At 36.9% G+C, this 72,089-nt stretch overlaps 2 protein-coding genes across 2 annotated transcripts in view; both read right to left on the bottom strand.

Annotated features, from left to right (window-relative positions):
* Positions 1–22,370: 22,370 nt before the first annotated feature.
* On the bottom strand, positions 22,371–49,645 carry LOC127431970 (divergent protein kinase domain 1C-like). Its single transcript, XM_051682668.1, has 4 exons — positions 48,902–49,645; positions 34,056–34,790; positions 27,443–27,607; positions 22,371–25,534 (listed from the first exon to the last, which is right to left on the bottom strand). The coding sequence occupies exons 1-4, from the start codon at positions 49,112–49,114 to the stop codon at positions 25,274–25,276; spliced, it is 1,374 nt and encodes a 457-aa protein (XP_051538628.1). The 5' UTR covers positions 49,115–49,645; the 3' UTR covers positions 22,371–25,273.
* A 20,361-nt stretch (positions 49,646–70,006) lies between these two features.
* LOC127431965 (uncharacterized) overlaps positions 70,007–72,089 on the bottom strand; it is an 11,235-nt gene continuing 9,152 nt past the window's right edge. Inside the window, exons 11-13 of the mRNA XM_051682660.1 lie at positions 71,160–71,256; positions 70,873–71,062; positions 70,007–70,736 (exon numbers count right to left, since the gene is read on the bottom strand). Coding sequence (XP_051538620.1) covers positions 70,591–70,736; positions 70,873–71,062; positions 71,160–71,256 — 433 coding nt within the window. The 3' untranslated portion in view covers positions 70,007–70,590. The remainder of the gene's footprint in view (positions 70,737–70,872; positions 71,063–71,159; positions 71,257–72,089) is intronic.

The raw sequence follows: 72,089 nt of genomic DNA on the forward strand, positions 1-72,089 counted from the left end.
TCAGCGTACAGGGACAAGAAAGAGGAGCTAGTGTCAAAGGTCATGAGTAGTCTAAGTGAAAATTAAGGCACAGGTGCCTTTATCTGAATGGATGCTCAAGTGTTGGGTTACTCACCTGAAAACCACACTATAGATGAGATTTTGCATACTGAGCTTTTAATCTTGCCAACTGAGTTTTAGTTTGTTCCATTGGTAAACTCTTGTCAGTTTGATATTAAAATTGCCATGTGTTGTTCCATGTTGTTTATTGCACGATACGTGGCTAAAGCTGTTATTTCAAGCAAGACCAAACAACCTTTTATGCTAAAACTTGTCTGTTTAATTGGATCCAGTGCTTTGAATGGAGTTCCATATATATATATATACATACATACATACATACATATATATATGTGTGTGTGTGTGTGTGTGTGTTTGTTTTTTTTTGTTTTTTCTTGCATGAGTGTTCTCTTTCTTTGCTTGATGGTCAGTTGTGAGCAATCAAAGATGCCCAGTTACATTTAATTTAGTAGTTCAGAATGCTCTGTAAGAGTACATAGCTATAAAGTTAATGTAGATGACACAGATTATTTGATCTGGAAGAATCTGATGAGGAATTTTTTAGTTCAAAAACATGGAGACAATGGTATCTTGGCAAATCCGAGCACAGTTTGTGACATTGTTGAGATCTCTCTCTGAAACTCTAGAGGAGACATGTGAGATTACTGGGGTCTTTTTCTGAGGAGAAATATCTGAGAGGCAGGAGACTTAAACAAAATGCTCATTTGCTCTCCATTTAATCTCATTGCTGTCCAGGAGAAACAACTGAGATCTTATCTGTAATTTTTTATTTTTTTTTTCCTGCAGTACGTGGAGCAACATGTTTTTTCTGCAATCCTGCTAAAACCCTAACACACAGAATCTTAGATGACAATGAATAGTGCTATTGCAGAAAACACTGATTCAAGTGAAATGGTGTCTTTCACCAAACCTAATGACATCGCAGACTCCAAAGACTGCTCTTGACTGAAATGGAAATCAGGCCCAGGCACTTTGATGGCTAATGATAGGGCAAAACTACGCTGCTTGCTGTATCTTTAAAGAGCAAGATCACTCTTTGCTTTTGCCCTTTATTCCGACAAAGCTTAATGACCCATTCAAATCTGACATGAAAAGCGTTGCAATATCTAGGAGGTCTTGCAAGATCAAGTATGCTCTTCTGAAGGGAAAATTGTGTCAGGCTTTAAAAAGTGCTGTGCATGTTTTGCACATCAAAGTTTTGAATGTGAAACAGACTTCCTACCGCCCCCACTGTGACTAACAGGGCGAATGTTATTCGTTACCGTAAGCTTCTAATATCAGGATGTTTAATTGATGGATGGCTTGTTTGTGACAGCAAAGCCGGAGTTCGTTGAGTTATTGGTTCATGGTGTAGTTTAAGTCCTCAACCTAAAGAATTTTTTTTTGCTTGAAAACTATTCCCACACTACAAAATAGGGACTTTTATTATTTTTTTTACATGCAGCCATTAAGGGGTGATATCTCAGATACATCCCAATACATTTTAAAGCGCAAGTTTGATAGCAACTCTAATTAAAATGACATTAGTCAAAATGTGAATACAGGTAAAGTCAGACAACTGATAAAGTGGGACATTAAGGTTAAAGGGATAGTTCACCAAAAACGTTTAATTCTCTCATCATTTACTCACCCTCATGCCATCCCAGATGTGTATGACTTTCTTTCTTCTGCAGAACACAAACAAAGATTTTCAGAAGAATATCTCAGCTCTGTAGGTCCATTCAATGCAAGTGAATGGTGACCATTGGTTTCATATGTCTTCTGAAGAGATGCAATAACTTTGGGTCAGTCTTAATATTTCAAATAATTTAAAACTTAAATATTGATCTGTTTCTAACCAACCCCTATTATATTGCTTCTGAAGACATAGATTTACATTTTTTTGCTTCCTTTAAGTGATTTTTGGAGCTTCAAAGGTCTGGTCACCATTCACTTGAACTGCATGTACATACAGAGTTGAGATTTTCTTCTAAAAATCTTCCTTTGTGTTCAGCAGAGGAAAGAAAGTCATACACATCATGGATGGCATGATGGTGAGTAAATGATGAGAGAATTTTAATTTTTGTGTGAACTCCCTTTAATCATACAACATTATCTATATGTTCTTCCATTACTAAAATCGTTAGTTTAGCATTACGTTCATGCTAAACTAATATGGCTTAAAAACAATGTTAATAACAAATTATCACCCTATATACTTTATGTACATATACATACATATGGTCTCTCTTCCGTTATTTTTAATTGATTAACTCTGTCATGAATGCACTTTTGTTCGAGTGCCAGTCGCCACAAGGCACGCTAAAAATTCCTGTCTCCTGCGTGCTGGTTCATGCCCTCATCTCAGAGAACAGGCCTCAGGCGTCTTCTACTGCTCTGATTTACATTGTTTACCTGAGTTCTGACCTGCCAGATTGAACCTCAAACTAATAAACAGTCAAAGAGTCTGCCACTATAATTAATAAGTGTTGTTGCAATTGAAGCATGCAAGTGTACCTTTATTTATGTTACTGCAATATAACTGTAGATAACCCATATAATTTAGGGGCTGACCAGAGCATTCTAGCTATATTTATTAGTGCTTCAAACTGTAAAGAGTAGATATAACATAGGTCTATTATGATTCAGAGCAATGGTTCCCATACACCAGGGGGTGTGTGAACAATCAGCAAGGGGTTTGTGAGAAGATACAGTATACTGTTTAATTTTCATCTGACATAATTGTGATACAAAAGAAGTATGAATTAATTTAATCTGTCAGATGGTCATATTCAGATATCCTATTTATAATCATCCCTTAGGTATTACTATGCAGTGCATTCAGAAAGTATTCAGATCCCTTCATTTTTTTTCACATTTTGTTATGTTGCAGCTTTATGCTAAAATGCTTTAAATAATTTTTTTATTTTTTTCACATCAATCTAAACTCCATACAAAGTAAAAACCAGATTTTTGATAACTTATTTATTAAATTTATTAAAAAGAAAGAAATGGAAATATCATATTGACATCTTTCAGACCGTTTGCTATTACACTTGAAATTTAGCTCAGGTGCATCCCATTTCTCTGGATCATCTTTGAGTTGTTTCTACATTTTGATTGGAGTCCACCTGTGGCAAATTCAATTGATTGGATATGATTTGGAAAGGCACACACCTGTCTATATAAGGTCTCACAGCTGATAATGCATATCAGAGCAAAAACCAAGCCATGAGGTCAAAGGAACTGCCTGCAGAGCTCAGAGACAGGATTGTGTTGAGGCACAGATCTGGGAAAGGCTACAAAACAATTTCGGCTGCATTGAAGGTTCCCAAGAGCACAGTGGCCTCCATAATTCTTAAATGGAAGAAGTTTGGAACAACCAGGACTCTTCCTAGAGCTGGCCACCTGGACAAACTGAGCAATCGGGGGAGAAGGGTCTTAAGAGAGGTGACCAAGAAACCGATGGTCACTCTGGTTGAACTCCAGAGATCATGTGTGGAGATGGGAGAAACTTGCAGAACGACAACCATCACAGGGACTTGGGGACTGGTCAGGGTTGAAAGAAAGCAAAATACAGAGATATCTTTAATGAAACCATGGTCCAGAGCACTCAGGACCTCAGACTGGTCCGAAGGTTCACCTTCCAACAGGACAATGACCCTAAGCATACAGCCAAGACAATGCAAGAGTGGCTTAGGGACAACTCTGTGAATGTCCTTGAGTGGCCCAGCCAGAGCCCGGACTTGAACCCAATCAAACATCTCTGGAGAGACCTGAAAATTGCTGTCCACCGATTTTCCCCATCCAACCTGACAGAGCTCGAGAGGATCTGCAGAGAAGAATGGCAGAAAGTCCCCAAATCCAGGTGTGCAAAGCTTGTTGCATCATACCCAAAAAGACTTGAGGCTATAATCGCTGCCAAAGGTGCTTCAACTAAGTACTGAGTTAAGGGTCTGAATACTTATGTCAATGTGATATTTCAGTTTTTTCTTTTAAATAAATTTGCAAAGTTATCAAATCTGTTTTTTGCTTTGTCATTATGGGGTATGGAGTGTAGATTGATGTGAAAAAAATAAAAGAATTTAAAGCATTTTAGCATAAACTGCAATATAACAAAATGTGAAAAAAATGAATGATCTGAATACTTTCTGAATTCACTGTACATGGTCTGTGTCATTGATGTTAAGAGGCGGGAAGACTAGTGAGCAAGACATTATGGCAAGATTCCCACGGTCATGAAAAACTTGGAAATATCAATACATTTTAGAATTGTGTTTTCAAAGCCTGTAAATCCAGGAAACCTTAAATGTCATGGAAATTTCTACACTGAAAATTATGCTTTATGTGGTAATGACTAAATTAACTGGGTTTATTGAAGTCAAAAATATAATTTACCAACTGAATCACTGAATCAACCTGAATACATTAGGTTACACCAACAAAACATATTTTAAGGGTTATATCAGGTATAACTCCTTACGGTAACAGTCGCAAGTTACCGTTTTTTTACAGTGTACAATATAATTAATTTCATTTAATATATAATGTATATTTTCTAAATATTGTTATGAGTAAAACGTGCTTGCAAGCAATAGTGATTTCTGATCTGCGAGTGATTTGTTCTTTTAAAAAAATTGGTACTTTTAAAAGAATCAGTCACTAAACAGTTGCGCCACTTTTGCTTGTGGTATTACACAAAAACCTGCGTCTTATTCACTAACGCAGGGTCGTGTAAGCAGGCGCTGAAAACTCATTGTGATTCCTTTTTGCACAAATGCGCCTCCTTTCTATGTAAATTAGATTCATTATAGATTGCGCTTTATTCACAAAACTCCAAGCTATTTCACACTATTTCGCCTATGTAAAATAGGCGGTAAACAGAATTGTATAAAAAAAGAGATGTTTGTTCACATTTTCTATTGAATATAGCAAGTGCTTGCTATGTTCCTCATTTGTAAGTTGCTTTGGATAAAAGCATCTGCTAAATGACTAATTATAAATGTTAATTTAAATCATGGCAGCAGTAATAATCAAATAATTATCAAATGATGTTGAAGAGCATTATAACACGGGTGCAAATAAACAGCGCTTATACTAGGTGCCATTCACTTCAAATGTATTAAATTTGCAACCCGTCCCACACAGTTTGTGCTACAGCATTAATGATACCTCAAATCATTGGCTTGATGCAGCTTTTCTATGTGATTTTCACCTGGTAGATGATTAAAAAAAAAAACATAGACTTATAGAAAAGCTGTATCTTGGGACAATAATTTTATAGAAACTTGTGGGTGGATTCTTTTGACTTGGCCCTAGAAACCACCCAGAACACCCTAGCAACCTTATGACATCATACATACTAAAAACCATTCAGAACACCTTAGAAACTATAGTAGTGCCCTGGCCACCACCCACAACACCCTAGCGCCATGGCATTAACCTTTGCACAGGCAGGCACCCCTCGTCTTCAGTTATTTGTAAAAACAGGTAGCACCTTCTAAAACTCATGTTACTGGTTGAGCCAGAAGTTGACATGTCAGACTGCTCAAACAAACAGCATTTTTTAAAGAAGTCAAGCTACTAATGGCTTACTTATAGTTGTCTCTACAAATTAAACTGAGATTGAAGAAAGTATTTTAACATCGAAAACTAAAAGTTCTTGGGTTCACTGCTGTATTTTTACTGCAGTATTTCAAGCAATTTTTCTTGTACATCCTGGAGTAAAATGTTAACACAAATGGCCATATATCTTAGTGGCTGTAAACTAATGGGCGTGAAATCCTGCTGAAAACATTTCTTTTTCTTGTGGAAGTCTGCTTCAACAGAACCCATTCTTACATTTATTGCACAGTTCAGTGAGTTCACAGACACAATGGACCGTTTTTACACGCTGACCTCTATAAACCAGTCCCTCTTTGAGAGCAAAACTGAAAGGGTGACATTGTGATATTTCATATGAAGAAGCAAAGTGATCTTAATGGAAAGCATGAGCATTTCTTCCACAGACCCCCCCCCCCCCAACCCAAACCACAAACTCTGTAATTAGCTTATGACTGAATTTCACATAAAATAATTCTTTAAATGATAAAAATGTAAAGCCATTAACCTCTGATTTACAGAGCTAACATGTTGCCATTACATTTGTGCCAGTCATTTTGTCTGAGTCAGATTTAAAAACTAAAACAAACATACTGTACATTAAAGACATTAAACTCTTTTTTGCATACTTACTTTGGCCAGGATGTAGATGTAAACACAAACCTATTCAGCTCAATATCTACCTACTACTATGTGGAAAAATGGAAGCCAAACTAAATCAACACGCCTAAGCTCTCCTGAGCCTTTCTGAGCTTCACATCTCTCTTGTAAACAAAGAAATAACCTTCGCAAGCACCATGAAGACCTTTTTCAATGTGCTCGACTCCTGTATGTAGGCCTATAGTTGCTTCTGTTCAACTACTCGTCATGCTCCAGTGATACTTGCATGCTAAGTGACTCCAGCCAGGTCTCCTAAGCAACCAAATTGGCCCGGTTGCTAGGGAGGGTAGAGTCACATGGGGTAACCTCCTCGTGGTTGTGATTAGTGGTTCTCGCTCTCAATGGGGCACGTGGTAAGTTGTGCATGGATCGCGGAGAGTAGCATGAGCCTCCACATGCTGTGAGTCTCTGCGGTGTCATGCACAGTGAGCCACGTGATAAGATGCATGGATTGACGGTCTCAGAAGTGGAGGCAACTGAGACTTGTCCTCCACCACTCGGATTGAGGTGAGTAAATGCACCACCACGAGGACCTACTAAGTAGTGGGAATTGGGCATTCCAAATAGGGAGAAAAGGGGATAAAAAAAAAGAAAAAAGGATCAGGATGAAAAGTAAATGTTTATGAATTGATAATCTGCTGATTTACTCGTTATTTGTGTAAAAGTGAAAAACATTGTTGCTGTAGCGCCTATACAGTTCATTTTACCAGGAAACTGCAGTGATTCGTATAACTAGTTACATAAAAATAATTTTGCTATAATTTAGGTATAGTCACATGATTCTATTAGACCAGGTTGTTCAATCAATTCCTGATGGATAAAATCAAGTCCCATACTACTTTTTTCTCATTGAATAAAGTTTCACTCAGAAATGTGTTGTGGTATGGAAGTAAAATGGATTGTGCAGGGCAATTCATATTGACTTTAAAAACAGAACGTAAATCTCTTTAGAAACTATGTTATAAAATTGTTCACCCCACAACACTGCAGTGCTTAAATTTACACTGGCCTTGTAAAGGTTTAACTTGATTTTATCGAGTTGGGTGAAGCTGACCAGCTGCCTCCTGCTCTGCTCTGAGGCTCAGTTCTGGGAACCTCCCTCTGGTATTTCATACATTAGGGCACATTAACCATGGAGATCCCTACATTTGGCAGAAAAATGTAGCCATGTGTTGAGGATGTGAGAGAAAACTACACCGTGACCAAGCTGGATATCATCACAACTCTGTTGGTGTCAGCTGCAAGAGATCAATTTGCTGTCAGGGGCAGCATTTCCCAAACATTTTTGTTAAATCTACCACCCCTGGTCACTATGGCTCCTAATTTTTTATCTAAAATGATAGTAAAGTGGATATTCTTAAGCAGTATTAAAATATTTAACAATAAACTGGATATTGTTTTAATAATTTGTTAAAATATATCTGTTCCATCAACTTCAATGCAAACTTACCTAGTGCTCATTATTATTTGATAATGGAAGTGTTTTGATTACACTGGGTCCACCAACGTAATGACTTCTGGGTGAATAAGTTCCTCATAAATGGAATAAGGCTTTTTTGACCTTTCCACAAACACTGAAACGGCCTAACACCAAGCACACCTAGTGATTTGGCTGGCATGCTTATGCCATTGCTTATTGCTTTGACTTTAATTCAGACCATTTTAATTGTAAAACATGTATCAACATACATGTGCCAACATACTGTAGGTAGAAAAAGCTGTGTTGAGTCCATGACCATGAACTGAAGCCATATATAATAGTGATTTTGAAATTGGAGAAGTCTGGGCTTTGTCACCTTACTATGTTTCGTTAGGGTCACCTAAATTTGAATTCATCAGTGCCAACTGGGATGGCAGCAGCTGGACATTTCAACCACTTACCCAAAGTATGAGCAATAGTAATAACGATGCTTGCCTTAGCAAGCGCCATTAATAAGAAATGTATTTCAGTTCTCTTCTGCCTGTCTCAAACTCTCATAGGGCTGTGCCAAATAATGAAAAGAGTGCTGCAGTTCCTCAATCCAGACTTCTCCTTGAGAGACATTTCCTGAATCTCAACACATCAGTACACACTGTAGAGCCCAAACTGTCTCACATCCAGAAATAAAACAGCACATTGGGGAGGGGAGTGAGAGTTTGTGTGAACTCCAGCCTGTATCACAGGGACAAGGGTGTGGATAGACTTATCTAGATGTTAACCAGACACAGATTTGGTCATTCCTAGAGATGGTTGCCTGTTAGTATAAACAGGTATGCTCACTTATTTAACTATGTCCACACAGATGCATAATCTATGGCTATAGCTGATATTATATTAGAATACAGCTCTGTTTCAAAACCTAGTGAGCTGCCTCACTGCCTAGTGCCTATAGGCAACTTCCTTCTAAGGAAACATTCTAAGAATTTTGAAACTTTATACCATAAGTGACTTGGTAAGTGATTTGGAATGCTCTAGAGCAGGGGTTCTTAAACTTTATCTGCCCAGGACCCAAATATGTAATTTTGTGTTTAAACATGTAACATGTTGTATTTGCTATCCATTAATTTACTTACTTTTTCATAAAACATTTTTTATTCAGACAGATGCTTACATAAATCATTATTTATTCTTTCACAGACTCAAATAAATAAATAAATAAATAAATAAATAAAACATTTTTCAAAACCACTGAAATTAAACATTTGAACAAGATCACAAACATGCACATTCTTTAACTTTAGAAAAAAGACAAGATTATCTATTTTGAAACTGATAAAATCAACTGAATCAAGTTTGAACTTGAAAGCATCATAACCCCTACAAACATGAACCATGGCAACCACAGTTCTGCCAAAATTACCACAGTGACTACAATTATTGTTAATAAAATAAAATATATACAGTACGTTAACAAACAAACAAAAAAAATAATACAACTGGTGGCAAATTATTTAGTCTGGAAGATTATTTTTACACTGAGTATACCATATGAGTCTCATGTTTTATAGTAGGCATAGTTTCTATAACTGCATTTTTAAATCTAGTGGAATTCCTGTTGAAAACCTACACAACCCATGATCCTGAAGGGAAACAATCCACCATTTAAAGAATTGCAGCCAACAAAGCCTGCCAAAAAAGTACTACAGCGACCGCCCACTTCCATGACACACTGTGAAAGATACAATCAAGTCGGTCTCCCTACACTCTCAAACTCCTGATATACTTGTATATATCTGAATATTTTGAAATAAACTTGAAATATATTGTTTTTATACTATGAATCAGCAACTTTAAATGAATAGATTTGTATTTTTCCATAATTATAATTCAATTACATCATTCGCAATGCTTTACAGTATTGTAGTTAAATACGTAATCTTGTACCTTTGTCTATTTATTTCATTTTCAAATCCTTTTTTACTTTAAAATAAATCAAAGTTTGTAATGTTGTGATTCACCTCTGAACTTTTTTTTTTTTTTTTTGGCTCATGGCTTAGAACTCGTTTATGAAGAACTTTATGAAAACCCTATGGAAAAAAGAAAGGGAAAAATACTTCTGGAACCAAGGTAGCTGAAAAATTGGGTGGCACTGTTGCACTCTAAAGAGCTGTTCAGGTTGTAGTCCTGGAAGAGAATTAGCATTTTCGAGCCATGGGTTCCCTCAGGATTTTCCTGTATTTTTTTTATAATGGCAGTTTTGGGTTTATGAGTAAAATAAGGTCTGTGGTAAACATTTCTTGGACGTATTGTTCTATGATATAAGTTACAGAAATGCTGGTAGATTACTTCTGAAATGTAACTGGGTAGTGATTACAATTTACACAATTTAAATTGTAATCTGCAATGTATTTACATTACACTTCTTAGATAATCTAATCTGATTACTTTTAGGTTACTTTTGGATTACCCATTGCATATTTTGATGAAAATCTGATCATTAAAATTATTAAGTAACAATTAACACTCCTTTCAATAAACATTAATAAACATAAAATCAAATGGAAACGTGCCATTTGTCAGTTGCAAAGTACAAAAAAGGTGCTTAAAGAGTCATACAATTTAATGTTACTCAAGATAGAAGACCAAGATAGAGAACAAGCTTGCAATTTTTAACTAATTGTTATTTAGGACATTAGAAATAGGGACTGGACTTTTTAAATGCTTCTTAAGTTTGGATGTGAAATCTTTTTATTTTTCTCCCCTTTTCTCCCCAATTTGGAATGCCTAATTCCCAATGCGCTCTAAGTCCTTGTGGTGGTGTAGTGACTCGCCTCAATCCAGGTGGTGGTGGACAAGCCCCACAGAGAGCGAAAACTACATTATAGCGACCACGAGGAGGTTACCCCATATGACTCTACCCTCCCTAGCAACTGGGCCAATTTGGTTGCTTAGGAGACCTGGCTGGAGTCACTCAGCATGCCCTGGATTCGAACTCGCTACTCCAGGGGTGGAAGTCAGCGTCTTTACTCGCTGTGCTACCCAGGCCCCTGTGAAGTCTTTTTTAACGTATATAAGATTGCATTGCACAGATTGTGTGTGGTCAAATGAGGAACAGGAGTGCACTGTCTTCAACATACATAGTTTTGCCTGGTTAGGCCTGTCGCACATATTTCAAGCTCTGGCTCAGACAGCTCTTTTAAAATTTAAGAGCATAATTAGTGCGTTACATGCTAATAATTGCCTTTAGCTGATTGGTCATGTAATCAAATAATGTATTAATGTAATTCATACAAATGTAACTGGAATCTGATTTTGCACATTATAACATTTTTATGTTATCCAATTACAAGTACTTGATTTTTGTAATCTGATTATGTAATTCAGATTACATGTAATCCTTTTCTACCCAGCACTGGTCATCCCCAAGCATTAATTTTAAAGCTGTCGTGTTTTTTTTTGTTTTTTTTTAAGTGTGTTGCTTACAAGTCACTAGATAATGAATACAACACTTTTATGTTTGGTCAGGCATGTGCACTCACAGTTTTGCAGTTAAAGTCCCTATTTACCAACTTGTAATCAACATTAAACTTTTTAAACTACATCTTCAAAATTAACGTTTGTGGTGATTTATTTTGTAGAACAAATTGTCTTCAAGTAATGTTTACCACAGACCTTATTTTACTCATGAATTGTAAAACCCCTTTATAAAAACCCATAGGAAATTCTAGAGGGAATTAGCCTACCTGGTTCGCCTACAAATTGACATCATCATGGCTGAACAGCTCTATAGAGTTTGATGTTAGCATGCTGCTAAGGTAATTCCGTGATACTTTAATAAGCTTGAACACAGTGCCGTTTCTAGCCTTCTAAGCAAACTGGAGGTAGGGGGCTGCCTTAAAATTTAGTCAAAACATGGTATCTTATGAGGCAGCATATTTACTGAGATGTCTACTTTTGGAACAGCCTTCACAGGAGTGTGCCTAAGATGCCTTAAAATGCTGCCTCCATAAGGCGCTCACTAGGTTTTGGAACATAGCAACGTTTGGCTTCTGTTATTTTTCTTCTGTGTAGTTTAGGGAAAGAAAACCTGGCTTTCATTATGCAGGGCTACAATCACTAGTCATTTTTGAAAGCATCTGGAAAAATTACATGATTTTTCCATTTCTCTCTTTATTCATACTCATTTGTTTTAATCAGACAAAGCTTAGAGTCTGTAACCATTTAAAATTTAATAATAGTCTACATTCTGGGAGAATAGACTACCTTTTGACAATAGATTGCTTTCCAGAAAAGAAGATTTTCACTGCTTTTTTTTTCCGACCAGGCAGAGAGCTTTATTTATAAGATGACAGCAATCCCTTTACAAGTAAACATTGCCATCCATCTTTTCTTGTGTGTGTGTGCTGTTTTTTTCCTGCCTTGATGGGTGTGCTTTGTCATATTTTAGCTTTCAGTGCCACATCTCTCCGTGTTGTAAATAAAAGATTAAATTTATGCGAGTAATCAAGGACAGCCTTTGTGTATAGCAAAATGAATCGACTTCCTCTGAGAAAATAAATTGTGCTACACCTACTTCATCTGACCTGAGGTGTCCCCAGTGTAGTGCTCTGAAGAACACTTCAGATAATTCAAAACCTCAGCCACAAACTCAGTCATCTTGAAATCATTTCTACGCTTGTCCTTTAGACCTTCTGTAGAGAGAATGAAAAAACTAATATCCAGTTCAACACCCAGACAAATCACAGCCTTTTCATATTACTTAAAAGGAATAGTCCACCCAAAAATGAAAATTCTGTCATCATTTACTCAGGCTCTTGTTGTTCGGAACTTGTGTGATTTTCTTAAAGACACTGTTAAGGACATCGTTACAGTAATCAAACATATTTGGTTCTTGTGTGACTTGTGAGCAATTGTGATGCACCAGGTTTGAAAATGGCTAAGCTATCATATGGCTTCAGAAGATTTGGAATATAGCACACGAGTTTGTGCTTTGCTTTTTTGTCCTTTTCGGAGCTTGACAGCCCAGGGTCACTATTCACTTTTATCGTATGGGCAAGAACAGTGTGAATATTCTGCTTAACATCTTCTCTTATGGAAAAAAGAAAGTCATACAGGTTTGAAATGACATGATGTTGAGTAAATAATGACAAAAGGTTCACTTTTGGTTGAACTATTCCTTGCATTCCTAATGACTGTGTTGTAACAGCCAACATCACACAATAAAAACATTCTTAAAACACTTACATTACAGTTGATGGAAAATACCTCAAATTAAATGATCTCAAGTGCAATCATTACTGAGAAAATTAAAACCACAAAGCATGCTTTGTCCTTGTTTAGCCTACAATTCAGAAGCATATTAATTATATAAACAAAATCTTGTAATCCACTGTTTGCCTCTACAAAGTGCAGTCTGTCCTTATTCCTAATCCAAAAGGATCCAAAGGATTAGGTGAAATCTTTTATAAGGGAAATCACTGGAGGTGAGAGAACAGGTGGAGGCAGGCATGACAGGTGATTTAATCCTTCCTCTGAGCATTTTCGGGCAAGGCTCAACCTGTACCTGATTTTACACAAGAGCTCAAGTTTAGATTTCCCAAATGAGAAAAGTCTCGTTCATTCAGAAATATAGTGACAGTCTGAAGCATTAAAATAAGTTTTATTCAGTCAGGAACATCAGAATGAACTTACAAAGAAGACTACAGAGATAAACAATATTTTTACATATTCTGAAGAAAACAGAAAGTCGTGTAACGATACTAGAATTTTGTGGCCTATTGTCAAGGCGTTGCTGTGTGGTTGCTAGGGTGTTCTGGATGGTTTCTAGCTGCTTTCTCACAGGCCTTAGTCAAAAGAGTTTATCTCATTCTCAAGTCTCTAAGTGTCTATGACATTGTGATTCTTATATATAACCTGAGTCCCTCTGTTTACTTTTACGCTTATTTATTTAGCAGACGCTTTTATCCAAAGCAACTTACAAAAGAGGACATTTTTTAATAAGACGTCACTAAACTTTTACTAAATGTTTGGTTAGTACTGCTCTAATTCAAGTAAATTACCATGGTGACTAAGAGACTGACATTATGGCAAATGGACCTGCCCTATTTAGGGTCATAAAAATGCCTGTGATTTACAGATTCACACTCACAATGAGTCAGAATATGAAAGAGCTCTACAAGATTTAAATGTCAAATATAAAATGGTAGACTACTATCTGTTAGCTCTTCGGGTATAAGAATAAAGTTAAAACTTACATGAAATGTAAGATTTTTACGTTTAATTCATGGACTGGATCTGTTTTGGTCACTTATTGGTTCATCCTTGGTAAATAAAAAAAAAGTGCATTAGAGCCGTAATGAAAGGATGGCCTAGAAAATCAATAGACAAAAGGAACTGGCAACAGCACAAAGGAACAGCCCCTTAAGCCAAACTCTTCTTTTTGTTGGATGACATTTCTTGTGTTTGGTTTCAGTAGGTTGTCCTGGACATTTTCTTTATACTTTGTGTTTGCGAGATGGAGCATCTTTTACAAATAAATGCATCCTCTTTGATTGAACTGCCCATAGGACAGAACAATCACATATGAAATCTATTTTAATATCTCGATTTTCTCTTGATTTTAAAATGAACTCAACAAGATTAATGGATTGCTGAGCTAGCAATCCATTAATTTTAGAGCTCTATACTTACTTTGTCAACGATTGTCTCATTTACACCCCCTAAGGAATTTCAGTAGAAACATCTGAGGCAAAGTTGATTTTGTTGTGAAACAAAGAAAGAGCAATCTCTCTGCAATAAAACTGTTCTCTGTGTGAGACGAACAAAGTCATGCCTCCAGCACCTGAGGTGATTATGTGCAACAATCAAAGACAGGCACTGTTTGAGGATGCCTGCTGCAGTTCTTTCCAAGAGCATTTTTATTGATTCAGCCCTCTCTGAAGTACTCGCCTGGATATTCAGTTTCCTTTGTAATTGCCTGAGCACTTCATTCGCTCTGCAGGGTGAGTAGCTACACCTCCTGGGAAGTGTTATATGTTGCTGTGATCATGTATTTTTGTTGCAAGTCAAGAACACTATCTGGCATTTTCAAAGTTTCTGCATGGGATTTATAGGTGACCGTGGGCTTAGAGATGGTTCCTAAACTGCAGATTTCCAGGAATAAAGACAGGCTAACAACTTTTCAATGGACCAAATCAGTCAGACTGCTGGAGAGGAGCAACTCGATCCCTTGTGGCTATATTTGTAATAGCATACTACCATGCTGCTCTCTCTCTTTTTCCTGCTCAGAGGTTGCGCTAGAAGAAAGACTTTATCCGTCACTCTGACGGACTGAGTTGTAAAATTTCCATCATGGTCTGTTTTTACCCGTCATCCTTGCTTTCATTAATAAGTACTAGTGCTACATTCAGGTGCATAGCATCCATTATAATGGCATAGACATACACAGTATGATAGATTTTTTGACTCCCCAAGCACGAGTCTGGTGAAACCAAGGAGTTCTAGGGGGAAAGTTCTACCTGTAAATCAACTGCTGCACTAAAACATGATTTTTTAAATTTGCCGGTATGTGTGGCTTTGAAAGGAATTAACCGTTTGATCTGAAAATTTGAAAAAGCGTATACATACATGCATAAGAGGTGAATAGAACATAAATTGACACAGATGAGAAGCACATCTGTAGCTAAAATAATGGAGAATTCTGCTCTAAATGTTTCATTTGTGCTTACTGTAGATTAAATGCAAAGTATAATTGGCAGAAATGGCACCGTTTTTTTCCCCCTACGCTTTCCTTTTGTTCTTATACTTTTTTTTTTTTTTTTACACTTTATTATCTTGCAGTAGTAATTGATGTATATTATCTTGAAATCAGAGACCCCCCTTTCGAAACCGAACACAAGTAGTGTATGGTTTTCTTATTTCTTTTTTTATGTGTCAAAATGATGGACAGCATTTGGAATTAACCATCAATGTTTCAAAAAATCGGTAAATGACAAGAATTTCAGTTAACGCAACCCCTGTTCCTGCCATATCTTTTAACATGATCACATGTGAAGTTGACATGTTGATTCCGAGAGTTCCAGTATCCTAGAACAGTGTTTTCCAAACTTTTTCTGCCATAAATACCCACAGCACCATCAGTAAGAACCCCTTCAGCAGAATAAAACCAAAGATGTGTACTAAAGGGTAAATATCTAATGTTATCATTCATATTGTAATATCCATGATGTACAAAATAAAAAGATGAAATTGCTGGTTATGATGTTCATTCATCAAAAAAAAAAAAAAAAAAACTGGGCCATGACGGAGCATGGCAGGCACTGAATCAGTTGATCAGTGGGAGAGTGAGATAAGGGGCAGATGGAGACGCCAGTTCAAGAGAGAGAGATGCACGTGGCCACGTTGCATGTGTATCTGTGTCCTTATGTTTTATGTTGTTTTAAGTTAATTTATACATTTAAAGTTTATGTTGATTGTTTAGCTGGTTCCCACCTCCTCCTTGCCCGACCTTTTACTGCTACACACAGTCTTCGTAAAAAGTACAATTTCTGATGCAGATGAGCACAAACCCATGTAATGTGTGTATTCCAAGTGAGAGGATCCAAGACAATCTCCTCTGTTTTCTTTTCATTTATTATTAAATAATTCTTATCACACCAGTCAACAAACAACCTTATTTCAATGACCATCAGTTGGAAACAGTCTTTGTTACCAGCATTGGATAATCAAAATGTTCTCCTTTACATGGCGCCCTTATGAGTTGCATACCTTGCATATATAGTTTTTGTGCCTCTGATTCCTTTCATTGTCAAAGCTAAAGGAAAGCAACTCCAAATAAGAGGTTTGATTCAGACTATGAAGTTTGTTAAAGTCTGTCCTTTGTTTGGACAAACAGATAAGCCCGCCCCAAACTTGCACTACTGGTTGAGCCAGATGGTTCTTCTGGTAACTAGTAAGCGTAACGAAAGTGCTGTTTCAGACAGTTTTGGTGCCCTAGGCGAGATCACTGTAGTTGACTGGGGGGAGGTGGCAGTGTATTAGTGACTTGCACGGCGATCTCATTATTGGCGTTCCTGTTTACCAGAGCAATCTCATCATTGGTGGTGGTGTGTGTCTGTTCACTCTAGTTTTACTCCCTTCTCTGTCACTTTGTCATTTAGCAAGTCTTCGAATTTTGGCTTTAACATCTGTTGGCGAAGCTAAATTTCTTTTCATCTGTACACGTCCGCCATGGTTCATATTCTTCTGGCTGAACAGCTAGTTTGAGTAGTCAAGCGCAGGAATGGGTGGAGCGGGTCACTCAAAAAAGTCTTATCAGAGCCTGGGAGGCTCAGTGTTTATAATGGCTTACTTATAGTTTACAATGAATAATAAACTGGGATAGTAGAACGTATTTTGACATTAAAATTTACACAATTCACCTTTAACATTGAAAAAATTACACTTCACTTTACTTAAGGAATAGATTGATCCCAATAGTTCCTTGTCATCATAATGACAGCAAGATATGCTTAGTGAGGCTTTTGTTTTCTTCGCCTTAGTCAATTGCATTGAACTTTGCGATAAATGCACTAACAATGATATTTGCATTGTACTTGAAGATCTCTGTAATTTGAGGGGCATTGCTCTAAAACGACTGCAGTGCATTTGTCTTCCCATTTTCCCAGGCAGCGGTTGCAGTGTGGTCATGCTTTATAATTTGACTAATTTATAACCAGCCCACTGAAGAAGATTGCTGCAAGCTGCATTCATTATATTCTCCAGAATTTTCCCGTTTCATCCGATTTCTCAGTCAGGGCCTAATGTTGCAGGGTTGTCGACTGATTAGTTGTCTGCATTGCTGTTATAAATACAGAACTTTAAATATGAATGATTAATGTATATTTAATAGGAATGCGGGGTCAGTTATTTATTATGTGAACTACACTTTTGTAGTGGATTTACCCAAAGAAAATAGAAAGAAGGGTTCTTTCTTTCTTTCAACGAGTGGTGATTTGTCAGTATTAAACAAGGTGTTGTGTTTCTGAGCATATCTCATACCTCAGTGGGACTTGAACACCTTCTGCCAGAAGTCTTTCATTTTTTATGTTTTGTTTGCACTTGGACATACTAGCAGTGAAAGAGACATGGAGTCAGGTCTGTTGAAATCCAAGTGCAATACATCCATTTAGTTCTTTTTACACTGTGGAATAAAATTATGCACTCTGGTATGCATTATCTTATATTGTATAAGAACCTTGAATAAGCTATTTTATATTATACATTAGGGCTGGGCGATATGTAAAAACGTTTTTGCGATACTTGCCTTAAAAAATACCGCGATATCCGATTACATTGTCAACCCCCCGCCGAGGGTCGGTGAATATTTTTACTTTATTGATTTTGCTTTAAAAATATAATTCATTTATTGAAACACGAAAAACATAAACAAAAGATATTTCTAAATTCAAATAGCATTTTAAACTAAACGAAAAAAGCAATAAAACAACGAAGTGATCAAAAAATCGTATTTAACCACCTCCCCAAATCCAAACATTTACCATCTCCAACGGCTCCATTTGCATCACGGAATCCACAATGCATGCCAACCGCGAGGAAATAAAGCGAATTAAACTCACAGCACCTCCCGAGATGAATGGAGATAATTTTCAGCATTCTCACATACGACAATATTCTTGCAAACAGTTTTCAGACGAATGAAACAGAGAAAAAAGAGTGAAAACTCTTTTACATGCACTTGTTCCACGAGACAGGCTTGCGCTGCACGCCGACATGTGCTTGTTCCATGAGGGATTTTCTTTTGTCTGTTCTTAAAAATTTAATAAAGTGTGTTTCTTCAAGCGCATGTCTTTGTGACTAACAGCACTTCTTTCCGCCTGTTGCGGGTAGATGAGCAAAATTACCTGTGCATGAAATACATTTGGACGAGGAACTTGCGAACTGGTTTCAGCCTTGTCGTATTTTGCGAGTGGCGGGTGCTAGTTTCACACCCTGGCCACTTTTATATATATATGGCGACTTTTCAGATCCATGGTTTTGCCATTTCCTGTCGATCATCATTTGTTTGCAATCGGCATCGGGATGTTTGGAAAACATCGTCAATATCCGATTACACTGCCTTGCCTATCGCCCAGCCCTGTTATACATGAGACAATCATCATTTATTCATTGATTTGAGCCATTAAAGCCCACTTAAGTCTATAGGATTCATGGAAGACCTTTCCAAGACAACACGTGTACACGGGAAGTCGACAAGTCGTAGCTTCTGCAAGTTTATGTACCCTGAAATCAACCCCATACTGCTGAATTACTGATAAATGGCATCCCCTATCAGAGATTTGCATCAATTGAAGCGTGAACACTTTAACACTACTGATAGCATGCTAGATTAGGATTCTGGTCCTATAGGAACCAGGAAGTAATCACAATCACATAAATAATGATGAGTGTGGTTGCATTATCAAAATATTGAACTTAAATTCAAAATCAGGTTTTTACATAGGCCACATACAAAAAACAAAAAACAAACAAAAAAAAAACATCAAAACAAAGAGTAGAAAGAAAATGTATTATAAAAAGAATTAACAGAGCAGTTGGTGGATACAAATGACAGGTTAATTGTTCAAGATTATATGTCTATAATTAGATGATTTAGTCTTGCGGATGCTTGCAGATCATTCCAGGTCTTTGGCACACTGATAGTGTTCTTCGAAACAGTTTCCCAAGCTTAGTTAGTATTGATATTTGATACACGGTGATGCAGGTATAGTCAAAGTCAATATAAATAACAAATCTAATAGCAGCTATGTGTCTTACTGGACACATATACTCTCATTGAGTCTGCACTTTTGAAAGATCAGATGAATTTGTCTTTTCATTTTTAGCATCCAGGGGATTTTAAGTTCTTCCTTAATTAGTGATAGCTCTACAACTTCTCAAGAAATGACATCTTTTTGATAGCTAATGACTACCACATGGTTGGACTAGTTTGGCACAGCTGTTTTTTTAAAAGTGAGTGAAGAAATTTTAAGTGGCAAACACATTTTGTTTATTTATATCATTAATTAAAATATAAATTCAATTTCCATTAACTAAGAAATAAGGACAGGTTTTCACGTATTGGGAAAAGGGGAGACCAGGGCTAGTTGTCAACAAGAAAGCCCCAGTTTCCCAGCTTAAACTATACCAATTCTCTTCACCAATCATATTTTCCTTTTGATTTACTTTTCTTTCATGTTCAAAACTAAGTAGTTTTCAAATGGAATAATTTATATCAAATTATTATCTAATTATATCTAGTTTTCATTAAAATGACACAGTATTATTGCATAATAATTGACATGGTGGTGACCTGTGATTTGCAACTTGGTCATTAATGTTTATTTAAGGCCTTAATCGTCATTAGCTATACAAACTTTTTTTATTTTTTTTATTTTTATTTTTTTTAAGATTTAACCATAGAAGTTAAAAGTAGGAGAGTGTTTTAACTTAAAAAAAAAATAAAAAATTTTATTTTAAAAATCCATCCCTTTATACCTAGGAAAGTAAATATAGATAAACTCCTAGCCAACCTCACGAATCATCTAGTCAGTTGTGGGATGATTATATAGCTCATCAATCACCAGGAAAATTATGCCTTCACAAATCTAACATCATCAAAACTAATGTCTTACCTCCTCAGATGATCCTTAGTAGACCAAACAGTCCTTACCATCTCAAGGGTGTTTATAATTTACAAAACGACAGATAGAAGCGCATTGCTGAAGCTTGAACACATTAGCAAAGTAGTATATTAAGGTAATTAATGCAGTATCAATTTTTCACGCTCAACTCAGCTGCACATCCTAGAACAGAAACTGATTGTGTGGAGCATTGCACGCTTGTTCATTACATGCAACGCTCTCCTGAGCTTAATAAACATGGGAGTGGATTTACTGTACGGAGAATAAAGACTTCACCTGCAAGCGGTGAGCCAGATGTGGGAGAGATATGGGCAAGCTGCCATATCTCTTCACATCGCCCAGAAATGCTCACTCACTGTTATCTGAACTAGTGTCACAAACTAAAACGTACGAGAGAGACCCAGTGTGTGCATGATAGAGACTGAACGGCAGCCAGAGAAAATAACAGTTTTGAGATTTTAAACTTCAGCAAATATAACTTCAGCATTCAATTTGTTCTGTATCTGTATGTATAGTCTAATATGTGAACATATACTTTTATCAAAGATTTTTACCTGTAAAGACGTGTCTAATTCAACTCTATGCTCAAAATACTGAACATTTTAACATGTACATATTTAAATAATTAAAATAAATGATGACTAACCAGTTTCTTGCAAGTTCTTTGAGACAACGTATAAAGTAAATATATTTATGATTATACTTTAATATGTGTTTAATGTAGAAAACTGTGCAAATAATTTGTTAAAATGTTCGATACACAGCCCTATATATATATATATATATATATATATATATATATATATATATATATATATATATATATATATATATATATATATATATACTGTATTCAATAAATAGATTTCCATGACTTTTCCATGATTTAAGATTTATTGACTTTTCCAAGCCTGGAAATACCATTTCAAAATATCCATCCCATTCAGTTAAGGCAGAAGCTATTTGCTTAGTGTTTATTGTGTTTATTTAGAGTCCCACAGATACCCTACACCAACCCCTATTTCTAAACCTAACCCTAAACTTACCTTACAAAAATTAACCATGGTTTTACTACTGTAACCACAGTATCACCATGGTATTTTATAGTAAAATCATAGTAACCACAAAATTAAACATTGTTACTATATTAACAGCATATTGCTGAGGTAACACAAAAACTATGGCTTCTGCCAAGAAACATGGCCAAAAAACGTTCTCTCAACTCCCTGACCATCACTGTGACTAAATCATTGCGAGGCAACCAACCTTTATATTAATTTTATTTATTATTATAAGTAGTATTAAAGGAAATATAAGGAGTGGAAACAGGAAACAGGATGGGAAAAGTGGGACAAAAGGGGGTATCGAACCCGTGTCATCTGCAGGAAAAAAGCTCATCCACACCGTTGTTACACTCCACATGACTGCAGCAACAATTGAGGGCGCTGTTTGTCTTTAATTTCTATTTCCAGCAAAATATTTGATTGTAAATAGGCAAGCTGTTTGGTAGACTGTGCTATATACACCTAGTGCTTTTTACACCAAGTGCACATAGTCACTCCATTACTTTAAATGCTAACAATAATTGCAACCAAGTTATAATAATACATGGTGAAATCGTACTAGTTGGCTCGTACAAAAACGTACAACTTTTACTCCCATAAAGAAAAATAAATGAACCAATGAACAATGTTATGATTTTTTATGATTATGATGAATAACAATGTTAATATGAGTTTAACCTCCAACACAAACCTAAACCTAACCTTGATTTTAATAGGAAAATCACTGTTGTGCACCATAGAAGAAAGAAAACATCAGAGTTTTGAACGTGCGTTCTTATGATTTTTCCAAAATGTAACCCGAACCCAAACCTAACCATGATTTTAATAGAATTATATATATATATATATATATATATATATATATATATATATATATATATATAAAATGTTGTACCATGGAAGAAAATATAGGGGTTTGGAACGAGGCAACAGAAACGTTTATGATTGGTCGGTCTAAAAGTCGTACCTTTTCGTAGGAGTCGTACAAAGCTGTATGATTTCACCATCTTATACGAATTTATTATGAGTTGTCAGATTGAATAATTGTATCATTACAAAGACAAGCAAGTTTTTTTTTTTTTCATCTTCTTAATATTCTTTCTTAAAATCCTTTGTACATTGACCTTAGGTATTCAGGTCCTTCTTTTGATAAACGATCTTTAAAGACTTTTGTGCTTATGATCCTTTATTCACAAATTCACTCTTGTATTTAGTCACAGGATAAAAACTTACGCTACATCCACATTAATTGCGATACATCTAAAAACAACATTTTCGTTTTTTGAAACGCTCTCCGTCCACACTGCCGTTTTCAAGCATTTTCCAAAAGTTTTTCATCCACACTGAAACGTACTGTATGAAAACACTTAAATACCCTTACTGTGCATGCAAAAACTTTTCATTCTATGTACGATCTGAAACGCAATTGTCCTCGCGTTCCACCGCCGAACAACAATTCCGAGTAAACTTCCCGTCGCCTTTAAAGGAATGCATTTTGAAGGTTGTACAAAGTAACATTTATCTTTAACAACACTATCAAAGTAAATAACAGGCACAACAACGGCGTTACAACATGGCCCGCCATCTTGATTGTTTTGGGATGAATGGATCACATGTCTGCGTCACATCACAACAAATACATCATTGTTTTCAGATATCTCTGTCTTCCCTGTCCACACAACAACATGAAGATGCCGTTTTCAAATTTATTCACTTGGGAGAGCATTTTCAAAAAGCTCTGTTTTTGCTGGACAAAAACACAGTCTCAGTGTGGACGGAAGGCCAAAACGTTGTAAAAAAGTTGCATTTTCAAAAGAAAACATATTAGTGTGGACATGGCCTAGGTACACTGAGATGCATTCCAAAGCTTTAGATAAGTCTCCAACATTTCTCAAAGCCTGAAGAAACAATTATTCTACACAAAGCAGTTGATTTAAACAACAGTGAAATGCAGGCTGTTGCAGAGCTTTGAATAATAAAAACTGCAGTGTGTTCCAGTTTTCTAATCATTGGAGACTACGGTGTAAACAGTAGATATCTATGGGCACTGTGGTTAATTATTTCACAGCTTGTCCACTCCACCCTCCAAAAATGGAGGCTGTAATTGATAACATGCTTCAGTTCCTCAAGTATGTCAAAATTCACGGTAAACAATCCTTAATGAAATCTCAAGAAAACAAACTATTGATCCTGAACAGTAATTATGTTTGAAGGATTTGTGCACTCTTATGCTTAAATTTTTTTATTTTTTTTTTTTCAATTGATGTAAATTAGTCTCAAAACAACGTTTTAAATCAATGGACAACAAAAGATTGATATCTGAAGCTTTAGCTCTTCGGGTCCTAATGGTCAACACCAAATATGTGTTCTCATTGCCGTCAGCATGTGCTGAGCAGATCAAAACCAGACCCCTGTCGTTGCCTTGGAGACACATAATTTGATGACCTCACAAGCCAAGCTTGGAAGCGTTTGAATTCCAACTGAGACAGAAGAACATAAATCAGTGAAGTTCACCATCAGGTAATATGTTCCTACCATGCAATGTCTCATCCTCTCCTTACCCAACATTTCTGTTTAGTCTTTCCTAAACTATATTTTCCTAAAAGACTTGCAACCTGATTGCAACCTGATCTCCTGTGCAGACGTAAATGTTGAAGATCGATCCAAACAAATCTACAGTTTTCCCCTTCCGTCAATAGGAACCAAATGTTGGTTTGATCTTTGAGCTTTCTGTTGCATTCTCAGTTGTGTTGATATGCGAACAAAATGTAATGCAGCATGACAGTTGCAGCTGTGGTTTCGTGTCAGTAAGTAATGAAATGGTAGGGTCATGACTGAGTCATGGTTTATTGAAATGCTTACACAAAATTACAGGTAGACAATTTCTGTCCAGCAAAAATAAAATTGAACATTAGCTAAGATGTTCCAGAGTTTCCTTGATAGCCTTATTCTTACATAACAGTAAGAGGCATATCTACACCCTTAACTTAAGTGTTCTGAACAATATAGCCAGTGTTAAAGGGTTAGTTCACCCAAAAAGAAAAATACTGAACAGAGTCATACAGGGTTGAAACAATACAACATGATCACACAGGAAATCACATGCTGCTTCCGAATGTTCATATCCTCTGAAATCGACCCCATTTAAGCGTCATCCACCTTCAAACATTTTTGAATCAGTTCAAATGTGTTTACCTTTCCCTTTGCCATTTTGATAGCACGTTATGAGAGTAATCTTCGAGACACAGTTCTGGTACCAAGGAAACCAGGAAGGGATCGTGTTCACTTCAACAATGCTGAGCACGATTTGGAGGTTGCATTTTCATTTTAAAATTAAATTTTTACTCCATTGACAGTTAGGTTTTGGGTTTGGGTTAGGTGGTAGAGTTCATATGACATGCATTCCTGTTGACTGTATTTCATCATTTACAACTAAAAATATAACTTGCCTTTGGCGCCACTCTGTGGAAATTTTATCTCAACAGCACTTCTGGTTTTAGCCACTGGGTGCAGTGGTTAGAATTTCATAAGCAGACCAATTTCAGCAGCAAAACTTACGACCTTCTGGTCTAAAATTCACATTGTGATCATTCTGAATGAGATGAAGGGGAGGAAATGATGACAAAATGTCCCTTTTTGGGTGAACTAACCCTTTTAAAAAGACCTCTTTTAAAGATTAATAGTAACTTGCTATAATTATGTTTCAAAGGGTGTTAGTCGCGACTAGAAATAGTCATCAGAAAAGTTCTCCAGCATTGCACATGACTAAATTTGTTCTATTATAGCTCTTTTGAAGGTCCCAAGTTGGTTTAGAAGTTAAGTGCCGTATGGACTCGTCTCATATTGTGTTCCTGGCCTTCACCCTGGTTTCCTGTGTCCTCCTGAATAAGCTCCGTGAGGAGAGCCTGTAGCTGCTGTCGTACCACCCGCCTGCGCTCATCTTCTTCCCTGCTGTCTGTCTCTGCACATTCCTGCACGGCTCGCTGCAGCTCCACCTGTAGGGGGAGCCCTGCTTTAGCGCCGAGCAGCGTGGGAGAAAACCAAGGCCTGAAGATCTTTTCACAGATCACCTGCAGAGAGACAGAAAGTTGATAAAGGAGCATGACAGGTATGGACCCTATAGGAAATGCTAAGGGTATGGATGTGGCCATTAGCTCGATCCTGGTCTTATTTCATTTCATCTCTGGAGCAATCATCAGACATATTCGTTTTGTGTGCTGTATGAAAGGGACTTGAGCACGAGATGTGATGGTCCCCTTGACCTAACAGCCTAAATGTTACAAAGGCCATATTGTTCTGAATGGCAGGCCAAACAATGGAAAGATATAGGTCACTAAGGGTTGCGTTAAGTGATCGAGGATGGAGAGATGGGTTCTGTCTCAGCCACCTGTGGCCCGGAGCTGGACTTGGTTTCATGCAGCTAGCTCGTCTGTTAGCTTGTTCTCCTAAAGGAGAGTTGGCACTGACAACAGGTGTTGACTATGAACAAACCATAATGAACAGATGAAAGAGGTTGCATGACTATGGAAAAGCATCTGATGGGAGAATGTTTAAATTGATGAAAAAATTGAGCACAGTGTTGTCTGTATCAGAGTGGCAGCATTCGAAATGAGTTACGTGTTACAATTCTACTCCATTTATTGTTGTTGTCCAATAGTTATTTATAGCGATATATTGTTATGTGAAGTAACATCTCTCAAAGACTTTAAATAAAAAATAAAAGCACACCAAAGAGCAAAGCATAGTATTTTAAATGCATTGCCAAATAAATAAATAAAATAAAATAAAAATAAGCATTATTATAACAATAATATTATATCAATGTTTAAAGGTAATGATTTTTTTTTTCATCATACCACAAATGTTAGGTAAGTATATCTGTAACTTTTGCTACGTTCATGTTATGTTCAGTTAAATGTCTGAAATGTTTTCTTGGATGACAGCGTGAACAAAAAAAAAAAAATCAAATTGAATCAATGAATTTCAATTCTGATCTGGGCCACTTTGATATCTACAAATAAATTGTATCTAGAAATTTTGCCACGTGACTTCAGTGTGAACACTCAGGTCAGAATTTGTGTGATTTTTATGTCAATCTAACTTGACATTTGTTATAATTGGGTGCTTGATTTCCTGCACTTTATTTTTATTTTTAATGTGAAATTGGAATTTTTAATTTGAATTTGTAACATTTTTAATTACCTGTTTCAATGGAACTGTGGAACTATAAAACTGTTTTTTTTTCTTTTTTTAAATACTTCTAATGACGTAAAAGTATTTTAAGAATGTTACGGTCAGTTTAGGTGCGTTGCCTGTTCAGACCAGTGTCTGATATTTTTAATCAGTAATCTGACCATTTTTAAAGGTCATGTGAATAACCTCACAACTAAAAAAATATTATTTGGGCACTTTAGCTTGCAGTGTAATCCTTATAAAGCGGATTGTATTTATGAAACGAATGGCAAATGTTGCTAGTCTTCCAATTTTTTTTTTACAATTTTAGCCGTGGATGATGGTTTAGCCAACATTTGACTTGATATTCTGTTACTCGCCCATAATTAAAGGTGGTTTCTGTGTTCGGTCAGCCCTGTTAACCCCCACTGTGTTCGGGACCAGTAATAATGGTGCTATCTGATTCCTTTCAGCATTATCATAAACTATTAAAATTCCCTGCATTTTTATTGGCAATGTTTACAGCTGAAGAATGATTGTCTCCTCCGGCTATTTTACCGGTATTCCTTTGTGAGAGTTACCCAAAACAAAGTAAGTTTCTTTGATTTATCAGAGCAAGCCAACACCCTGCCGCATGCTTAACCACTAACCACATACTCCATAGGTTTATTGAACACTTAAATATAGAATAATTGCTGCAAAGAATTAAATAATTGTAGTATAATTTCCTTATACTAAACTAAACAATAGAGGTGCAATAACATATCATAGTAATAACAAGTCAAAGTAATATGTGCCTCATCCACCTGAAGGTTGCTGTTTTTGCGTTTTGGTCCACATCTCTTTTTACTTCTGTCACACTTGGAAATGCAGTCGAAGAAGTTGCAGTCATTGTCAATGGTGCAGTTTTGCTCAAGTATGTCTCTCATTTTGGGCTCAAAAAAAGCCATGTCCACATCTATTGCCACCACCTGATCAAAAAATAAATAAATAAAATGAATAATTTAAAAAAAAAAATAAATAAATATATATATATATATATATATATATATATATATATATATATATATATATATATATATATATATATACAAATTAATACACACACACACACACACACACTTAGGTTGAAATCATTAAAACTCATTTTTAACCACTCCACAGATTTAATATGAGCAAACTATAGTTTTGGCAAGTTGTTTAGGACATCTACTTTGTGCATGACATGAATAATTTTCCAACAATTGTTTACAGACAGATTGTTTCACTTTTAATTGACTATATCACAATTCCAGTGGGTCAGAAGTTTACATACACTAAAGTTAACTGTGCCTTTAAGCAGCTTGGAAAATTCCAGAAAATGATGTCAAGCCTTTAGACAATTAGCTTCTGATAGGTGTTGTACTGAATTAAAGGTGTACCTGTGGATGTATTTTAAGGCCTACCTTCAAACTCAGTGCCTCTTTGCTTGACATGGGAAAATCTAAAGAAATCAGCAAAGACCTCAGAAAAAAAAATGGTGGACCTCCACAATTCTGGTTCATCCTTGGGAGCATTTTCCTGATGCCTGAAGGTACCACGTTCATTTGTACAAACAATAGTACGCAAGTCTAAACACCATGGGACAATGCAGCCATCATACCGCTCAGGAAGGAGACGCATTCTGTCTCCTAAAGATGAACGTTGTTTGGATCAAAAAGTGCAAATCAATCCCAGAAAGACCTTGTAAAGATGCTGGAGGGAACAGGTAGACAAGTATCTATATCCACAGTAAAACGAGTCCTATGTAGACATAACCTAAAAGGCTGCTCAGCAAGGAAGAAGCCACTGCTCCAAAACCACCATAAAAAAGAGAGACAAAGAAGAAGCCTTTATTCTGTCACACATTATACATTTGCATATATATAGTGAAATTCTTTTTTTCACATATCCTAGCTAAGCTGGGGTCAGATATGATACAGTGCCCCTGGAGCAAATAGGGTCAAGGGCCTTGCTTGAGGGCCCAACAGTGGCATCTTGGTGGTGCTGGGGCTTGAACCACCAACCTTCTGGGCAGTAACCCAGAGCCTTAACTGCTGAGCCACCACTGCCCCCAATATATATATTGTTAGCAACTGTTAGCAAGCAACAGTTAGCAAGTGCACATGGAGACAAAGATCTTACTATTTGGAGACATTTCCTCTGGTCTGATGAAACACAAATAGAACTTTTTGGCCATAATGACCATCGTTATGTTTGGAGGAAAAAGGGTGAGGCTTGCAAGCCGAAGAACACCATCCCAATCGTGAAGATGGGGGTGGCAGCATCATGTTGTGGGGGTGCTTTGCTGCAGGAGGGACTGGTGCACATCACAAAATAGATGGCATCATGAAGAAAAAAAATTATTTGGATATATTGAAGCAACATCTCAAGACATCAGCCATGAAGTTAAAACTCGGTCACAATGTGTCTTCCAAATGGACAATGACCCCAAGTATACCTCCAAAGTTTTGGCAAAATGGCTTAAGGACAACAAAGTCAAGGTATTGGAGTGGCCATCACAAAGCGCTGACCTCAATCTGATTTGAGGTCAGAACTGAAAAAGCATGTGCGAGCAAGCAGGCCTACAAACCTGACTCGGTTACACCAGTTCTGTCTGGAGGAATGGGACAAAATTCCAGCAACTTATTGTGAGAAGCTTGTGGAAGGCTACCCAAAATGTTTGACCCAAGTTAAACAATTTAAAGGCAATGCTACCAAATACTAACTAATTGTATGTAAACGTCTGGCCCACTGGGAATGTGATGAAAGAAATAAAAGCTAAAATAAATAATTCCCTCTACTATTATTCTGACATTTCACATTCTTAAAATAAAGTAGTGATCCTAACTGACATAAGACAGGGAATGTTTTCTACGATTAAATGTCAGGAATTGTGAAAAACTGAGTTTAAATGTATTTAGCTAAGGTATATGTAAACTTCTGACTATTTATATAGATATATATATATATATATATATATATGCACACACACACACACACACACACACATTTAAATGTACAAGTGACTTACAAAAGAGGAATAATACATATATATATATATATATATATATATATATATATATATATATATATATATATATATATATATATATATATATATATATATATATATATAAAACTCTTTGTTTTTACAGAATATTATACAAAATTGGTGCATAAAATTACCACAGCCCTCTACATAAACAGAAACGGACAGTTAGGGAATATTCAAAGTCGTTCTGCAGGCAATGTAAACAATAAAGAAAAACATGGAAAGAATCCCTAACACATATTAGCATACAGTTGTGACCAAAAATATTGGCACCCTTGGTAAATATGAGCATAGAAGGCTGTAAAAAAAAATCAACATTTTTTATGCTTTTGAACTTTTATTAAAACAAATCACAAAAAATAAATAAATAAATAAATAAATAAATAAAAAAAATAAAACTTTAATTGAAGTAAAACAATTGAAACGGGAAATATCTCATTATTAAATAAATATTTTTTCTCCAAAACTCATTGGCCATAATTATTGGCACCCTTTCATTCAATACTTTGTGCAACCTCCCTTTGCCAAGATAACAGCTTTGAATCTTCTCTAATAATGCCTAATGAGGTTGGAGAACATTTGGCAAAGGATCTGAGACCATTCCTCCATACAGAATCTCTACAGATCTTTCAAATTTAGAGATCAATGTTGGTGGACTCTCCTCTTCAGTTCACCCCACAAATTTTCTATGGGGTTCAGGTCAGGGGACTGGGATGGCCATGGCAGAACCTTGATTTTGTGGTCAGTGAACCATTTTTGTGTTGATTTTGATGTTTGTTTTGGATTATTGTCCTGCTGGAAGATCCAACCAGGCCCCATTGTAAGCTTTCTGGCAGAGGCAGTCAGGTTTATAAAGTCTGTGATGCCATTTATCCGAACAAGAAGTCCAGGACCTCTGGCAGAGAAACAGCCCCACAACATTAAAGATCCAGCACCACATTTAACCGTGGGCATCGGGTACTTCTTCATCTCTGTGTGTGCCAAACCCATCTCTGGTGTTTGCTGCCAAAAAGCTTAAATTTTTTTTTTAGACTTTCTGACCCCAAGACCCAACTAATTTCTGCAATTCTCTAGCTGTGATCATTGGAGATTCTTTGGCCACTTGAACCATCCTCTTCACTGTGCGTGGAGACAATATAGACACACGTCCTTTTCCAGGCCGATTCTTAAGATCTCCAGTTGATTGGAACTTGTTAATTATCGCACTGATGGTGAAAATGGGCATTTTCAATTCTTTGGTTATTTTCTTTTAGCCACTTCCCATTTTGTGAAGCTCAACAAGCTTTTGCTGCACATCAGAACTATATTCTTTAGTGTAACCCACTGTGACTGATGATTAAGGGAATTTGGCCTGTGTGTTACCTCATATTTATACCCCTGTGAAACAGGGAGTCATGGCTGAACAATTTTATGTTCCTAGTCACCCAGGTGCACAAAAAAATTTAAAATATGAATGGGAATATACTTCAGATATATTTTACTCATAATAATTTCTAGGGGTGCCAAGTGGCCAACGTGTTTTGGAGAAAAATATTTATTTAATAATTAGATATTTCCCCTCTTTCAATTGTTTTATTTCAATTAAAGGTTAGATTGTTGTGAATATTTTGAATGAAAGATTTTTTTTTTTTTCACAGCCTTCTTTTCTCATATTTACCAAGGGTGCCAATATTTTTGGCCACCACTGTACACTGTGTATAACGAAAATAGCTTTTTGATGAGTGTCATATTAACAAATAGTGCATTAATAGTAACTGTCTGATGTCAGTTGTTTGCAATTGTTGGAAAACATTGAAGTGTTAAACCCTGAGAATTAACAGCTTGATGAGAGAGCAATGCATGATAATCTTGTCTTGTCGGCTCTGCTGAAACATAACAAACATCACACTGTGTTTGTTTTGTATATAGTATCTAGACCTATACAGTATATATATTTTGCATCTCATTGTGAATCATTCTATGACAGTGTAATAGATGTGCTTAAAATGTGTTCAAAAATTTTTTTAGTGCTAAAGTAAAATAACCTTTACCTTTTTAAAACAGTAAATGCTAATAAAATGTTCTTGTTATAATAATGATAATTATTTATTTTAAATGCAATGACTATGTCTGGGCAGTGCCATCACAGAAGTATGCTTTCTCTTTGTGCTTACATCTGATATTGAAAAGCAACATTGTTAATCGCTATTCTCCATTCAAATCCTTTTACTATAGGATCAGTATAGATTTGTGTCCAGGAAACAGTCTTAGAGGCTTCAAAATCAACTTAAAAAGCAATAATGCAACTTATCACATTGTCACGAAGATTTTACCACTTGGGTTTATTTAAACGTTAATCTGGCTAACTGGTTCTTAAATTTTTCTGACGTCCAGTCTACAAGAAAAAAATAAAATATTACTATTTCACAACTAAGTCCATCAGTTCACTCCAAAATGACTGTTTCCAGGACTTTTCTATTCGAGTTACATGTTAAAGTTATTTAAGGAACGATGTTGCTAAGACAAAGCTCAAAAATAAGAATCAGGTCAGTAGTTCAGGTTTTTAATTTGCCAACTCGGGTGCATAGGCTCAAAAAGTCAAATGCAAAGAAGGAAAAAGCTTGCACATTGTGTCCATAAAAAAAAAAAAACAACAAAAAAAATGGATTATTTTAAAAAAATGCAAAAAGTGGCAAAGTGCTCAGTGCAAATGTACCCGAATTTATGGCAGACAACTTGGTTTAAGCTATATAAATGAAATTAGGTGCAATGCTTTGACTTGGACAATGATGGCAGTATGTATGTACAGTAACTCGAAAAATTTGCACTGAGCACTTTTGCCACTTAATAAAGAAAATAATTACGATTTCTTCTATGGCTCTTTCCTTCCTTGAAACATATATTTTGATACAAATATGAAAAAACAAATTATGGTAATATTATATATATAATATTGTATATATATATACTGTATACACTGTATTATTATTATTATTATTTTATTCAGAGGCCAAAAAGTGCAAATATTTTCGAGTTACATTGTCATCAGTGTCCATATCAAAGCAGCAAAATTTTATATAGCTATCATGTAGTTATATTATAGATTTTTTATTTAATATTTTTGGGGGAATTAAATCTTAGTTTTGAGATAATCTGAGCTTTTTCTTCCTTGCAAATAGATTTTGATACAATTCTGATAAAAAAAAACAAAAAACATTTTTTATTACATTTCGGCAGAAAAAACATATATTTATACTGTGTTTTTCAATAAATATTACGATTTTTTATTTTTTTTTTGCAAAAACTACCACACCGTGGTAAAACTTGAAGCAACCACACCGTCTTTTTCCAGAGCAGCCTGTATTTCTCCTGAGGTTACTTGTGGGTTTTTCTTTGTATCCTGAACAATTCTTCTGGCAGTTGTGGCTGAAATCTTTCTTGGTCTACCTGACCTTGGCTTGGTATCAAGAGATCCCCGAATTTTCCACTTCTTAATAAGTGATTGAACAGTACTGACTGGCATTTTCAAGGCTTTGGATATCTTTTTATATCCTTTTCCATCTTTATAAAGTTCCATTACCTTGTTACACAGGTCTTTTGACAGTTCTTTTCTGCTCCCCATGGCTCAGTATCTAGCCTGCTCAATGTATCAACGCTAACAAACTCATTGACTATTTATACACAGACACAAATTGCAATTTAAAAAGCCACAGGTGTGGGAAATTAACCTTTAATTGTCATTTAAACCTGTGTGTGTCACCTTGTGTGTCTGTAACAAGGTCAAACATTCAAGGGTATGTAAACTTTTGATCAGGGCCATTTGGGTGATTTCTGTTATCATTATGATTTAAAAAGGAGCCAAACAACTATGTGATGATAAATGGTTTCATATGATCACTATCCTTAAATAAAAGTCATGATCAGTCATATTTTCAAAATCATTGCCAAAATTTCACAATTTCTGCCAGGGTATGCAAATTTTGAGCACAACTGTATATATATATATATATATATATATATATATATATATATATATATATATATATATATACATGTTTCCCAAAACCATGTCATGTCATTCTCGCAATTTCATCAATTCCTCATCTATGGTATATTAGCCAGTTAACTTTACCTAAGTTACATTTAAATCAGCACAATTTTAATTGTTGCAGACAACTACATTTAATACATCACATATATCCAAATGTTTACGTTTGTATGGCAAAAAAACACATTTACATGATCATCGCACGGGAAAACAGCTACAGTAGTTTGAAACTCTCTCACACCAGCCCTGGGCCATCAGGCCATTTTTACTGTTGAAACAGTATTATAACATCTGTGAGATCTTGGGTGTGTTTACTCACCGTCAGGTCCTTCCTGATAGCAAAGTTCTCTGGCTTGATATCACAAAGGTGCAAGCGGTGCGAAAAGTCATTGTCAAAATGCTCCACCATCTCTAGAAAGCTCAGGGCCACTCTGGGTACCATATCTCTTGCGGTTAACGTCCTTTCCTCCCCACTCCAGGGCCTCGGTGACGGGCTGAGCGACAGCTCCTCCAATGAGAAGATGTTTTGGTCCCATGCATGTCCAGCCACCAAGTACTCCACGGCATAAAAGTGACCACAAGAGCCCAGGATCTTGGCCACATGGTGGGTTAAATCCTGTAGCACTTTGAGGAACGTGTACTCCTCTTGTTGAAGCAGAGCCCAGAGTGAGGCCAGTTCCGCTCGCGAGTAAGTCCTCTCTTTCTCCTTCAGCCTCTGGCCCCAAAGTCGTGGCAAAGTCAAATTAGTTCCTGTCTCCAAGCCAAGAGAGTTCTTGATCTCCAGGGTGGCATAGAATACGACATCCAGAGGTGAGAGCTCTTCCTCGCTCCCCATCCCACCAGCTGCATCCTGGTACTCTAGCAGAGCTAAAGCCTCATAGGAAGAGAAATTCTCCAGCTTAGACTTGAGAACAACAGGCACTCCACGCCAACTGGCGGCCATGACCTTCTTGCCATTCTCATAATAGAGGCAGCGTTTGTATTCCACTTGACCGGCCACACAGAGGTCTTCGCAGAGGTCACCGGTCAGTACTCCCTGCTGATACTCGTCACACTGAAACAGAGACACATCAATTCACTTACACTTACATTCCCGTTTTGTCATAGGAGGCAAAATGGAATCTGTGACTGTAATTGGATGGATCTCATGAAAACTTTCAAACATATGTCCAGCTCATACTTCACTCTAAAATCAAAAGAAATATGAAATTATATTTTAGTTAACCCTTCTTTATTGGAGAAAATTACAAACTGTTCAAAAAAAGACTTGGTAGAATGCACTAGAAATACAGCATACTGAGTTTGATTATAAACATGAATATTGCAATAGGCTTTTTTTTTCTCACACACCAATCAGAAAGCCTTTTAAAATAGCATGTCTTCCAATATAGCACCTCGGTACCAATGTTGATAATATTCTTTTACTGTAACCTTTCATTTTGAGTGAAAAAAGCTGATAATTAGAATACTTACACATTGTATCTGTTTGAAACAAATACAGAATCATGGATTATATTTTTAAATATTTTTTATTTCAGAATATAAAACATCTCCTCGGTGGATGAAAAATGAGTGAAAAATCCCATAGACTTCTACTGAAAGGGTTCCCACACATATTTTGGGATCAGGATGTCACAAGCCCCTTTCACACATACAGCCTTTTCCAAAAAATGTACTGCAATTTTCTGGTTAGAGGTCATGTGTGAACACGACCCTTGTGAAAATACTGGTAAATTTTGCTTTAGTAATTTCCCTTAATGAGAAGTTGTATCATTACCTATAAGTTTCCATATGGATGGTATGTGTGAACTGAGCCATAAGATTACCGGTTTTAGTTCTACAAGGTCAGGACTCGCTGACGTAAGAAAGTTCTGATGACACAATTACTCCGTGCCGTAACACCACTGAATCCGAAGTAAGAAAAATTTCAACAAATTGGTCAGGTAGTGAAACTAGAGTGCTTCTCTTCATCCGAGATCAAGAAATTTGCAGACAGCTTAAAGGAACAGTAAGCGATTCCGTTAAGTACGATTAATTCACCAGCCTCCTTTGGGAATGTGCAGACCTCTTTGTAGTGATAAACGTACACATTACTCAGCCGCAGATAGCATGTCTGCCTTTGGATTCTAGCGACAGCATTTTGCTCTCTGTAGTTCATTAGTCTTATTTGAAGTCGTTGTATACGATGTCGTTGAGTCTCGAGCAACTGCATAAATGTAAACATTTGCCAAACAATTTAAAACATCACTAAACTTACCAACGCTAATGTTCAGATACAAAATAATACCCCGCCATGTTTTCAAATAAGAACCCTACATTTCCAGTTCATCCATGTAGATGTCATTTCCAGAAAATGACATCACAGAGTTTAACTGCATTAGGTGCTGATGTGTGAATGGTACTAGCAAAACAGAAAAAAGATGGAAAGTCGTTGCATGTGTGAGTAGCACATGTGGCACATTTGCCAGTAAAGGCAACCCAACGATTTTCTTGTAATTTACCTGGTTGTATGTGTGAAAGGGGCCAAAAAGACTTGGGGAATGGGGTCTCTTTTACCTTGGGCTAGTAAGCAACCATCTAGCAACCATTTAGTAATGCTCTAACAACCACCTAATGGTTAGCAACTAGTAACACGCTAATAACCACCCAAAGCACCCTGGCATTGCATAAAAATGAACAAGAATCATGTAAATGTAAGACTTATTTTTACTTATTAATTTTTCAATCTCAAAAATGACATAAAATAAAAAACAACAAGTGTCCAAGTTTGTTTTTTCTTTATGCAATATATATATATATATATATATATATATATATATATATATATATATATATATATATATATATCACTTAGCACTTTATAAGGAACACTATGATCCTAATAAAGTGCCAGATTTGGTCTTCTGTTGCTGTAGCACATCCTCCTCAAGGTTCCTTTCTGTCAGCTCGCACCAGTCTGGCCATTCTCCGTTGACCTCTCTCATTGACAAGGCGTTTCCATCAACAGAACTGCTGCTCACTGGATGTTTTTTGTTTTTGGCACCATTCTGAGTAAATTCTAGAAACTGTTGTGTGTGAAAATCCCAGGAGATCAGCAGTTACAGAAATACTCAAACCAGCCCACATGGCACCAACAATTGTGCCACGGTCGAAATCACTGAGATCACAATTTTTTCCCATTCTGATGGTCGATGTGAACATTAACTGAAGCTCCTGACCCGTATCTGCATGATTTTATGCATTGCACTGCTGCCAAACGATTAGCTGATTAGATAATCGCATGAATAAGTAGTTGTACAGGTGTTCCTAATTAAGTTCTCAGTGAGTATATACTGTATATATAAATATACTGTATATGCACAGTATCATATTTTTGGGATTTTGGAGTACATGGGCCCAATTGTAAGTGTACAGGTCAAAATGTTCATTGTTAGTCAAGAAACGCCCTGCACATTGACATTAACTCATTTCCAGCATATACTGTATGTATTTGATGTGTCCCATCAAACTCATTTCCAGTGCTTTAAAGCTATGTTTTTAATTAATTGCAATCTTAATTCCATCTCATATCACACATATTGAGTACGTGCCTGTTTTGAGATATAGTTCCAATGCCAACTGTCAGCATATTTTACCTTCATTCATAAAATCCACATATTTAATGTTATGAAACAGCCAAATAATCATTTTAAAGTACTGTGTTAAGTGGATTTACGACAGTTGTACTTTCTTTATCTCATTTTCCCTCTTTGACCCTCTTATGAAAAATGAGCTAATTACTGGTTGTCTCTGCAGTCTGCACATATTTATATGTTTGCAGACTCAGGGGGCTCCGGGTGATCTGTGTTCCAGAGAGATTACACTGCAAATCCTCTTCTGTCACCTTCCAAAATAAACAGCTGTCACCCCCACTTGGGATATAAGGGGCCGGTTCGTGTTCTGGCAGGATCTGATGATTCTAGCGAGAATCTGAGCACTGAACCGTAGGGCGGGGCTTATGCCAAAGGAAACTATTCTATCACCATATTATGATTATACTCATTATTCCGAGCTTATCTGGTAGAAAAGGGTCAGTTTGCTTAGTTGCCCATTTTGTCATCCACCTGATGAAAAATTTAAGACTGGTCACTTAGAAAAGTACAGTCTGATCTCATGAAAGTATGTGACTATGGGGACATTTTTGATAAATGATATCCTGTGGTTCATAACACGTACCGCGGCAGTTCCAAGGTGAAATTGTCCACTGTGTGGTGCTACAAGCAAGTAAAATTTTGTCCTATCAGATGAGGTTTTTAAGGTAAATGCTCTACTGAGTTTTATGTCAACAAAACCTACCTTCCTACTCCAAACCCTAAACCTAACTGATAGTATCATAAAGAGCAAATGTGAGATAAAAATAAAACACAATCGCTGAAGCAAAAGATTAGGGGTTTATTCAGATCCTTAACCTCAAATATGAGAAATAATAACAGTGATTTTGGCCTTAGAACTAATTACCTGTCTTACTTCCAGTTGGGAGCTTAGATTAGAGGTTTGTTATCGGCAAGACTGGGAATAAATATAGAATGAGCTTAATCCCTACAGATCATCTCATGGGCCTCTCATTATGTTTGAGTGGGCCAAAGAGGCATCTTGTGCTCTGTGGTCACTCCGAGGCATCTGGTCTTGTCTTTTATTTGATGTTGCATATGTTCCTGCCAAATTCCACACATCCATTTTAATTCCCCACATTTTTCCAGCTTTACATAAGATGGGACAACAGTTGTTTTTAGCCCCCGTTTGCATGTAAACTTTCCCACCATGAGGTCTGGATATAGTTAGGATGAATGGCTGCCCTAAAACTAATGTATGTTTGTGTCTTCAGTATAAAAATAAGGTAAATGTGTTCAGGAACTGTTGAGTCACAGAAATCTCTTTTTGTTTGGTAGAACTCAGACAACGTGTGACTCATATGCCGTAAATCATTGCTATGTTTATAATCTAGTGGTCATACTGACCGAAACAGATATTTTTTCTTTCGGTGCAGCCAAGAAGGAAGACCACTAAGTACTGGATAGGATTGTATGTCGGTTTTTCAAAATATTTCTTATGCATTAAAAGAGAACATTTAAATTAACTGCAGTCATACAGTGGACCCCAAAAGTATTTGGACAATTAAAAATTTACAAAAGTAATTTAATGAAATAATTAAATATCAAACCAATTAGCATTTATTTTAAGCAATTTGCCATCAATCAGGCCACTTTGATACGGGAATTCATTTCGGCCCAACTCCGGGACGTCACATCTAATATGGGACATTTCAAAGTATGACCTGGAGGGGCTGTTTAAGATGACTGATACGGGACAGTTGGCATTCCTATTCATTCGTGAACCACATTACAGTGGTCACACTGTGTGTTTTGCGCTGTAGATTAAAAAGAATAGGTCATTAGTGTCATTCATTCGGGAATCAAACTACACTGTACAGCACTGTGGATTCAAAAGAACCAGCTCATAAGAGTTATTCATTCGTTAATCGGACTACACTGGTCGGACTGTGTGTTTTGCGCTGTTGATTCAAAAGATCGGCTCATAAGAGTCATTCGCTCAGGAATCGGACTACACTGGATGCATTGTATGTTTCGCACTGTAGATTCAAAAGAATGACTCATAAGAGTCATTCGTTGGGGAATCGGACTACACTGGTCGCGTTGTATGTTTTACGCTGTAGATTCAAAAGAATGGCTCATAAGGGTAAATCGTTCGGGAATCAAACAACACTTGTCACGCTGTAGACTTAAAATAACCTGCTCATTCGAGTAATTCGTTCAGGAATCAAACTACACTGGTCACGCTGTAGATTCAAAAGAACCAACTCTTTGTTTGTTAATCAGACTACACTTGCCGCACTGGGTATTTTGCATTGTTGATTTAAAAGAACAGCTCAGAAGAGTCATTTGTTCAGGAATCAAACTACACTGGCCAGGCTGTATGTTTCTCATTGTAGATTCAAAAGAATGGCTAATAAGAATCATTCGTACGGGAATCAAACTACATCTGGTCATGCTGTAGATTTAAAAGAACCTGCTTACGAGTCATTCGTTCAGGAATTGTGCTCCACTGGACATATTGTATGTTTCACGCTGTAGATTCAAAAGAATGGCTCATAAGAGTCATTGGTTCGGGAATCGGACTACACTGGTTGTGCTGTATGTTTCGCGCTGTAGATTCAAAATAATGGCTCAGAAGAGTCATTTGTCGGGGAATCGGACTACACTGGCCGTGCTGTATGTTTCGCGCAATAGATTCAAAGAATGGCTCAGAAGAGTCATTTGTCGGGGAATCGGACTACACTGGTCATGCTGTATGTTTCGCGCTGTAGATTCAAAAATATGGCTCATAAGAGTCATTGGCTCAGGAATCGGACTACACTGGTCGTGCTGTATGTTTCGCCCAATAGATTCAAAAGAATGGCTCAGAAGAGTCATTTGTCAGGGAATCGGACTACACTGGAGGCGTTGTATGTTTCGCGCTGTAGATTCAAAAGAATATTTCATGAGAGTCATTTGTTTGGGAACCAGACTACACTGGTCACATTGTAGATTGAAAAGAATGGCTCATAAGAGTAATTTGTTTGGGAATCGGACTACAGTGCATGCAGTAGATTTAAAAGAACCTGCTCATATGAGTCATTTGTTCAGGAAACAGACTATACTCGTCGGGCTGTATTGGTCGTGCTGTAGATTCAAAATAACGGTTCATAAGAGTTGTTCGATTAGGAATCAGACTACACTGGTTGCACAGTTGATTTAAAAGGATCAGTTCATAAGAGTCATTTGTTCAGGAATCAGACCACACTGGTCACATTGTGTGTTTTGCGCTGTAGATTCAAAAGAATGGGCTAATAAGAGTCATTTGTTCAGGAATCAGACCAAACTGGTCACTTTGTGTGTTTTGCGCTGTAGATTCAAAAGAATGGGCTAATAAGAGTCATTTGTTCAGGAATCGGACTACACTGGTTGCGCTGCGTGATTCAATAGAGGGGAATCACTACCACTTAATTGTGCATCAGGAAACATGTTCAGAGTATGTTAGCACAATGTACCGCCTGCGTTGGCAAAAAAATTAACATTTAAAAGTCATGAAAATCATATGCTTCCGCTATTTATTTTTAAAAATGGAACCTCTTCCGTATAATATCTGGTTCTCAGTTCCTGTGAACTTGAGGGGCTAAGAAAAGTTAAGTTAATTCTGAGAAAAGGTCTAGAATCATTTGTTTGCATATTTTGCTATTTAATGCAATGACGTTCATATATTTTTAAGGGTGACTTAAGTGTCCAAAAGTATCAAAAATAATTTTTGAGGCAACTTTATATACTTTGTATAGTTTATATTTTGTAAATATACAGTAAGTTTGAAAAAGTCTAGATTTTGCTCATTGACAATATGACTTGCTAAACATCATTTATAAAAGCTGCAAGTGTCTGAATAAGGATATATTAAAATAAGTCAGAGTTGCTGATGTCATGGAAAAATCTACAACTGGGGAATATTTTTGGCTTTAGCTTTATGACATCTGTACCTTGAGTAATGTTCTAAACATCAACTCAAACCTAGACAGAGCTCAACAGTCAACAGACTTTTGGTACCACAATACTTTTTACACTGATATATTGTGCCCATCTCAGTGAAAGTCACTGATAAAAATGGAGAGTTAAAATACTGAAGTCTGTGAAGATGTGAAACAAGAAGGACACAGTCTTTTCTTTATGCTTCTGTGCATGTAAGGTAATGATTAAACAATAAGCCTATTGTACTCCATAAGGTTCTTGTACACCATACAGCGGCAAACAAAAAGTAAAATTTGAACACTTAAGCCACACTTAATAATGCACTGATTACATTAGAAAACATAAAATATAGAATCAAGAGGATTCTGTTACAAATGATGCTAAAGATTTTCTCAAAATCTAACTTCATATTTCTTAGCTATTTTTGGAATTACTTTTAACCAACTGGTCCATAGGGGATTTTTAGTGGATGTATGAAGTCAGTTTCCCTCAAGTTCACACAGGTGGCCTAGCAGAGTAACCACAGGTGTAGTTAATAACATTAACTACAGTATGAACATGTTCCACCAATGTCTTACAACCAAATGTGTTCAAAACATTTTTGGGTAACACTCTACATTAAAGTTCCCTTTGTTAAGGGTTTATAAATGGGTAATAACAAAATTAATAAAAAAGGTGACTTTCTTGTGATACTTATAGTGTGCATTTTGACTTTTAATAATCAAAAACCTAATGCCCTAATTCATGATTTATGTCACAATGCAGCAAACAGAGTATTATTGTGAGGGGTTATGCCATTTTGCTACAGTGCACTTTGTTTATATTCATTACTTTAATGTGATGACTCACTTGTGTTGTCATGTTCCTTGTCACGCTGATGTCATAAGAATGATGCTACTCCTTAACTAGTTACCTAAAGTCCTCTGCAAAAACACTTTTCCTGTCTTCATGATCATTCACAGCATATATCATATAATAATGCCTGATGACCATTAAACCTCACTGAACTTTTATGTATATAGGTTTCTAATGATGACAACTCCTTCATATCTGTCCATTTTACATTAAGGTACATTTTCAAAGGTTACTAATGTTGAATAAGTATTATTAAGTATTTATAACATGTGAGGTAAAATGGCTCACTATTTGACAGGTATTACATGAAAGTAAAATTTATATGCATGTTGTTATAACCACATATAAATGATTTACAATGCATTTACAAAACCTTTATAAACCCTTAACAAAGGGAACATTAATGCAAATTTGTACCCTTTTTGATCTAATTTTGAATAGCACAACAGTTTAGCCATTGTTTTATCATTTAAAACCTACTGAACATCTTTTTATGATATTTTTTGCTTTCATAAGTGTCTTTGTGGTATGTTTCTTTTAAATAAATACTCCTTGGTTTGATATTTTGTTATCTAAAGGAGTGACATTAATGCATTCTTAAGTGTTGCTTAAGTGTCCAACTTTCTGGGGGCACTGTTTATAGCTGCATGTGACTATATATTTTCTGTAAATGAATATTTTGCCTCTTCCACAAATTTTCCACGCCTTGTGTCTTAAGAATACCACAATCACACATTCACAGCCCAGTCCAAAATCACAGGAACTTGAAAGAAGTTTCAGAGAAGTATACTAATTAAAATGTTAACAGTCATATTTAACAATCTAACAGAAAAACTATTTTGTTTTGTAAAAATGCTGGAAGCGTGAAAACAACTCCAAAACAATGATCTTTGTATGAAAGTCAATCATGTTTGTGGACTGCGTCCCCATTGCATGGAAGACCATCTGTGCTTAACCTTCACATTAGAGTATAAACAAAGAAGGAAACTTTGTCGAGACCCTGTGACAGACCACCATTAAAAAGAAAAGCTACAGGCTTAGGTGCGTTTTATGATCTCATGCCAAGAATCCTATTACATATACAGTAGGCCTTGTTGCACAGGTGACAGATGGTACCGCTGATTAAAAAAAGGTCTTGTGTAGTTCAGACAGTAATAGCCCAATGGTTCTGAGCCACATACTGTGAGAAACCATAAACAGCTTGTGTAAATGTGCACCACTCTTACTTGTTTATTACTGTAATATTCAACCTCTTACACAAGCTAACTGTTTGGCGGGCTGTCAAATTTTTTTTTTTTTCCAATTCATCAGCTTTAGTGATTTAGTGATGCAACAATAAGAGTTTGAATGATGGATAACTTACATTATCATAACTTAAACCTCGATGAATGGATTTGGTCTCAGTTAGAGTCCTGCAGATTTTAATTTACATGTTTACAATGAGAAACATTATTTCTACCTTTCATTTTTGTCAAATTCGCTTTTAATATAACTATATCTATTTAACTGTTGTCTCTAAAAGTGTGTGTGTGTGTGTGTGTGTGTGTGTGTGTGTGTGTGGCCATAGGAGGAAAAGAAAGCTATAACTACTCATAGAAAGATTTTATTCAGTTTATGCATTTCCAAACCAACAACGCATGTAACTAAAGAACAACTGCGATTATGAATTGCACTGGTGGGACAAGTCAAAGAAAAATTGATTAAACAAACGTTACTGTTATTACTATAAGTTTTATCAGGAATTGTACTTTGTACTTTAAAAATGGTATACTTTTTCTTGAGTACATTTTAAGTGCTGTAACTGTACATTTACTGTGCTATTTTCCCTTCATCTGTGTTTGCTACATCCGTCAACGTGATTGACTATTGAAATAATAATCAGTCGTGTGACTCCCGTCAAATTAAACCGTGCATAAAAAACATAAACTGCAGCAGTAGACCTGCCGCCAACTGCTATTAATCATGGATTAAGTGGGGGGTAAATGTGGAGGATGCCTCAAGCAGCAGTTCAACACCTGGATGGTTGCACCTGGCTGAAAGGGGTTTTCGCAATGAAAACGAAGAAGAGCAATTTTGTGATTGTGTTATGTCAGCTTTGCTTGTCTAAGCCAGTCGAGATATCTGCATTCAAGAATTTTACCTCTAATTTGAAGAAACATATCAAGGTACATTTCAGATTTCTGCTTCCTAGATTATCTGTATCTATAACGTAGCCTGTAAATTAGCTATCAGTGAAATTATTGGGGTGCTGTGTGAGAACGGCAATGTTAGCGATCTTTATTATGTAACTGCAATGTAATGAGCGTTAGTTCGCTATGAGCGCATTAGATTAGGTTAACCAATACATACGTAACGTCACATATTCATTTGTGACAGTTGATAAACTGTGCAGCAGTGGAGTGTCACATATTTGTGTCTTTGGAATTGACAGATTTTAAATCTGCTTTCTTGCCAAGCTGCCGACACGGAGAGAGACAGACTCGCTAGGCCTTTTAAAGAAACTGCTCAAGCATCCATTTCAACCTTATGATCTGTTTATTTAACATTACAGACATTCCAGAAATATGATAATAGTGTACAAACACTATACAAAATATTTACATTCTCATCAAGCGTTTGACTCACTTCAAACAAAGATATTATGCATGTATACAAGACAGTCCACTCTTGGATTTGGACTAATGACTACTTCTCCATTGCTATGTTCAAACCAATGTTCGTGCTGAGTGATCCAGAGTGGATGGGCTATATTTTGAATTCTAAACTACTCTCTATACCCCCTCTAGGTTGCAGGATGTGACATGCTATGTGACAGTATTTTTTGGCTCAACGTTTTTTGCATTCTTTGCATTGTTTTGAACATAGTGTTTTATGCTCAAAAATAACTGGCTCTGTGGGCATCGTTTTTCAAACGTGATTTATGAATCAGTGTACTGAAAACAACTTTTTCATCTTTTAATCTGTATAATCATATCTCCCTGTTATTTTTAGCAGGCAGATACATGTTGTGTTTATCATAAATAAGTGAAGTGACAGTTACTTAATTTTGAAATCTATTTTATTTTTTTTATTTATTTTGCAGAAAAAACATCCATACATAAATTAAAGCAGTTTAATAAATGCATATTGGAAAGAAAGAGCTTTGCAAGGACAGAGGTGCAAAATTGTATTTTTGTATAAGGCCCTTGTATTTTAAAAGTTGGCAATCAAAAATAAAACTGTTGGAGGATACCCGTATATATATATATATATATATATATATATATATATATATATTGCAGCTTACAGTGTTTATTGAAAGGGGGTGTACTGTAGAATTTTCACAACTCAATACTCACTACTCTTGAATACTTTTAAATGAGCTACCTGTAATTTTTACTCTTACTTAAGTACTTAGGTAGATGTTTCAGTACTCTTTCCACCCCTGCTCATTTGTAAGTCGCTTTAGATAACAGCGTCTGCTAAATGAATAAATGTAAATGTAAATAACATTTTGGCATCCTTCATCTGCCAGTTTTTATTCACTCTCTGCAAATTTATAGATAATTCAGGATTGATGTGAGGAGCTTTGCATGTCAACATGGGATAGGAATGCACTCAAGCAGAAACATAAACTCAAAAGGCTGTTATTTAACTAATCTTTTCGAACGTCATATTATTGAGCAATGAAAATAAGCAGCACCGATTATGATATTATTTTAATGTGAAGCATTTGTGAGACCCTTAAAAATTCTGACCACATCTTGTTTTGTGGTCAAGAGCGATGTATCCTGCCACCATGTCTAGCTGACTTTTTGCTCTGTGGATCCCAAAATCTTGAGTTGAGGTTTTTCTGCTCTTAAAAGAATAATGGTAACCATTTACAATAAGGTTCAGTTCATTAATATTAGTAAATGCAGGTATCAAGAACTAACAATGAACAATATATATTTTTACAGCATTTATTAATCTTTGTTAATGTTAATAAAAAAATAAAAAACACAATTGTACATTGTTAGTTCATGTTAGTTCATAGTGCATTAACTAATGTTAACATCCAACTTTTGATTTTAAAAATGTATTAGTATATGTTGAAATGAACATTAACCAAGATTAATAAATGCTGTAAAAGAATTGTTCATTGTTAGTTCATGTGAACTAATGTTAACAATTTGAACCTTATTGTAAAGTGTTACCAGAATATATATATATATATATATATAAAATGTTTATATAAGGAAGCATCTCACTGTTCATCCATTCATAACCGTTCTTTTCAATATTGCTTATACTGTTGGTGTTTAACTGCGGAATCTCAAACTGTGGATGTTGGTTTCCAAAATATATCCCGCTAAACATTCCTGGAAAATTCTAATTGACTAAAACCTAACAATGACAGCAGTCAGGGAGTTATTTAGATTGTATCCTTCAAGTCATTGCCAAAATGACAAATACCCCATAGTTTTCTCCACCCTGTCATTAATTTGCATGATTTTGGCAGACAGCAGCATTCCATTGATTTGCAACTGGTGGAGTTAGAATTTAGTCTTGATATTTTTGTTGATCTTGTAACAAATTAGTGCTGTGCACAACTAACACAGCTTTTGAAACATCATGAAGCATAAACTGCATGCCTCTGCCCAAAAATCATGAATCAGATGGCTTTCAAATTGTGCACACTAGGATCTAAATGTAATTTCAATTCATTTACAATAGCTACATTGATTTGCCATAGTTACATGATTTTTTACTTTGTATTTTTTTGGTAACCTGAATAATAATATTATAGTTTGCTAGATTATGTAAAATAAAAAATAAAAAAAATAAAAAAAATCAAATAATTGCTTAAAATACCTTTTGCACACATTTTGCAGGACCAGTCAATAATAATAATAATAATAATAATAATAATAAAATATTCATATTCATATTCATATTATTTTTAGCAGCAGCAGTAGTAGCAGCAGCAGTAGTAGTAGTAGTAGTAGTAGTAGTAGTAGTAGTAGTAGTAGTAGAATAGTAGTAGTAGAAATAGTAGTAGTTGCTGCTATTCAATATGTTTTATGTGATCTGATTTGATCAAAACTTTACTATTTAGCTCTGATATAAAATGATTGATGCATTAGGGTAAAATGTCTTTGAATCTTCTCATGGTAACACGGTAACACAGTTTGTGTTGCGTGCAACAAGTTCCCCAGTAATTGACCAGTTTTTTAATGGGATGATGCCAGTAATTACCTTCCAATCACACCAGACCACCAGGAACGATTCTGCGGTTTACAATGTGACAACAAACAAACTGTTCCATCAGCGCACACTTGACATTGCGTAATCCAGAGGCTCTGAAAAAGCTTTAGGTTTCCCCAAAGAAACAATGCTTAATCCCTTAATGGAGGTGCATTACTGCTGTTCCCAATGATTCACTGGTTGACTGATTAATCCCATGCAATGCTTTGAGTATTATTTGGTGGAAGTTGGTCAAAATTCCCTGGGGAATCTCTGTAACTGCTACTTGATTTTCTGACGGACAAAAATGTTCTCTTTATTAATTTGGATTTTTAAAAACTAGCTAATCAACACTTTTCTGAAACGTGAGAACAGAGTTTCTAAAAGATTCTAAAACTTGAAAAGTTAAAGTTTACCTCTTACAATATGTTTAAAATCTAACCTACACTTTAAGTGTAGCCAACATTTTATAAATTCTAATCTAAGGCCACGTCCACACTAACATATTTTTGTTTGAAAATGCATCAAATTTCACTACGATTGCACCTCTCATTCCAATTAGAACAATGGTTTTCCTCCACCAAAAATGGGGCATTTCTTATACGTTCTTCATACAGCATACTTCGGAAAACAATGACGTTAGGAAACTGAAAACAAAAAGATACTGTACTTCCACACTAATCCTTTTGTGTATCATTTGGTGGAAGTTGGTCAAAATCCCCTGCGGTATTACGATAACTGCTACACAACAACCGATTTGCTGATATATAGAAACTTTTTCTTCTTTTTTTTTTATTTTCAAAAAAATTTGCTGTAAGAGTCTGTAAGCTGAAAGTTTTTCTCTTTTGTTCTAAATCTAGACCACATTTTAATTTGATCCTACATTTATACATTCTAATCTAAGTATGCTTGTGTTTTATTTGGTGGGAGGTTAGTAAAAATTCCCTAAGCGTCAACTAATTTGCTGGCAGATCAACTTTTTTTCTTACTGATGTATTTGTTTGCATTTTCAATGATGATGAAAGTTAAACGCACTGTTTTTCAATGTGTGTTCTTGCGTTCCTGTGGACTCATTTGATATCATTATCCACCACCACCACCACCAAAAAATAAATAAATAATTATTATTTTTTTTAAATTAGATATGAGGTTGTTGAATTTACATATCGCAGCACATCTCAAAACTCACATAGATGCATTCAACATTATGTCCACCTGTCCTTCAAAGGTCAATCTTTCAAGGTATCTAGGCAAGACCAGTCTTCACAAGACCGGTCTTCTTTGCATTCTTAGCACTGAGAAACAGCCAACGTTTTCCTCCTATATTATGTTATATATCTAGCCTACATTTTACACATTCTAATCTAAACAAATCCAGACAAGTACTTTATTTGTTCACTCTTTTCTTTTCTAAGTTAAGCAAAACTGACAAGTTAATATAGTACTTTGTTTATTAATAGGACTTTGTGTTATGATACAACATTGTGCAATAGTACTGTATATCAAATTCAATTCATCAGAAACAAATGGAGGATTACAAAATGACACTTACCACCCTCTGCAGAATCTGTTTGCTCTTGTCGTCGGTGCAGAAGTCAGAGAACATGTTCCTGTGAACGAACACCAGACCGTTGAGGAAGAGCCAAAAGGCCAGCCAGAGCAGAACTACAAGCAAAGCACTCCTACGGCACACCTTCATCCCCAGCCACCTGAGGACGGAGCCCCCGCGGGGAGACCCCAGGGCCCTGTGCAGGGACCGCCACATCTGTCGGGACCCACTGTTGCAGGAGCCCTCTGCCCCCTGTTCCACTCAAGGATCTGGTGGAGCTGTGGTTCTGCCTCAGGACTCCTTCTGCTGACATCTGTGGTGATTGTGGTGATGTTGTTGAGGATATCTACCTTGCTGCTCTTCCTGGGGGTCGGCGTATGCGATTAACCTCCTTCTCCTTTCTTCTCGGGGGACATGCATACCTGGTTGGACTGGTCTGTTGCTGCACTATGCAGAGCAGCATACAAATGTCTTTCTCAGCCAGCTTCCTCTCCGTCTTTCCTGCGTTTGTTTTATGAATACAAGCAGTGGTGTGTGAAGAATTCGTCAGTGTCTGGGACAAGAGACTCTCTCTGTATCTCATTCACCACTTTACTTCCCTTGAATCCCCCAAGTTGTCTTGTAGTTTCTTGCCTTATTTCCACAGTTACAGTCCTCCAGTGTTTCTCAATGTTCTCCACTGTCTTGCATTCTCTTTTCCACCTCCTCCTCTTCTCTTTCTCTCTGCCTCTGGCTCTCAATACCCTCTAAATCACTTTCTCTCTCTCTCTCTCTCTCTCTCTCTCTCTCTCTCTCTCTCTCTCTCTCTCTCTCTCTCTCTCCATACAACACTCCACCTTTTTTCCCTTTGCCTCCCGCCCCCTTTCTTGAGTGCTTGTCTCCTTTGGGTTGCCTTCTCTGTTTCCAAGGCAGCCGGGCCTTTCCTGCCGGCACACAGACCCCTTCTGGGCTGTGGCTGCAGTGTGCTCTGCCAAATCCATTTCTTGTGCCAGGCGTTTGAGACGCAGAGCACTCCAATCCTCAGATTACTCCAAAAATCCTGTTTGCATTTTAAAAGTGAAGTGTGCAATTTCTGCCTCATCAGCATCACCAAACGGAATTGATAATTACTGAAAAATAATGACTGTTTACAACCTGATCAAGCTTGAAATCGACTTGTTGCTTCCGAATGTTCCAGATCTGTACCCTAAATCAACCCCATTCTGTCGACCCCATTCTTCTTGTGGTGTTACTGACATGGGTTCTGGTCCTGTGGAGACCAGGAAGTAATCACATTCACATAAGAAATGATGAATGCGATGCAAAGGTTACATTTTTCCACTACAATTACATTTTTACTCCACTGACGGTTAGGTTTAGAGTTGGGGTTTGGGTTTGGGTTAGAGGCTAATCTCTTCGCACATGTGATCAAATCAGCGTCATCTGCATTCGCGCTGCTGTTAAACAGCAGAGAATGACTGCAGTGGTTGTCTGAAAGAAACATCACAATATCTTTATTTTTAAGTTACAAATATTCAAATAATTACAAGAGTTTCAAGCCATTACCGTTTGAGCTGGCTGTTTTGATGTGGCAGTTTTCTTACATCAAACAAATAATGTATAAACAAGTAAGTCCACTTGTGCCTTCTCCAAGTTCGTCCATCTCTCATTTTTCACCACTTCTGGGCAGAGGTGGAAAGTAACGAATTACAACTACTCTCGTTACAGAACTTGAGTAAATTTTTCACATTTTTCAACTTTTTTAAGTATAAATAAATAATTGCATTTTTTACTTTTACTTGAGTTAAAAATGTTAAATTAAGTATTCAACTTCGCTACAGTTATTTTTCGCCAAAATTACAAAGTACAAAAAATACATATTTTAGAATTTTGGGGAAGTTTTTTGGGAAATTTGAAAGTTATAAGCGCTAAATCTGTTTATAAACTAAAACACGCTGTGTGCTGCATGACGGAAGCCTGCAGGGCACAGCATCATGAGCACAGCAGCTTGCGTAAGCAGCTTCTCCAAGACTTTCTGCCCTGTCACTATACAAGAACTGTAATACTGTGATTTTCTGCATATTTCATTTAATTCTGGAAAGGAGCCGTTCATTCAGGTACAAGGGAACCATCTGAACACATTTAACCACTGATCAAACTTCACTTGTTTTTAAGGTAGGCAATGTTTCAACTGTCAAACATTAACACAATGTAGTTTGACAAATATGTGAGGATATCTTGTTTACTTGCTACTATGTCTCAAACAAACTTTTTAAATATCCTGTTAGAAAGATACAATCAAATCAAATCAAATCACTTTATTGTCACACAGCCATATACACAAGTGCAATGGTGTGTGAAATTCTTGGTGCAGTTCCGATCAACATAGCAGTCGTGACAGTGATGAGACGGTACCAATTTACAATAACATCAAATTAACACAGCACAAATTAAACATCTGATATACACATAATTACACTCAACAATATACAAATAATAACATACACTGTACAGTATACAATACACACTATTTAGATACACATTATTCAATAAAAATAAAAAATAAAAATATATAAAAAAGTATATATAGTATATATAGAATGTACAGTATTGCACTATATTGACATTCAGGCTGTCGGTTGATAGTCAGTTGTTAAGAGAGGATATCATATAATAATAATATAATTTATGACAGTCTATGACAGGTGAGAGATATAAGAGTAAGAGTAATAAAGTGCAGTGCTGATGTATTTGATCGTGGGAGATCAAGAGTTCAGAAGTCTGATTGCTTGGGGGAAGAAGCTATCCTGGAGTTGGCTAGTGCGGGTCCTGATGCTGCGATACCGCCTACCTGATGGTAGCAGTGAGAACAGCCCATGGCTCGGGTGGCGGGAGTCTCTGATGATCCTCCAAGCTTTTTTCACACACCGCCTTGTATATATTTCCTGGAGGGAGGGAAGCTCACCTCCGATGATGTGTCTGGCATTTCGCACCACCCTTTGCAGTGCTTTGTGGTTGTGGGCGGTGCTATTGCCGTACCAGGCGGAGATGCAGCCAGTCAGGATGCTCTCTACAGTGCAGGTGTAGAACCGTGTGAGGATGTGGCGGTACATTCCAAACTTCCTCAGCCGTCTCAGGAAGAAGAGGCACTGACGAGCCTTCTTCACAATGACTTCAGTGTGGATGGACCATGTGAGTTTCTCAGTGATGTGGACACCCAGGAACTTGAAGCTGCTGATTCTCTCCACTGGTGCTCCATTGATGGTGATGGGACTGTGTTCTCTGTCTTTTCTTCTGAAGTCCACCACAAGCTCCTTTGTCTTACTGATGTTGAGGGAGAGGTTGTGCTCCTGACACCAGTGTGTCAGAGTGTGCACCTCCTCTCTGTAGGCTGTTTCATCATTGTCAGTGATCAGACCTACCACCGTTGTGTCATCAGCAAACTTAATGATGGCATTGGAGCTATGTGTTGCCACACAGTCATGTGTGTACAGGGAATACAGGAGTGGGCTGAGAACACAGCCCTGCGGGGCTCCAGTGTTGAGGGTCAGTGAGGAGGAGATGTTGCTGCCTATTCTAACCACCTGGCGTCTGCTTGACAGGAAGTCCAGGATCCAGCTGCACAGCGAGCTATTTAAGCCCAGAGCCCGGAGTTTCTCATCTAGCTTGGAGGGCACTATGGTGTTGAATGCTGAGCTGTAGTCTACAAACAGCATTCTCACATAAGTGTTCTTTTTTTCCAGGTGGGAGAGAGCAGTGTGTATTGTAGATGCAATGGCATCATCAGTGGAGCAGTTGTTGCGGTAAGCAAACTGCAGCGGGTCAAGAGAGAGAGGCAGCACAGAGCAGATGTAATCTCTGATTAGTCTCTCAAAGCATTTGCTGATGATGGGGGTCAGAGCAACAGGATGCCAGTCATTTAAGCAAGTTATTTTTGATTGTTTTTAGAACAGGCACAATGGTGGATGTTTTAAAGCATGTGGGGACTACAGACAAAGAGAGGGAAAGGTTGAAAATGTCCGTAAAAACACCAGCCAGCTGGTTCGCGCACGCTCTGATGACGCGCCCGGAATGCCGTCTGGGCCTGCGGCTTTTCACCCGTCGGAAGGATCGGGTTACATCCGCTACAGAGACGGAGAGTGAACTAACCTCTGTAGCTTCAGCCGCGAGAGCTCTCTCCGCGAGGGCGGTGTTATTTCCCTCGAAACGAGCATAAAAAGTATTTAGCTCATCCGGGAGAGAGGCAGCGGTGTTCATGGCGGAGTTTTTATTCCCTTTAAAGTCCGTGATGATGTTAATTCCCTGCCAAATGCTTCTAGAGTTGGTGGTGTTAAACTGTCCTTCAATCTTGCTCCTGTACTGGCGTTTTACGGTTCTGATTTTTGTTTTTCTGTTTTTCGGAGGGCACAACTGGCTTGTTTATGCTCCTCCACGTTCCCGGAATTAAAAGCGGAGGTCCGCACATTAAGTGCCGCGCGAACATCGCTATTAATCCAAGGTTTCTGATTTGGATAGATCCATATTGTTCTGGTCGAAACCACGTCCTCTACGCATGTTCTGATGAAACACATTACGCTATCAGAGTAAAGCTCGATGTCGTCATCAGAGGCGGACCGGAACATCTCCCAGTCCGTGTGATCAAAACAGTCTTGTAGCATAGAATCTGATTGGTCCGACCAGCACTGGATCGTTCTGAGGGTGGGTGCTTCCTGTTTCAATTTCTGCCTGTAAGCGGGCAGAAGCAGAATGGAAGAGTGGTCCGATTTGCCAAATGGTAGGCGGGGGAGGGATTTGTAGCCATCCCGGAAGGGAGAGTAGCAATGGTCCAAAACCCAGTCCCCTCATGTGTTGAAACTAATGTGCTGGTGGTATTTTGGTGCGACTGATTTTAAACTGACTTTATTGAAGTCCCCGGTCACAATGAACGTGGCCTCAGGGTGTGCGGTTTCCTGCTCACTTATACTCCCATACAGTTCCTTGAGTGCCCGGTCTGTGTCGGCTTGTGGGGGAATGTACACAGCTGTGATAATGACCGCTGTGAATTCCCTCGGTAGCCAGAATGGTCAACACAGAAGCATAAGAAATTCCAGATCAGGAGAGCAGAAAGACTTGATAGAATGTACGTTCCTCTGATCACACCAGGATTTGTTGATCATAAAACATACACCACCTCCTCTGCTTTTACCTGAGAGGTCTTTCGCTCTGTCCGCTCGGTGCACGGAGAACCCCGCGGGTTCAATGGATGAATCTGGAATCTCCGCAGACATCCAAGTTTCCGTAAGGCAGATAATGCAGCAGTCCCTTGTATCTCGTTGGAAAGAGATCTGCGCTTTCAGCTCGCAGAGCTTGTTATCCAGAGACTGAACATTTGCCAGTAGAATACTGGGTAGCTGGGGTCGATTTGCGCAGCGTCTTACTCTGATGAGAACGCCGGCTCTGTTTCCCCTTTTCCTTTTGCATGTCCGCGGCCTTGCTGCCCAGACAAAGGGCTCCGCTTGCGTGTTTGTAAACAGCGGGTCGGCATTGAGGAATGTGAAGTCCGGTTTATGGTGTGAAATTGCTGAACCAATGTCCAAAAGTGTTTGTCTGTCGTAGACAATAAGGCAGACAACATCCAAGACAAAAAAACATAAGAATTGTGAACAAAACAAACAAAACACTACTATGTTGTGTCAGAGCTCGCGACGCAGCAGCCATACTCGGCGCCATCTTGAGTCCAAAAAAAAGTCCAATGCCAATAGTGTCGGAAATTAACGGGGACTAGGGGCAAAAATGCCACCAAAATTGACAAAAATATCCCCGAAATTCAAAATATAGGGGAGAAAAATGTCCATGCAATGAGTCACATGTTTTACTAATAATATCTGATATAGTTACAATTACATACACTGCTAACTTCTTTTGACTTTTCACTGAACATTTTTTTCCCACCGCCGTCTGGTTCCTCGCACCATCGTGAGTACAGAAGGGCTTCCGCTTCTATCAATCCGCATCAGTTCGGTATTGTACTCCCACATTAAATTCCATAACCATTCGCCCATCTTGTTCAAAATAAACTGTCCTATCAGGTAACTCTCTCACTCATGGTGCTGTACTTCCCTGCCTTGTGCTGCTGTTTATCTGTCTCAGGGATGGATAATATATAAAGAAGGTATGAGAAATCACAAAACAAAATGTAACCAAATGCTACAATTTACTTAATAATAATATCTCAATGTTACATAACCATAATGTTAATTAAGACTTTATTATTACAAATGTAATACAATAATACATATACAGAACAACCACTTTTAGTGTTTGAATCAGTCGTATCTCTCACTAAACACTGTGTGAAATGTTCATTTTTGCCATATTTTATTCAGTTTGCATGTACAAGTTGATAACAGTTTGCTTAATAATCTTATTTCATATCTGGATAATTGCTGCAATATCATAGAGGATAAATGTCCTCCTCTATGATACTGCATTATATTAGTTTTTACAGTATGTTAACTTAATAGTCAAAATACTTGGACATACGTGAATGAGAATAAACCTGAAAAAGGAATGTGTTTCAGTCACAATGCACATTTTGTAGTTTAGAAATGATTTAGAGACATTTAGAATGCTATTTATATTTATATGGCTATTTATAGTTAAATAAATGTTGTATTCTTAAAATTTTCTGTTTGTCCAAGAATCCTCTTGCAGCAATGCAGGTCTTTGGCATTTAGAAGCTGCTAGTTTAGGACCTGTGAGGAGTCTGTTTCTCAAACTAGAGACTGTGATCTACTTGTCTTTTTGTTGTGCATCTGGGCCATCCACTTCCCTCTCATTCCTGGTTAGAGATTAGTGCCTGACCGATTTATCTGTCGTCCAACATTATCGGCTGATATTAGCCATTCGCAGATATATCAGTATCGGCGTATATGTTTACCGATATGCGCAGATATGAAATTTTTTTCAGAAGATGTAATGCAGAAAACAATGGTTTAGAACTGGTGTCATAACGTAGATTGTCCAGCAGAGCATGCTCCGACTCCACTGTTTACAGAGCTGACTCTGAGCTGACGGTAGTTCCGGGTGAAGGTGACTCTGCAGACAGTGCGGAGTTAAGTGGTGCGGAGTTAAGCGGTGTAATTATTACACCAAACATGTATTCACCAAACCTTTTTGTTCAGGATTCACAGTTTGGTACCCCCTTCAGCCGAACAATTCCAGTCGTTGCATTTACAGAACATAATATTTAAAAGTCTGGTTTTCCACCGTTGAAAGTTTTCCCTGAACTTGTATAGCAGAATACGGTGTAACACCGCTGCCGCTGTTTATCTCTTGACTCGGCAGGTGTAAATGCTTCTTGTTTTACAACCTGTCCCTAATTGACTGCCAGTATTAATATAGTCAGCATTTGACTGATACTAAACAGTACTATTGATGTTTATTTAGCTATTTCTTTTATTTTTTATTTATTCTTTATTTAAATGGTCAGCAACGTACTGTTACTGAACATACAGTACTGATGTTTATTTAGCTATTTTATTATATTTTATTTATTCTTTATTTTCTCAGTGTTCATTTCTAGAATTTGTTGACAAAGTATAATAATAATAATAATGTCAAATATTTTTGATAAAAATATTTGCTTAAAAAAGCAGCCTTCTGAGTACCTTTGCATAGTCATATCGGTGCAAAATCCACATAGAAAAGGTCTGTTTTCATTCCAGCTCAAAAATTCACTATATCAGCCACCATATCGGTAATCTGTGAATTTTCCCCCTCTAAAATCGGTATTGTATCGGTCTAAAAAAATCCCAAATTGATGGGGCTGTATTAGAGATTCTTTTTTCAAAACAGTAATGCATGTCATCTCTCCTTCATCTATAGCCTTCATCTCTCTAAAACAATAGACTTCAGGAGAAAATAGAATTTAAGGAGAAATGTGTTTCTTTTTGCATATTTTTAAAACCAAATTTTGACTTGCAAGTGTAAAGCAACTTGTAAGAGCTCAATACCTCAGCAAATGGGGAAAAAACCCACTGTATTGTGATTTCTGCATGGCAGCACAACCATTTTCAATTGTTCTAATAATAAGAAAATTTTCTTGAGTACCAAATTAGCACTTTAGAATGCTTTTGTAAGGAATAGATGACACAGTATATGTTTGTCATCATGGGTAAAGATAAAAAATTAATTAATACCACTTAAAACAATTTTTTCAAACCATAATAATAATTACTAATTAATTATTTTGGCAGTATTTTTGATCAATCCTTGGTGAAAGGAAGCATCAGTTTCTTTCAAGAACAAAAATGACTGTGTTCTAAAAATGGAAGCGTATATACTATATGTATGTGTATATATATATATATATATATATATATATATATATATATATATATATATATATATATATAATTTTCATAATGTAACTTGTAACATAATTACTTGAGTAGTTTTTAGCTCTTACTTGAGTCATAATATTTCTCAGCACTTGTACTCATGTGAATTATTTCTTCAGTAGCAGTACTTTTACTTAAGTAAAAAAGATCAGTACTCTTTCTACCAGTGCTTCCGGGGCAACAAGTGAAAGGGCTTGTTTTTTAGAACCATCTTTGCTGTGACAAACTCAGAATCCCATGCAACATTGCAAAGTAAACAACATGGTGGCGCACATTCCTGTTGACTGCATTACATAATCTACAGCTAAAAATACAACTCGCTTTTGGTGCTACTCTGTGGGCATTTAACCCAGAAACTGGAGCTCACACATGCCCATTTGTTCAACAACACTTCAAGCTTCGGCCACTGGAAGCAGTTGTTTAAATTTCGGTAAGCACAGACCGATTTCAACTTTTGACCGACTGTTGGAGAATTGACAGTGAGATCCGTCTGTTCCCTAACACTCCCCCTGTCTTCTACTGGTCGCCCAAACAGAGTCAAGCCATTGATTGAGGCAAGTTATGGTTTTTGGGTTTCAAACAAACACAACACTGTTTACACTTTTCTGGGAAATTAAATCAAAGAATCACTTACTTATAGTTGACTCAAATTAAACTAGAATAGTGTTTTAACATACCAAAAGTGTTTTAACATAAAAAATAAAAAAAGATAAACTAATTCAATTTTTGTTTATGTTGTGCGGGCTGATACGGCAGTCATGTTGGCTTATACTGACACCTATTGGTGTGAATGCAGCATCATGCAAAAGCAACAGTTCACAGTTACTAATGCCATTGCAGAAATGTACTATTCACAGTCAGCCATGAGTAATTTATACTTTGAATGAAAGTGTGCAATAATAGGATAAAATAGAGTAGTGTTCTGCTGGTCACATGATCTCAACATGGCGCCTACCCATGTAGTAACACGCTGCATGTCAAATAAAAGCACTTTTATTAGGCTACTGATATGATTGGATTCTTCATCTCACTTGAGTGTACATTATTTTAACACATATTTTTCAATAATATTACTCACTTATTGAGGGGTAAAACTTTTTTAAATGAGGAAATAATTACAATGCACCTCTAAGCAGCACAAACAAAAAAAGAGGCTGTCCTTTGGACCATGCTTACTGGTTATTTGATTAGGGATGGGTTCTCCCATGGTGATAATGTCCACAAATTTGTTTTCCGAGACCAGGAGAGAATTTGCAGGGCTGAGTTTGCAGTTCTGCTGGTAACTGCAGTGGTGGGAATCTCAGTGGACATTTTTCCTTCGATTGTGAGAATCTGCAGGTGCACAGAATCCCTAATCACTCCCTCATAAAAGAAAGAGCTTTCCAGCCAAGAGCAAGAATAATTCATCGGTTTTATGTGCTTTTCTTTAAACCTCTCTACACATTAGAGACAAGTGTCTCTGGTTACTTTAATTGCCAATTAGATAGCCTTGTGCGCTCTGTGAGGTATTCTGTCTTCAAACTTATTAGTGCTATCAGCAAATCACAGATACTCTTGAGATCTCCTCTGCTTTCACATACCATACAAACTGCTGAATGAACACATTGTTTAAAATGGATAAAGATCTGTGTTTATTTTAACCTTGAGGGAGCTTTGCTTAAGGGCTAGTGTGAGGTCATTTAGAAATACAGTAAATGTAGTTATTAAAGTAAAAGTGATTAATTGGAAAAAAATAAGTGGAATTCGATTTGATCTTGAATGACTGTTGATTTAGTGAATAGCCTAATGTCACTTAAAAACTGAAAGGACTTGTTTATTCTAGTAATTTATTTACTATTTATAACGTGATTACCTTCAGCCAAGAAATAAATAAATAAATACAAATAAGAACACAATTTAAAAGAAGTTCATTAAAAAAAGGTAATTAAGGGTGAAAAGGTAAATAATTCTCACAGAGAAATCATGTTAAAGTGTGATTTCTCCAAAAGTGTAATACTGCCATCTTGTGACCCTATGACACTGTTAAATTTTTCAACATATAAAACACAATGGATGTTACTTATGGATTTGAACAAACTCCATCGTTATAAATAGATGCTCCTAATGCATCTTTTAGTGTGTGTTTGCCTGGTTTGAAGGCATTGTGTAATCTGATTTGGCATTATCAAGCACCTTGTGTAATGGTGGAAAAGCACTTAACATTTAAAATATTAACATATATTAAAAAGATGCATATATAACAACTACTTATACAAGTCCAGATAGTGCAAAACTGTTAATTGAAGACAACATTTTCAATCCTGTTGATGACAAATGAATGTCATTGCGTGTTGCAACGAGACAGAGCTCATATACTGTATGTGCACCAGCCATTTCCATTGACGAGACTTAATAGCGTATTTTATCATTCTAATTGATGCATATATGTATATATATATATATATATATATATATATATATATATATATATATATATATATATATATATATGTGTGTGTGTATGTATTCAGTAGGAAGCCTTTCCTAGCCATTGACTAAAAGCCAAACAGCACAATGTAAATCACTAGAGCTGATTGTCCACTTTGGCACTTTCATCCATCTGTGAACATTTAAGTTTGAGAGTAGACACACATACCTGTTTTTCAAACAGTGTGGATGTAAATGAGATAACTTTAGTTTCTGTGGAAGTCTTGGAGAAAGATATCAACTTTTACAGGCTTTCCTCAGTGCTGGCCGGTAGTCAAAAGTCTATGTGACTACAGTGAAGGTACAGAGTCTAAAATTGTTTTTGTTTTGATTGTTGACAATGGTAAAGGATTTGTATTTGGATAAAGTGTTTTTCATCCACAAGGGTTCAGCAGTTTATTTTATTTCTGAAGAGAGTTCCAAGCTGTTCACTGGCCTGACATGGGTGTTTATTGCATTACACCAGTGCAGACAATTTATTGTTGTAGTACATAGTCAGTGGCATCCCTTTGCTAATTCTTCATTATTAATTCCATTCTTTGTAGAGCCATGCCCACCTGGTTGAGTAGCAAATGAAGATAATTCAGAAGGCTGCATATGTGTAGAAACAGTTTACAGATTAAATAACAAATGTCATAGGATGGAGGTCAACAACAAGTCAACAAAACGTTTCTGGGACTACAGTGGGAAAAGCACATACACTATAAACTATCCATTTATAAACACAGTTTTATGTAAAGGGAAACCTCACTATTGAAGCATAATTCTGCTGAAGGTCGCTATAGAAAGTTAAGGAAACAAACACAGCAACAACTCTGGAATATCTGTAAATAAAACGAAGCAACAGAGAATAAAATAGTGAAGTCTTCCTCGGATATCATGTTTGTTATTTACACAAGCGTCACGGGAAAATGACATGCTGTGGAGAAAGCTGCTTTCTGACCGAGCCGCATGTATAAGGGAGTAAAGAGTACGGTGCTTATACAGTGCATGTAAACTGGGATGCTGCTTTCTCGCAATAACCCGCTTTCTGGTGTCCATGTAAACATAGTCATTGAGCCCGTTTACATGCACACCAAATACGCTGATTAGTTTCTAAAATCTGACAAGGCAAGTAATCTGCATTTACATGAAATTTGAAATAATCATGTTATTCTCTCATTTTGATGCCAAACCGTGAAGAGACATTCGCTCAACACGTGAGCACATTGGATGAGCTGGTAAGAACACTTGTAAGGTGTTTACATGGCAAGCGAAATCGTCGTAATGGGTAAAAATCTACCCGTGTCGATCGGGTTATTTATAAGCCGTGTATGGCCTTTACACAGATAAAGGAAAGCAGTTGATGGCTTATAAAGCATAATCGGTGTAAGAACATGCATGTAAACGCATTCAGTGTGCTGGTCTCTTATATAACTTTATAAGCTACTGGATGCAGTTAGATTGGACAATGTAGGCCTTAAGAATTGTCTCCCTTCAATTTATGGATTGGAATTTGAACTGAATTGGTCACACCCTAAAGGATGTTGAATAACAAAATAAATTATAATAACAGGACACAAAATGTAATTTGACTGCAATTCAAAGAAATTCAACAGTCACACAATTTTGCGACAAAACATTGTTATTAAACCCCAAAAATATATTTTTTCGAATTACTTAGTTACCAAAATATTATATTATGTCCCGCGATGCAGTAGTGTTGCTATATGTATATATTGTGCTTCCATAAATAATATTTGTATTATTATTTAATATCTATTCAAGTTTACTAAAACAGAATATCTCATTCATGCCAAATTCATGTTGTTTGGCTCTATTTTAAATACTTTGAGGGAAATTAGAGCATTTTGTGAAATGAAGTATTCTTCCATCATGATCATTAAAATAAAATGTATTAGATGTAATGAAATATATATATATATATATAACTTTAAGACAAATTATATAGGTGTCATTTCAAACATTGATTATTAATCATTGTTTATTAACTATGATTATATATATATATATATATATATATATATATATATATATATATATATATATATATATATATATATATATATATATATATATATATATATATATATATATTACTGACACAGCTGTCAGTAAGTGGCTCGCACAGACCCAACACTTACAGTGCAGTATTAATATATTACTGTCTATAATATATACACAGTTGATGTGTTACCTGTTTTACCTGTTGATGTCACTTTGCTTAAATTAGTTCACATTTACTATATTATCTAGTCAAAAAAGAGTTAATAATGTTGACAAATTATAAAGATGTGTAATTTGTCAACATTATGAACAATTTTGAACAGCACACTATATAATAAATGTGAACTCATTTAAGCAAAGTAAAGTCAACCCCCTGGGTGGGGTCAATGAGCATCAACAGGTTTTAATATATAAGTATGATATAAGTTTTATATTAATATATATGTATTATTTACTTTTAATGTTTGTAGTATTTTAAAGATTCAAGTATTGCAAAATAATTGCAAAATTGTGCAAAATTAGCTGCAAAAATAAAGGGCATCTTGTGGAGCACTTGCTTCTGTTTTACACATGACAATAAAAGACTGAGCACAAGCTGCTCCTGAATAAATTATTTAATCAAGTACAATAATGTCAATCGTGCATGTGCACAATTTTATTTTTTACTCTGTGCTTGTGCATTGTGGGATTTAAATTTATCCAAGTGGCTCGAGTGTTTTGACTATGTTCACCAACATTCGTTCAGATCCATTTAATGATTCAGTGACCATTTCTGGTGAAAAATGTTTTTGGTTCATTATGAAACTGTGGCAGGACAAATTAGACTGTGGAGGCCGCCACAGTCTAGGTAATTAATGGGAAACACTGCTATTTCTACATTTATCACAAGAACACGCAACAACAAAGAAAACAATGCCACATTATGCATGCTTTAGTAGTCTATAAAATAAATAATCATTCAAAATCAACAAATCTCTCCACAAAATTGAAAAAGGCTATTCTCTGAATAAATAAAATAATAAACCAAACAATCTACCCTCCAAACTACAAAGTAGGCCTATGTTCAGTTGCAACAATTAGACTAAGTGCGTTCTGTGTACTGAGGTGAAGGGAGCAGGATCATTCTCCTGCTTTTAAAATAAAAAAAAATCTGAGCTCGTAAAGGCCCTGGACTAATGTATTGAAATGACAATCAGTTGGCTTGCCTACAATTACCAGTCAATTTTGTGTCACAGGAGAAAGAATCGATCATTTACTAGGCTATTTCTTAAAGCTTTTGCTAATCAGTGTGAGCATGTAAACAGTGGACGAATCATATATTTGCACATTTTCTTGTGACGGGTGGCAGGTCGGCTAACATTTCTGATATCCAAATATGATTGAGTATTAACCATGTAATGCATATTTATTTGTTTCAGTTGCCTGACAAAGCAACTAGCCTACCAGAGTTCACTCGTTTTTCACTGACGACGGCGTCACAACGCTATTTTATGCCAAGGCCAGACTAGCTTGCTTGTTGTTAAGCTTAATGGAGGGCTATTGCCTAAGTTAGTCTGGCTGTATTGAGATGTTTTAATAGTGGTTTAATGTCACAACAGTGACAAAAAATGCCGAAGCTTAGGGCAAACATTATCGTTATCTGGCTGTGACCAATGAAGGCAGGTCAGAGAGATGTGGATGCTGCTCCGCAGGGTGCTCGATTTGCATGCGTTAACTGTGGTGGCTGTGACAAGGAAGTCAAAAATGGAGGGGCAGCGGCTCGTGTGGTATCACAGAATTAGAACTCAAATAGAGTTGTTGGACATTACAACACACTTTTAATTGAGAATTGATGCCATTGGCCAAATTTAAAAACTAAAATATAAAATTAGAAAAGAAAATAGAAAAAAAAAATGTCTTGCAAAAAGGGCACTTATCTAGTCAGAGGCCAAAAGGGCAGGTGCTTGAGCACCACCTGAGGTCTGTCTGTGCATTTGAGTGGTGTTACTTGTCAGTTAGTAATGAATACTCAAGTGTTTGTTCCTACATTTTTTTTTTTTCCATTTAATCAAACAGATAGTTATAAAACATTCACAGATATTCAAAAATAAATAAATATATATATATATATATATATTCTAGCACTAAATTAGCAGTCATTGAAATAATTGAACATAATTTCATACTTAAATGTGCACTCAGCGATTCCTGAGAAACACTGTTGATATTCAAACTCAATTGCCAGAACAAACACACACCTCCTATGGAATATTTTTATTTAATCATTCAGTTAATCCATTTTTGATAATTGAATTAATATGTATGCAATATGCAATGATATAAAAATGACAATGTGTAATCAGTGTACTATGAATAACTGCATTATGAATGTTATTCAATATGTTAGATATTTAATCATTCATTTATTGATTTATTTATCATTTACTCAGTTTAATAATCAAAGTGCAAATCAATGGAAAAATGAATCTTGTCTTCTCTAGGGAGAATTATTTCTGTCAAACTTTATATGACCCAAAGAGAGACATGTGTGGAGATACTAAAAGGATAATTTATCTAATAATAATTAATTAATAATAATTAATCTGCCAGAGCTTCCTTTGGAAACTCTCCCCACAACCAGCTCCAGACACTCACAACTCTCCTGCTACTAAATCTAACATCACAACAACAGCATATATGGGTTCTGTGAAACATAGCAAAATTTATGTTACCCACCTATCAAGAAGAAAAAGAGCAACATATGCATCCGTCTTCAAGCCTTTTACCTCTCGGAGGTCTCTCCACTGCTGAAAAGCCTCGCCGATGTTGATGTGGCTCCTAGCCCTTGACTTATCATAATCCTTCTTTTTTATTTTATATTCGTCTGACCTTTTTCTCTTGTTCTGTTTCTCAGCCATTTGTCCTCCTTGGAGTTTAGAAAGTTTGCATCAGCCAGATTCACAAACCTTTAGCAGGATAATGCTTACTACATGTTTTAAAAGTCTTATCTCTTAACATAAAGTAAAATAATAAATCAAGATAAATATTAAAATTATGTGTTTAAAGGACTGTGGCAGGGAGGAGGGCGGTGCCGGGTCGTGATGCTGCACACCCGTCCCCTAATCAGGCTAATCAAGCCTTCAAGAGGGATAAAGGGGATCGGAGGCAGCAGTTCGAGAGAGAGAAAGAGTTACGGGCAGCTGCCCTGCATGTGTTTATGTTTGTGTCTTTTTGATTTATTAAAAGATTATTTACAGTGGTGTGAAAAAGTGTTTGCCCCCTTCCTGATTTCTTATTTTTTTGCATGTTTGTCACACTTAAAAGTTTCAGATGATCAAACAAGTTTAAATATTAGTCAAAGATAACACAAGTAAACACAAAATGCAGTTTTTAAATGAAGGTTGTTATTATTAAGGGAAAACAAAATCCAAACCTACATGGCCCTGTGTGAAAAAGTGTTTGCCCCACCTGTTAAAACATAACTTAACTGTGGTTTATCACGCCTGTGTTCAATTTATCTAGCCACACCCAGGCCTGATTACTGCCACACCTGTTCTCAATCAAGAAATCACTTAAATAGGACATGCCTGACAAAGAGAAGTAGACCAAAAGATCTTTAAAAGCTAGACATCATGCCAAGATCCAAAGAAATTCAGGAACAAATGAGAAAAAAGTAATTGAGATCTATCAGTCTGGAAAAGGTTATAAAGCCATTTCTAAAGCTTTGGGACTCCAGAGAACCACAGTGAGAGCCATTATCCACAAATGGCGAAAACATGGAACAGTGGTGAACCTTCCCAGGAGGGGCGGCCGACCAAAATTACCCCAAGAGCGCAGCGACGACTCATCCAAGAGGTCACAAAAGACCCCACAACAACATCCAAAGAACTGCAGGCCTCACTTGCCTCAGGTAAGGTCAGTGTTCATGACTCCACCATAAGAAAGAGACTGGGCAAAAATGGCCTGCATGGCAGAGTTCCAAGACGAAAACCACTGCTGAGCAAAAAGAACATTAAGGCTTGTCTTATTTTTGCCAGAAAACATCTTGATGATCCCCAAGACTTTTGGGAAAATACTCTGTGGACTGACGAGACAAAAGTTGAACTTTTTGGAAGGTGTATGTCCCATTACATCTGGCGTAAAAGTAACACCGCATTTCAGAAAAAGAACATCATACCAACAGTAAAATATGGTGGTGGTAGTGTGATGGCCTGGGGCTGTTTTGCTGCTTCAGGACCTGGAAGACTTGCTGTGATAAATGGAACCATGAATTCTGCTGTCTACCAAAAAATCCTGAAGGTGAATGTCCGGCCATCTGTTTGTGACCTCAAGCTGAAGGGAACTTGGGTTCTGCAGCAGGACAATGATCCAAAACACACCAGCAAGTCCACCTCTGAATGGCTGAAGAAAAACAAAATGAAGACTTTGGAGTGGCCTAGTCAAAGTCCTGACCTGAATCCTATTGAGATGCTGTGGCATGACCTTAAAAAGGCAGTTCATGCTCGAAAACCCTCCAATGTGGCTGAATTACAACAATTCCTCAAAGATGAGTGGGCCAAAATTCCTCCACAGCGCTGTAAAAGACTCATTGCAAGTTATCGCAAACGCTTGATTGCAGTTGTTGCTGCTAAGGGTGGCCCAACCAGTTATTAGGTTTAGGGGGCAATCACTTTTTCACACAGGGCCATGTAGGTTTGGATTTTGTTTTCCCTTTATAATAACAACCTTCATTTAAAAACTGCATTTTGTGTTTACTTGTGTTATCTTTGACTAATATTTAAACTTGTTTGATGATCTGAAACATTTAAGTGTGACAAACATGCAAAAAAATAAGAAATCAGGAAGGGGGAAAACACTTTTTCACACCACTGTATATTGTTAAGCCAGTTCTCGCCTCCTCCTTTCCATTGAACATTGTCACACTGGTGCCGAAATCCGGGAAGGAGGAGGACTTGGCAAGGACTCTACTATCCGCCATAGTAGAGTCCTCGACACTACTATCCACCCCAACAAAGCAGCCGCGGCTATCCACCAGGGGACAGAGGAGCCCAGCCGCCTGAGAGCAGAGGAACGGCCGCTGACCGCGAGGGGAGGAGGGCTCCTAGCCAACCACCTGGGGCGGCCAGGGCCACTGCCAGGGGCAGGAGACCCCTACCGGCCACTAAAATGCGGCGGGGTGAAGAAAGGATCGCCGACCGTGAGCGGGGAGGGGTTTCTGGCCGACCGCCTGGAGCGGGAGTACCTCTGCCAGGAGCGGGGCAGAGTCCTCCTGTCCACTGAAAACGTAGCGGGGCGTTCTGTCCGCCAGGGGCTGGAGGACTGCCTCCGATCCACCCGGGGAGGCATGGCTGTCGTCCACTAGAGGGTGGAGGAGTGGCCGAGGACCAGGCTATGGCGTATTGGAGAATGGCTGCTGCACTGCAAGCTCTGACCCAGTGTTGCAGTTTTTTGCTTGTTTTGCCTACAATTCTTGTGTTTTTCATCTTGGATGTTGTCTGCCTTATTGTCTATGATAGACAAACACATTTGGACATTTGTTTTTCAATAACACACCGAAAACCAGACTTTAAAAACCTCAATGCCGACCCACTGTTTTCAAACACGATAGCGGAGCCATTTGTCTGGTCTGCCCAGCCACAGAAACGCAGCTGGAAAAGGGGAAGGAAAGCTGGCAATCTCGTCAGACTAAGATGTCCCCCGAAATCAACCCCCGCTACCCAGCATTCTACTGGCAAATGTTCAGTCTCTGGACAACAAGCTCTGCGAGCTGAGAGTGCGGATCTCTTTCCAAAGAGAGACTAGGGACTGCTGCATTTTCTGCCTTACAGAAACTTGGATGTATGCAGAGATTCCAGACTCAGCCATCAAACCCATGGGGTTTTCAGTGCACTGAGCGGACAGAGTGAAAGACCTCTCAGGTAAAAGCAGAGGTGGTGGTGTATGTTTTATGATCAACAAATCTTGGTGTGATCAGAGGAACGTACATTCTATCAAGTCTTTCTGCTCTCCTGATCTGGAATTACTCATGCTTCTGTGTCAAACATTCTGGCTACCGAGGGAATTCGCAGTGGTCATTATCACAGCTGTGTTCATCCCCCCACAAGCCAAAACAGACCGGGCACTCAAGGAACTGTATGAGAGTATAAGCAAGCAGGAAACCGCGCACCCTGAGGCCACGTTTATTGTGACTGTGGACTTTAACAAAGCCAAATTCAAGTCAGTGGCACTGAAATACTACCAACACATCAGTTGCAACACACGAGGGGACCGGGTTTTGGACTATTGCTACTCTCCCTTCTGGGATGGCTACAAATCCCTCCCCCACCCACCATTTGGCAAATCGGACCACTCTTCCATTCTCCTTCTGCTCGTTACAGGCAGAAACTGAAACAGGAAGAACCCGCCCTCAGAACGTTACAGTGCTGGTCAGACCAGTCAGATTCTATGCTACAGGACTGTTTTGATCACGTAGACTGGGATCAAAACATAGGATCTGATGACGACATCGAGGTCTACGCTGATACCTTAATGTGTTTCATCAGGAAGTGCATAGATGTAGTGCCGACTAAAACAATACGGATCTACCCTAACCAGAAACTGTGGATTAATAGCGATGTTCGTGCGGCACTTAATGCGCGGACCTCCACTTTTAATTCCGGGAATGAGGAGGAGCATAAACGAGCCAGACTTCCAAAACTGTCAGAGCAGCCAAACACCAGTACAGAGACAAGATTGAAGGACAGTTCAAAACCGACTCTAGAAGCATGTGGCAGGGAATTAATATCATCACGGACTTCAAAAGGAATAAAAACTCAGCCGTGAACACCGCTGCCTCTCTCCCGGAAGAGCTTAATACTTTTTATGCTCATTTCGAGGAAAACAACACCGCCCTTGTGGAGAGAGCTCCCGCGGCCGAAGCTACATAGGTTAGTTCACTCTCTGTCTCTGTAGCGGATGTAACCCGATCCTTCCAATCCTCAACCGCAAAGCCCTACAAAGGGTGGTGCGAACTGCCAGACACATCAGCGGAGGTGAGCTTCCCTCCCTACAGGACATCTATACCAGGCGGTGTGTGAAAAAAGCTCAGTGTATACAATACAGTGTATACAGTGTAAAAATACAGTGTATTTTGATTGTATACAGTCTTCTTATTTTGTGTATACTGTATATTGTATATTATTTTATTGTATACAGTCTTCTTATTTTTTTGTATACTGTATATTGTAAATTATTAGGTGTATATTGTATATTGTGTTGTGTAACAAGATGTGTAAACTGTGTTTTGTGTAAATCAGATGTTTATTTTAATTGTACGACTATGTTGCTTGGCACTGCACCCAAGACTTTCACCCACTGTTGCACTTGTGTATATGGTTGAGTGACAATACAGGGATTTGATTTTGATTTGATTTGATTTGATTTGATTTGATGGACATGACACTCATTCTTTTTTTTTTCACTGGATCCATTGTTACTCAGAAAAAATACAACTAAATGCACCTCACATAAAATTAAACACTTCTTGTAAGATTAACCTACAGTATCTATGACTAAAAAAGTCATTGTAAAAATATTTTTTAAAAGTTGTGTGTATTTAAGTGTTTTCTTTTATTTTTATTAATTAATTATGCGTTACCATGACCCTCACTTTTAAATAATGGTCCAGATCATTAGTAATTCCTTCATATTTATGTGGTAACACTTGACACTTTACTTATGGGTTAGCAAAATTGTAAAAAAAAAAGACCTCCAGCAATATCAAACCTGCTGAAGTTAATAATTTGTAATGAACAGAAGAGATATCCCAAGGAATACACAGGTTGGGCACATACATCCCTATATTTCTGTAAGGTAAGCTGACTATGATAGTCTACCAGACACTGTAGCCTTGATTTAGAGAGCTGTTACTTTCAGAAATGTATTTCCACAAAGAACACACATGAGACTCATGTTTCTACCTCAGTCATCAGTTCACTATTACTTACTGATTAGTTAATCATTTAGTTAATAGTTGTAACTAAAGTGTTAATGTAGTATTACTCATTTTTCCTGAATTAATTCCTGCATAATTACCTATTAATGACGGACCATTATTATAAATTTTACCAGTTGAAGTAGTTCAGTGTAATTACAAATGTATTATTTTACCCAGTATTGTGGTATTGTATATATTTTGTTTCTTTTATCTTAGCAAAATGCTAACCTCAAACTCTATTGAAATGTATTTCCTCTGATAATGCAGCACAGGCTTTTCTGGACCTCAGAATAAACACGGCAAGCAAGACAAACAAATTGATTTGGAAAAAAACATATTTTAATCATCTTTAAACCCAAGAAAGACTTTTTAAATGCATAACAACTGTGAAATACAACAGCAGTTGATTTATTTCAACACTTGGAACTGCACCCAAGAATTTCACACACCATTGCACTTGTGTATATGGCTGTGTGACAATAAAAGTGATTTGATTTGATTTGATTTAAAATAAATCTTTGACCCCCAAAACCAAGAATTACTTAAGGATGACTTTTTTTTTACTTATTCAAATATATCTTTCAAAAATATGTGTTTTAAAATACAGAGTGCATTGCGCATTGAGTTATTGGTAATGTGACCTTTTTTGAACTGTTATACAGTTTTACTGGTTTTCCTCCACTTATAACACCATGATAATTAGATGTGAGCAAAAAAGTACTCTGTTCACCATTAATTGTGTATTGAATTTTGTTATATCATTAGTTGAAGAAGCTTAAAATGCCTTTTAGTCACATTTAAAGAGATGTTTTGGTTGAACTTAATCTTAACTGAAAAACGTCTTAAAGCAAAACTTGTCAAAATAGAAATTTTTTATTTACTGATTGTAGATCAAACTGATTCAATCAAATCTCTTCTGATTTCAAACGCTGGTAGTTGACCTTTGACCCCCTGGCTTTGTAGACCACCACTCCACACACCATGCCAACCACAGCTAGGAGACACCCAGCGATGAAAACAAGGTTCAGATTCAAGCTTGGGCTGATGAACTCTGAAAGTGAATAGGGGACATAAAGAGTTAAAAGCTTTATCTATTGATTGAACAATTGCCCAATCTCAAAATGGCCAAATATCGGTCAATTAATTGGACTAGCCGATGTATCTGCCTTTCAGTATTCGTGACTTACGAGTAAGTGATGGACTCCTCCTCATGCGTAGAGGCCCCTGGGAAATGAAGTGACTTTCGGTCTGAAGGGGAGCATCTCTTTTGTGGACGTGCTGGTTTGTTGGAGCTACTGTGCCGTTGGTACAGCCCCGAGCGCAGCGAGTGTTTGGATTGTTCGCCTGACATATGATGATGGAACAGCTGATGAACACCTATGGAATAAACAGGACACAGAAATCAAAAAGACTCACTTACAATTACAATAAAATGCGGCATGTCTGATCTTCGAAGTCTTATTCCCATCCATACCTGGTCATATTGTCCAATAAACTTGAAGGCCTCCATACTGAACCTCACATTAGACTCATGATTTGAAAGGAGTCTAACAGTGCTGTCAACCCCGCATCTGAAACATTGAAAAATGTATTTATATGTGGGACAAAACTATCAGTGCTGTTAAAGAAAGCATTTCATTAGACATTGACATTTATATTAGCGAGCTGATATTCAGTGTTGGGGTAATCTGATTACGAAGTAATTAGTTACTGTAATCTAACAACTTTTAAGTCGAAAAGTAGTGTTACATATTGCATTTTAAATTCTAGTATTCAGATACATACAGTAAAAAACTTTAATTTAATTACCTTCATGGAAATATCTTGTTACAAATTTCTAAAATAGTATTATACGCATAAATACAATTTAAAATATGAATTATGTCCAAATTTACATATCTTTGCATTTATTTGCATAATCTAACTACATTTAAATTGAAAAGTAGTGAATTATATTGCATTTAAAATTCTAGCATTCAGATTACAGCAACTAACTTTTAATTAAGTTAATTACTTTCAGGTACATTACTTGGGTTACAAATTTCTAAAATAGTCTTATACACATAAGTACAATTTAAAACACGAATTATGTTATATCTTTGCATTTCTGTGACAGCTGAAGGGTGCATGCGGCTGAATAAGTTAAACTAGAGTGTATGACATGCGTGCGACAATACAGAGGAAATATAGATATTATTTTGATTTTGTTTTTAGAAAATCTGTGAAAAGTGTTTTAGAAAGTAACTTAAAGTAATTAGTAATGTGATTACATTTTTGATGATGTAATTATTAAAGTAATCTGATAAAAAATATGGAAGTAATTTCTAGTGGATTACTTTTTTCATTAATTTACCCAACACTGCAGATATTAAAACACTGCATCCAACCACTTAGGTGCACAGTG

This window comes from Myxocyprinus asiaticus, chromosome 41 (genome assembly GCF_019703515.2).
Source record: "Myxocyprinus asiaticus isolate MX2 ecotype Aquarium Trade chromosome 41, UBuf_Myxa_2, whole genome shotgun sequence".
Classification (NCBI taxonomy): Eukaryota; Metazoa; Chordata; class Actinopteri; order Cypriniformes; family Catostomidae; genus Myxocyprinus; species Myxocyprinus asiaticus.

What these genes read in the sequence shown, in the direction of transcription:
- LOC127431970 (XM_051682668.1), bottom strand. Translation starts at nt 49,114, where the DNA reads ATGTGGCGGTCCCTGCACAGGGCCCTGGGGTCTCCCCGCGGGGGCTCC. An exon ending in AACAGATTCTGCAGAGGGTG is followed by an intron (nt 34,791 to 48,901) that starts GTAAGTGTCATT and finishes TCTCTGTTTCAG; the next exon opens with TGTGACGAGTATCAGCAGGG. An exon ending in CTATCAGGAAGGACCTGACG is followed by an intron (nt 27,608 to 34,055) that starts GTGAGTAAACAC and finishes TTTTTTGATCAG; the next exon opens with GTGGTGGCAATAGATGTGGA.